The sequence below is a fragment of the Pezoporus occidentalis genome, unplaced genomic scaffold (assembly GCF_034315485.1).
Source record: "Pezoporus occidentalis ecotype Australia unplaced genomic scaffold, CSIRO_AGI_Poc_V1 ctg77, whole genome shotgun sequence".
Classification (NCBI taxonomy): Eukaryota; Metazoa; Chordata; class Aves; order Psittaciformes; family Psittacidae; genus Pezoporus; species Pezoporus occidentalis.
Genome location: NW_026916126.1, coordinates 3,658,793 through 3,730,881, shown reverse-complemented (window position 1 = coordinate 3,730,881; position 72,089 = coordinate 3,658,793). Strand labels below are relative to the sequence as shown.

General features: G+C 41.3%; 1 long non-coding RNA gene across 1 annotated transcript; it reads right to left on the bottom strand.

Annotated features, from left to right (window-relative positions):
* Positions 1-37,441: 37,441 nt before the first annotated feature.
* Positions 37,442-59,480, bottom strand: LOC134155386 (uncharacterized). The gene is made up of 2 exons (XR_009961534.1): positions 59,373-59,480; positions 37,442-39,073 (listed from the first exon to the last, which is right to left on the bottom strand). It is a non-coding gene; the product is annotated as an uncharacterized LOC134155386 (long non-coding RNA).
* Positions 59,481-72,089: the final 12,609 nt, after the last annotated feature.

The following is a 72,089-nucleotide window of genomic DNA, read 5'->3' as shown; positions in this document are numbered from 1 at the left end:
GCAATGGAGCAAACAAACAGCAAATTAATTAAACGTGTGTGGATCTACCAGATGCTGTGATTATTTAAGACAAAACACCGTTAGTGAAACTATTTATTCCCTAGTATTTCAATTATTCATGGTATCTCTGGCCATGGAGATTACAGCCTGTTTAAATGCAAGGTCCAACCACGTGCATCTAAAAAGCATTTATCATGGTAGTTGAAGGGAGATGAGCGGGACATTGAAGAAAATGGTATGGACCACAGCTGTTCTGAATAAAATGCCTTCAAAGAAGTATTACAACCTAATATGTTGCTCTCTTTTTAATTTTCTTTTTTCTTTTTTTTTTAATTTATTGAATAATCGGTTTGAATTGTTATAGGTAAGAATGGAATTTGGAAGCATTAGGCTTTTGCTGCCTCTAACAATGGAAGCTCAGCTGTGTCTAAACCCAAGGTAATTCATATAGACACAATTGCTTATTCTTTGGTTAACTTTAAAATTCTGGAGGAAGCCAGGATTTAAAAAAAAATGAATGATTATCAAACTCCAATAATTTCTAATGCTTAAATCAATTTCTGCTTACCTGTAGATTAAAATCTTGATAAACCCATTGTCTTTACTGTCTGAAATTATTTTGGGTTACCTTGTAACTCCAGTTTTCAAATACAGCAATGTCCTCCTACAGTCTGATCAGCTTGCATTGCCTGCCTAATTTTTTTTTTTTCTGTAAATATTTCCAATTTCCTCTCTTTTAAGTAGACTTTGATCTCAGGTGTGATGGCATTAAATTGAAGTCATTCCTTTTCTCCCATTAAATGTTCCTGATGAACGCAATCAACCAATGTGATCATTCCTCGAAGTATTTATATAGGTTATGAAAATTTTAGTTGCATGACTAACCAGAGCACACACACTAAATACTTTGAAGACTCAGCCAGGTGCTCCTCACTGCATTTGAAAGTGGTTTTCTGTCAGAAGGTCATGGGCAGCAGTTGACTGTATTTGGAAAGTAATAGCAAATGTAGCATTGCACGTATCATTCATTTATTCTCATCACCTGCACATAAATGTCTCCCTCACCTAATACTTCAGAGTACTACAGGACACATTTATTGTCTTAAATGTGAGCGCTACAGCAGAATAAGGGCTTAAATAAACCACAGGTGTGAAAAATTCCAACTGGCAACTTCAAACTAAACACCATGAAGCATAAAAAGAAAGACACTTGTCGGAGCTGGAAGGAGCAGTTTGATTAAATCATTGCTTCAGCCCAGACATGTTGGGCCTAATTCTCCTCTCCCACCAGATGACTCACATAAAGCGTGGGCAATTGCACTGCTGCAAGACTAGTGTGGTGGCACTTGGACTCTGGAGCTCTAATTATGCGTGTCTAACACCACAGAGCTAAAATGTGCAGCTGAACATATTTATGATGCTACACTCGTCTGAGGTGAATGACTGCTCCTACTCATGGTCTGGGATCGCTAAAGTAAAGCAGAGAGAACTTTAGTAGCCAACATTGCCCTAGTGTTGAAAGCAACAAAACCTGCCTGAACTGCTGGTGAGGCAGACGAAAAGATGGAGCTTTTTTTAACTGTGTTTTTCTTGGTGCCAGTTGCCAGGGAGGAGCCACTGTGGCATGTATGTAAAATACTGCAGTTGAAAGCTCTGATGCCATTCAATTTTATGGCCCCAGCTCTGCTTTCTGCCACTTCTGGTGTGCATCCCCACCTAGAATCCCCCCCTGGCAATGGTGTCTCATTGCTTGCAGCAGGGTAGGGCAAGGTAATTTGCAGAGCCTCTTGCCTCCATCTCTCTCTCTTTTTTTGGCTCCCTTAGGGAAGAGAAGGTATGGCAGCTGCATTATGCATGCTAAGTACATGCCTCCAGCAAGAAGGTTGGAGAGCTGCATCCTCCTCAGAGACATCTTTTAAAGACCATGGCAAAGGAGGATGACTAGCACACCAGCCCTTGTCAGCCCCAGCACACAGCAGTGGCCATCTGGAGAATGCAGATGATGCAGTGCTGCCTACATGAGCAGCATGCCCAGTAAATGCAGGAAAAGAGGGATTTTCAAAAGTGTGAAATGCACCAGTGCCCTACTGTTAACTTATTTGAAAAACATCAGCATGAATAGTTAGCATTACTTTGAGTACTACTGAGAAAAGCGTTAAATATTGAGCCGATCTATGTTAGTGAAAGCCACATGATCCATTTTGTTCTTATGTTGATATTATTGCAGTTACAAGAGACAATTTGCAAATGCCTGCCTGTTTCATAAAAGCCAATGTACTTGGATTCACAGCAGGTACTAATTTTGTGTGCATATGCTGAGCTGTGCATGGCATCAACCTGTTTTTAATTACACCTGCATGTCGGGCTCAAAATGTGTCTGTGAGCAGGAAAGATGAAAGGTAGGCAGAACAGGATGTCATGTATTTCCCATCACCTTTCACTGGCTGGCTGCCCACGGAAGTAAGAGGAAATTCCCTTCTTCCATAGTGAAAATGTAAAGATTTACTAAGCTTTGCACTGCCAACAACAAGGTGTAATCACCACTTCCTTAAGGAAACATGCATGTGTTAACAGGGGTGAGCAGGGGAGCTCCAAATAGCTTTCCACACCTTCCCTACCACTGATCTGTAAAGGGCCACAAGTTAGCCTTTGCTTTGTTATATCTTGCTTGCATTGAAATGTGTACATTAGTTAACTTAATATCCCAACTTCACTGTAAAACAAAATATGTGAAAGCAGGGGTGACCAGGGATTTTTTGGTGGCTGCAGTAATAAAGAAGTTAAAAAACACTTCTCCATTCTACTGTTTCACCCAAGCATAGCAAAAATAAATAAACAAATAAACAAAGGAAAATTCTAAACACAGCTAGAGATGGCCGCAGCACTTGAAATACTGCACAGAGTGATTCAAGGACTGACAGACAGTCAGAAGAAATGTTTTTCCTGAGGTACTTCTCTCAGAATGAAAAGTACTTGTACCTCCAAGCCACTCCTTTAATTTATTCCTGTCATTTGAAATTGTTTCTTTTTCTAATTGCATTAAAAAATGCGCACTGTAAAAACTGTAGTGTGTGCCAATTATGTGTATGTGCAGTCAGCATATGAAATGCAAGAACAGGGGAAGAACTACTGCTTTTGTTATTCTGGAATTCAGTCAGACTTTAAGTGTTACCTCAGCCACTTTGACTCAGAAAAAAGCACTTGCAAATCAGTAATGGTATATTCCGATTTAAAAGAAAAAGAAGCCATTTACTAGCTCCTTCTATTTTAGTATAAGTGAAAGCCGTTGAAATGTTTTGATCCTATTGCTTATTCCTACAGTATTTCTTGGGACTTTGGGGTCTTTCAGTAGAATCCACACAAATTAACCAGCGACAAAAACCACCCATGAAATCTGGCAGCCTGGGACTTCAGTTCGTGTGCAGGTAACCTCAGGTCCCTGGCGCTGGTAACCTAACCTGTGCTCTTCTCAGTCCAGGCTGATGCAGGAGAGCATCCCTGTTTTGTTCCTGGGGTAGTCACTCTTCTGGCAGCCCCAAGGGCTGGGGGACGCTCCCTGGTGTCTGCCAGTTAGGGGAGAAGAAGGGATTAACGCCAATGCATCTCACCACTTAATATGTGTCCAATTTTTCATGAGTTTAGTCAGAGGCCTTGAAGACTGTAATCCTGAATTCCTGCTTTCCTCAGTCAGGCAGCAATCGGTAGAAGCTGTGGTTGGAGCTACCCTGGCACCATCTTTGACCTCCTGGAGCATGATATGACAAAAAAAAAAAAGGACTTTTGTAGTAAAGGGAAGGGGCTTTCAGTATAGTTCAGCCTTGAAGTGAGAGAAAACAAAATAAACCAGAAATGAGGCTGAGATCCAAAGACTCCTGAATGATTCTGCCCCCAAGGTTTCCCTCCTGTGTAGCCCCATGATCCAAATATTCCCAGGATTTTTTGCATGCTTTTTCAATTTATGCCACCAGCTGTAATTTCAGTATCATGGCAACCAGGCAAAATCTCACCACTTTCAGCAGCGCCCTGCCAGGTTCTACTCTTTATGAGCCCTGAAGTTTACGGAGGTGGTACCTTTACCTCCGTCTGCTGTTGCTTTGCAGATGCATTTGCTTCTGAAGGCTAAAAGTGCATTGCTATTTTTAAAGTTTACCCTATTTACATATTTCATTTGTCAGTGGATGTAAGTTTCACATAACACTTTTTTTTTCCTTTTAGTTAAACCACAATTTTCATACAACACTTTCTTTGTTACCTGAATAAACTTTTTGTGCACTTTTGTTCAGGCAGCAGGAATCCAGACAAACAAGTGTTAATTCCCCGTGATGTTTTCCAGCTGACAGGCCTAATTGATTTGATTTCCACTGTTTTCACAAGTGACCCCCCTCAACCCATCATCACCACTTCTTTTGATACCTGAGCTTTACTTTCTACTCTCACATTCCACTTCAACAAGTAATAAAGAGCTTATTAGGAGGGAAGAAACTCATTACTTGTTTTCTAAACTACGCTGCATGTGCAGCAGATTCAAAGAGTTATAGCCCTGTATTATTAATCAATACAAAACATTTACTTCTATTAGGTTAACAGCATCTTTTATCATCAGACTGAAGTTAGGAACCTGTTTCTCTGTGTTCTGCTACCCACGCTCCAGCTAGGCTAGACAGAGATAAAAGACAGCTGAGTAATATTTTCCTGAGATCCCTGATGATGCACACAGATGGCCTGTAACAAATGAAATATGCAAGGTGACAGCTGGAGTTCTCCTCACTCCAAGTTCAACTTTTATGGCTTAGAGAGTATTTCAGTCCTTACATCAGAGTCATGGTAGAGAGAGAGAGAGTTATTTTCTTATCTGTAATAGGATTTGTGAACCTTTGCCTATCATGGCCATTAATGGTCGCAACTGGAAGTAGTCTGTACTGAAGTACTGTACTTCTTCCTTACTTCATTGAAAAACAGCTGGGAAAAAATGTATTAAAAAGAGCAAGAAAAGCTATGCAGCACTTGAGAAATCTAAAAAGAAGCACCAAAGAAGTTTGTTATCTGCATGAAATGAAACACAAGAGTGAAGAATCCCAATAAGGATTTTAGCATATGTAAAAACAAGCAAACAAACAAAATTCAATACATATTAAGTCAAGTGAAAGATTACATGTTGGTAGCACAGGAAAAAAAAAGTCTCCTTTGGAATAAAGTAAAACCAGATCTGTTTACAGTGCTTGAAAGAAACAAATACATTTGTTCTAGCCTATTAATATGTCTTCTCTGAGACAGCCTTAGATCACAGTCCAGCTGGTGACTGTGTCCATCAAATTCACTTTTGCTAATGTATTAAATAATCTGACCATAATGCCTGTCTGTGGATCATAGTCTAGTGAGCAGGAATTCATCCATTTTGAAATGAACATAGTTTTAAACACATAACTCCTAGCCTTCATAACCCTCGGTGTCTTAGCTTACGGCGAATCATCTTAAAACAATCCAACTATATCTTCTGCAAGAAGACAGAGTCAAAAACTGACATAGCTCTGTTAAACTGCAAAACAGCACTTGTAAAGCAGAGGTTCTTTAACTGCTTATGTGCCTGTTCGAGAGCAGCTCGCTTGTGCCAATATCGATGTCCTCAGAAAGTTGCAGTTGTAGAGAGAGAAAGATAAAAAACAAGCCAAAACAACAAACCCAAGCTGCCACCTGGGAACTGTCATCCTTCCATGAAACTGATGCATCGTTCCACCAGGGAAAGGATGGCCATGGACAGTGGCTCTGCAGGAGAGTGCTCTGCTGTGCAGATGCCTACTCCTAAGAAATGCAGGGCACTTTCTTCAGATCCCAGAAGAGGACAGTGGACTTCCCTGGCCAAAAGCAGTGCCAGGTAACCCAGGGGTATGGGACTGGGCACCCCCACAGCCCTAAGACAAATTAGGCCTCAGACCCAGCAGTGCTGGTTGCAGTACCAGTAAGAATAAAGAACTGGTAGCCCATTAGGAGGGGTGAGATGAAGAGGAGGTGAGAAGATAACACCTTTGAGAAGATACTGTGGGAGCTGAGTGGGATCAGAAGTTGTGACACACAGATGCTGAACCAAGTAGATTTGGTGGCTCTGAGCAACTGCTGAATAGCACATGACCCTAGCACCAAGCATGTCATGTCTTCAAAGTCAGATTGGAAGGAATCTCTCTTAAAGTTTCCAGATTTGTCTTTCTTGGGCTGTACTAAAGTATTTACATAGGTGGGTATCAATTCTGCAGCTTCACCCAATTACATAGTTTTTAAATAAATCAATACATTCTGTATGTATATAAAAGATACCGTATTTCTATATACAAACCTAAGCCATTTCCTGTCTATATGGAAAGTATGGCTATTGTCTGCATTGTGAAAAAAGAAAAAAAAAAAAAAGGATATGCTACACTTTTTCCATTTATTGTCCAGAGCATATCATCATATCAAATGGTTTCTGATTGAAAACAGCCTCTTAATGCATTACAAGTAAAAATAACCTATTATTGTGTAATATATGATATACCCTTTCCTCTTCAAGGCAAAGCAGTGCTTGCAAATATGTCTAGACAGCGTGACGGAAAAGCACAAATTAGCCTTTAACTATTGCCACCCACTTATCAGACAAACCTGGAACAAAATTTAAGATATTTCAGTCTCAACTCTTTGCACGACATCTTATGGGGGAGTGTCTCTCACAGACACGAAAGCTTTGCTGCTTACCACAGAGCAGAAGTACCAAAAACTTTGTTGCAAAAAGCATGACTAACGTACCTTCATGGCCTGATGAGAATTGCCAAGTGACTGAGGTACGCCAGTGTTTCCTGTAAGCAGTGGCATGTCCCATGTATGGACAGTGTTAACAAGTCTTTTTCCCATGCTGCACATGAATTAGTCACCTGATGATGTTCAGACAGCATCAGAATTCAGAATCTTTCTGCCACATTCTGGAGGAATGCCTTTAAGTCCTGACTTCATCCTTCTACCCTGCACCTGATCATTTTTAAAGAAGTTTCTTAACTCCCTACACTTGTGTCTGATAATGAAGTTCACTTTGACAAGGTTTGCTTTGCAAAAAGATCATTTTCCTCCCTTAGCACACCTCCTTGCTACCTTGTCATGGCAGGAAATCAACTTAACTTGTGCTGAGGAGTCTCAGGATGCAATGTACATCTTGGATAACAGCATTTTCTTCCCACCTCTAGACGATAATGACAGGGTAAAAATGGTAATGGAAAGAAAGAATAGCAGAAGGACAAGAGAAATCAGCTGTTGAAGCAAGAGTTTTTATCTGATGTCATTTATTTCACACTTGCAAAATACTTTGTATTTATTATTCAGAAAGTGTTAGTCTTCTGTCTGATGAAAAGAGAAATAGTGAATCAACAAAGAAATTGGTGATTTTTGTATAAACGGCATCTCTGATGTTTATATAGTTTGCAAGCACTTGCATGTTTTCATCTGTATGTATAGGGTTGGTGTGCAGGAAAAGTGATTGACTCTGGTCCCAGAGAAGTTACAGAAACCTTGTCACATTTTCTTGCCTGACTTCTGAAACACTGTGGTGGTGAAAGCCAGGCATTGGTTGGGATGTACAAACCCTGTGCAGGAGTGGGGTACTGGAATAACATACTGCCACCCACCTTAAACCCTTTGCCTTATTGTTTTGTCTTCTTCATCTACACAGACTTATCCCTGGGCAGGTGGATGGACAGGTAGCAATGTTAAACTATGTTTTAGTCTAATACCTACCAATGAATGAGTCAGTCAGGAAGATGGATTTGTTTGGGTGAAAGAACCCAATAAATCTGCAGTCATCTGTAGCCCATGAGTCAGCACAGACTAAACTCGCATTTCCCATCAAAGGAAAGCCTCTTATATATGTGCACACACACACACACATACATATGTAAGCATACATATGCACAGATGAGAGGTTAACCTAAACGGGGCCATTTTCCTTTCATTTCGGAAAGTCAGTATAAAGTTTCTTCTAATAGAGGGAAACAAGGCAAATGGCGCATACAAAGCAACCATCTCTTCCCCATACAATCAAAATGCTGATGGACTTTGCAGACATCACAGTAGCTTTGATATAGATGCCCCTGTAAATTGAGCCAAGAGGCTGTTCACTATGCACCAGAAATGCACTTGTGTTTTTGCTCTGAATTCACCTATTTGTGTAAGAGAGGTTGCAGCTGTGCCTTTGCTGCTGGAACAGGCAGAAAATCAACACGGGAATAATCTGCAAGACAATCATCTGGAGGAGGCACTTTCCAGTCGAGTTTTGAAGTTACATGCTTTCTGCCAATGTGCTTTGGATTTGCTCTGCTATTTTTAAAACTGTAAGAAATGTCCAAGCTTCTGCACAGCCCTCCCCCTTATATTTGGTGCACTTATCATGGTTGGCATCCTGTCTGAGGCAGGAGATCAGTCAGGAAGTTAACCAGGGGTCCAGATGCTGCTCTTGGAAATGCTCATGCCAGAGCCAGGCTTCCACGCGTTTCAGCTGCCAAATTCCCTCCACACAAATGTCCATGGTTTCTGGCTCTCACACTGGGGTAGTTAGAGGAAAAGCCTGAAGAATGTTTTCTACTCTACAATTAACAGGGAGGAGCAGTGCCAGGGGAGTAATACTGCTGACATACGCTGGCATGCTTTGCATTACAAGTTACTGCTTTCCAGCCAGAGAAAGTTCTTGTTTGACGATGAAGATGTGCACATGTGATAGTACAGGCAGCACACTTGGCAAGCTATGCCCTGAGGAAGGGAATTTAGTTAGGCTGCTTTCCACTTACAGGTAACACTGAGATATAGATGCCTACACACATTTGTATGTGAGATAAATACTGCAATCCTTACCCACCCCCCTTCCCAGCAAAGACTAATCTTACAATAACTGCTTACAACGTAGACAGTGGTTGCTACCAATCTAGCAATTTCTTTTCTTTCAGGCTCCTGAAATCCCATCTTGTGGAAAACTAGGACTGTATTTCAGACTCTGTATGATATCAGAAAACTTCACATGCTAGGAATGTTTTGGGTTTTTTCTTTCTAAATGGGGCCTGTTTCAGCATAGACCTGGCTGTGAAGTTCTCACTGACGCCTCTGCCGTGAGGAGGATGCCTGACTGAAAGTCTAGCTCTGTAGGTACTTAAAGGGCTTTTCTTCAGTCACAGTGCTTGAAGGCTATGGCTGCTTTTGGTGAGCAGACATTATGCTACCTACTCACAGCAGGACAAAACCCCAACAACTAAAAAGCCAGATCTGAGCAGGTGTACATTCCCCCATTATGATTTCAAGCCGTATATCAAGCCATGTTTATCATCATGCTTCAAATAATTTGTCCCCTGACGTGGAAGTATCTGAGACTGCAGGATCTATGTCCACCATTAGAAAAAAGGGACATCATTTTTTTGAGCCAAACCTAGGGGCCACCAGAGCACACACATGCACATGCCCCTCTTAGGAGAAGAAAGTGTGAGATTTCAAATCCACAGTCACATTAGTATTTTCCAGGACTGAACGCTGGAGTTTTTTCTTCCAATTTTAAAATAACTTACTGAGATCTCTATTGCAACTGTTGACCACAAGCCCCTGTAAGGTGATGTGAGTAGTGGACCCTTCCAGATCCAGTTGTTGTCTGAGGCCTGATTTTCTTTCACAGGTCTCTTTCAGATCCCCCTGGGATGTCTAGTTTGTTAGTTCTGAGCTGTGCTAGAGCTACATTTCAAATTAGAGCTAATGGGCTCTAAACCTAATAGAGCTAATAATTAAAAAAGAAAAATGTTATTCAATCTAACATGGATTCTTTTACACAGAAGTGATAACAGCAAACATGACAGTTGTAATCACAAAAGGAATTGCATCCAAAAGTTTTAGGCAGCTAAAAAAGTAGCAGAGAGGAGAAGGAAGTAGGATTTAGGACAAAAGCTGGAATTCAACCTTAAGTATAACAATAAGTATCTACACTTCCTGTCATAAAAATCTTTTCATCAAAACTATGTGTGCTAAAATCTCTGGTGCTCAGAGCAAACACAATTTTAACTGGCCTATTTAGGGCTCGTTTTGGTCAGTGTAGCAATTGGTAAAATGCAGTGGCAGGACTCACTTTTTGCTCATGTCTCTATGAGGAGGCAGCACTTCTCACAAATGCCAGTAAAGGCTAGGGCATTTCATCCGAGATTTAATCTTTTGGTTAGTGGTATTTTGGCTTTAGTTTTACTACCCAGCTGACAAAGACATTTGAGCATTTTTACTGATTCAGAAAACTGGGCATTAAGACTCATCTTTATAGTTCACCAAAAAGTAAATGTTTCAAAACGTAAAACTCTGCATACAGCCTTTAAACTTTACAGGGTGAACACTGTGTGCTGTAAAACGAGGGTTTTTTTTAATCAGTAATGGAAGCTCTATGTTAATTCTGCTTGCTAAGCGCAAATGAACAAAATCAGACCCACTCTATGAAAAAGGAGTTGGTCACCATAATAAAAGTACAAATTTTTCATATCCTCTGTTTTCACAGATACTCTTTCCTAACTCATGGGTTTTACCATGCAGTCATATATTAACAGAGGAATGATTTTGCACATTTTAATGCAGCTGGAATGAAAAATTATTACAGGGAGAAACAGGAATGAATGAGGGACAACTTGGAAAATAGCTTTTCCTCTTCTTCACTGTAGTACTTTCATACTACCTGGAAGGAACTCAAGAAGTTATCCATGGTAGCATCAACTACATCCTTGTCCTTCCTCACTACTGTTCTCCAGAATTTCTCCAGGCAATCCATTACAGGGCTCCATAATCCTACTTTCACACAGGCTGGGTTTTTTCCCTTGGTGTCTAACGAGAATCTTTCCTATTCCAGTTTAAGCCTCTCCCTACCTCTGCAGCTCACCACAGGCTAACACTGACATATTTCCTGCTATTTGCAGTAACTCTTTAGATACTTAAAGAATTTAGATACTTAAATTCTCAGTATCCTCTCCCATCTTTTCTTTACAGTAAGCAAATGCAGTTTGTCCAGTCTTCCCTCCACATGTGATGTTTCTTGTAGCTGTGGTGATTGCTACAATGCTCCCAGATTATCTGTATCTTCTTATGCGCTGTAACCAAACTAAACCCAGTGGGGCCAGGTTCATAGACAGTCAAAATACCAGTGTCACCTAGAGCCTTCTGGCCCTTGAATTCTTTTGTAGCACTGGTATTTGAAACACATCACAGACCCCAGACAGTATAACCTGCATATAGCATCTGCATGACCCCAGACATGGCACCCCTTCAAAGGGAACTGTAGGCCTCTTGCCTCCACTTTTTATAATGATGGTGTTGCAAGTAAGGTAGATACCTGCAAGTAGAGCAGCCAGCCATAACAATACAGAGCTGGCATGGGAAGGGATGGGCTGCCAAAGTACTGATCCAACATACTGGAAGGATTTTTCAGCCCTTGCTGGTGCTACTGATGCTCAGGCAGATAAATTTAAAGCTAACTTAGAACTTTTCTTCCTGAGCAGTACTCACTCCCATGAAGTATGGATGTATTTTGGGAGGGAGGAAGATACTTTCAGAACTACCTCCCTCCTTTTCCCTTGGGCTATGCTAGCAGCCTTCCAGCTCACCCCAGCCCTTCCCCAGATGGCAGTTTTCATTCCTGCTGCGCAAACCTACCAGCACTCCCCCTCAAAGCCCGAACTCTGCTGTAGGAAGAGAAGTCAAAGCCAGTATTTTCCTCTCAGGATAATAGGGAAAAGAAAAGCACTTCGCCTTACATTTAAACTCTCTAAAATAAGGGCTAAATAAGCTTGGAAGAGACTGCCTGGTGCGTGCATGTCCGTCTGGGAGCAGGGAGTTGGTGCGGGGAGGTTTGACTGACATATGTGCGCACCTCCCTTCCTCACCTGACCTGGTGAGTCACTCCCGAGGATCACCCTGTACCCCACTCCCCATCGGGATGGCATTCTCCTGCAAAGGAGTGATCACATTACCCAGGCCCCTTGTGTAATTCTGGTTCCCAGCAATTGTTTTCTGGTGACCTTTTATTGTTAACAATTAGCGCTGGAGCTGGAGCACAACTGCTGTAAGCATATTTTACATCCTCCTCAAGCAAACAAAAAAGCTGGGTGGGCACGGGCTTGTTTCCTGGTTCACACCCATGACTCTTTTGTGTCTCAGATCTCCTCCCACCGTGTGTCATAGTCAGCAAACCCACTCCCTTACCTTTTGGCTCCCAGATGGAGTGACGTCTTCAAGGGATGCGTAGGCATGCTCTGTGTATCCCATTCTCCTCTCACATCCTATAGGAACTCTGCCTCTCCCTGATACTCAGTCTTTCCTTATCCATGAGGCCAGAAATGTAAATCTCTGCGCAGCAGAGTGCAGAGTACAAGTATGAAGGACGGTTTCTATTTATTTAAATGTACAGGCTTTATAAACACCACCCTCCAGCACTACGCTTTGGGTGCTCGTGTATACTTCTGTACAGTAAATATCTTAAGAGCCGGTTCCCTCTTCTCAACCCCAGTGATACACACATGCCCCTGGAGACACAAACACATCAGCAGTCTGCTAATCATCACATACAATAACATAGATTTTCTTTTCTTCCCCCACTTTATTAAACTACGTCTGGAGAGAAAAGGCACAGTTGGCTGCCTGCTACAAAAAGGGCAGCACTACAGACCTGTGGCAGACCAAGAATATGCCAAGCTCCTGAACTGAGGACCCTTTCCAGAGGCACAGCACTTTGCCAGCAAGTTTGTCTTTCCTGTGGGGGAGAAAGGACGCTGGGGAGGCAAAAGAACAGGGGAAGACACTCCAGTCTAATCTTGCTTTCTGCAATATGGCACACGTGTATGAGGGGGTGTGTGCGGGGGGGGGAGGGGGAAAACACTACATTAATCAAATTGTGATCCTTTTAGAGTACAATAGGTGATTAAAACCAACTTGATTTCATCCTGAAGCCTTCTGGCAGCTCACATGTAACTCATTCTTTCTGTGGATAGCTTTACTTAGCAGGTCTGTGCCATGACTAATGAAGCCACCTCTCTGCTAGTGTGCTAATTCCAGACCTTTTGGGAAGGATCCCGGCTGCAGCTCGCTGCATGGCCCTCCCCCTGCAGGCTCCTTATGGCCACCCTGCAAGTTCCTCCCACTGCCTGCGCTGTGTGCATGGGAAGAGTGTGAGAAAATATTTCTCCCTCGAATCTGCTTTAGGAGAGCTCTGCTTTGCAGTGACATTTAAGGACAGATATTCTGGGGCACTTCTCATTTTATCTGAACCATTTGAAAGCCGCTTCCTTGGCGGTCTTCCTGCTCCTTGGTGGCGCGTAACCTGATCTTGCCATACCCACTGGCTGTGGGGAGAGGCACACAGTTCACCGGTAAAGTCAGGGTTAAACTAAACATTGAACTGTCCAAGAACTGACTTCCTCGACAGCTCTGATTCAGGCTCCCAAAAATGCTCTGCACGGTGAATCATGCTTCCTTCTGGAAATGACAGAACTTCCTCATCATGGTGTTCTAACTTGCCCTCTCCTCATCTCCGGTGCTATCAGGAAAGGATTCAATTGCATACCACAATTTTTCCATGGTCGGCAGGGGGGTGCATCCTTTTTGAAGAGGAAGAATTTCTATGAGTCAAAGGATGACAAACTGAAAATTAGTACCAGCTACAGAAATAAATGACAAACAACAACACACAGCCCCATAGAGGTGGCCAGTGGGTGTATATTGGATAATTGCCTTTCTGGCAACTTCAGTTGACTAACTATTACAAGGCGAACTTGCTTTTCATCACTGAAAGTAGTAACAAAGTTGAAAACACTAGTATTAGTCTGTCTTTCTTTGCCTGGTTTGACATGTCCTGTCTCCTTGCAAATCAGGTAAGGTGGTGCTGTGCATGAAAGGATCCTGTGTCCAGCTCAGCTGTGAAGGACCATGGCGTTTGCCATCTGCAAAGCAAGGGTGTGGGGAGGAGGAGGTAAAAGGGCAGTGTTTCTGGTGGCTTGTTCCAATCAGGCTTGCACAGCAGACTGGTTCACAGCCATTGCGATGACAGCAATCTACAGAGACAGTTTGCTGCACAGAACTTTAAAATCAAAACAACAACCCCCTTCTTTCTCCCCTACGCCCTGCAAACCCCTTTGATTTACTGAACAACACGTAGTTTGGATAAATACCTTACCATATGGTAAATGATGACTTGTACTGGAAATCATATTTTAAGCAGCTCTTTTTGTTTCTTTGTATACAAATTTTTAACTCCCTCAGAGCCCCAGATACACAGGCTGTCTAGTCATTATTAGTTGCCAGGCTTTGGGCATTCCTGGAATGAAATCCTGTTCCAACCCAGAGCAGTAGCAAAATTCCACAGGAATGGATTGTCAACCTCATTTAGGCATAATGTAATGGGAAGGATTGGACATCAAAAAACTGGAGAGTGGTTGAAAGGAAATATAAAGGCAATTACTGTGACTTCCTTAGAGCAAACTTACCATCCTTACCTAGCCATATTCCATAGTCAGCAAAACAGTATGTACTTGACAGGAGAGAGGAGTAAATAATACTAAGATCTGTACCATTTAATGCATTTTATCTAGATGAAATGCACTTTTTCAAGGCTAATTTAGGAACAGTCATTGCTGTTGAGAATTAAGTTTGTATTCCTACTCTTTACATTTTCCCTTGGAAATGGCATTATTTCCATATTGCCATTTCATTTCTTTGATGTGGTTTGAGTTGCTGCCCGTAGAGGTGAGCATAAAGAAAAGAAGCCAAATAAATGCTTGGTCCTCCTCACCCAGTTTTGGGTTCCCTGCTGCACAAAGTAGGTTTAACGCACACCGAAGGTGGCAGTCAGGGAACACAGAAGTGGAAGAAAAATTCTGAGCCACATAGTCCAGCCACAGGCAGAGCCAATGTAGAGTCCTTTTCATAAATGGGTCGAGTTCTACCCTGAAATGAAGATGTTTTGCCATTTCTTGAAAGTTTACCCCAAATCTTACTTATCTAAGTTACCCTTTTCTGATTTCCTCCACAAGCTGCTCTGTGGCCAGAACAGCATTTGTGGTGTCTGTTTTAACTAAAAACCTGCTAGTAACATCAATCCATTACATAAATTTAATGATTCTGGGTAGCAGCTGATTCAATCACAGGAGTAATATTCCTTAAAGTGACTAGCAGTCCTTAAAATGCCTATATGGGCCATGCAAAAATTCCTGTACTGGAATAGCATACATAATGAAAGTTACCTGCTTATTTGTGACCCTGACACCATGAATATTTAGCAGACTGATCTGGAGCTGCAAAGCATGGGGTAGGTATTGAATCCCAAGGACTGACAATACTCAGCAGTTTTGCAATCAGAGAGGACCTTGCCAATTTGCTGATTCATTTCCTTTGGTCCCTCAGATGTGAAAATGAGAGGTCTAATCGCACTGCCACTGTACAGGGTATGCCTCATCGATGGTGTCCAAACCAAAGTAATCTGAATCTAATCGGAAAATTCACACATCAAAAGTATGTACACTCATGGAATAGTAATTGAAACAACACTCAGAAAGAACATTTGGGTTTTTAATTTTGTTGGTTTGAAAACTAGTCTTAATGCAGAAAGGCTTATTTTAAACCACAAAGAGAGCACTGTGGGAATTAGAAATTATCTATTTTCAGCAGCAATGCTTGTTGCATTTTTTATTCATCTGTCTTTCAGATGAGGGGTTGAGCCCAATTTTTGTACAGCTGTTGGCAAATCTCCCTTTGACTGCAGTGGAAGAGGCTGATTGTTCAACTTTGGAAGATACTTCAGATGTCTGCTGTCACAGGAGAAGCACATGAATAAGAACTTGTTAAAGTCAGATAGGCTGCAACACAAGACCAAGGCCTTGTTCCCAGGAGAGGGAAGACTCAGTTTACAGGAGAGTTCAAGGCTTACATTGACAGGAGTGGCACAGCAGGGTGCAAGGGGCACTTTGAACTGGGGACAATGCAACAGACCAGTAATAGCTCTTGTCACTGTGCTTCTAACCCAAGATAAAACCTGCAGGCAGCAGCGGTGGCTAGAAGGAGCTTTGGGGTTGGGAAAGTGTTGTCTGGAGTGGGGAGTGGAGGACATACTCCCGGCACCAAAATGTCTCCTTGCAACTCTGATGGGTCATATAAAAATGTTCTGTGTTTGGGTAACGCTTGCTTGGTAATATAACATACAGTACTTATCAATGGTGACATTCATTAATGTAACTGCATACAGTGATTATGGATTTAGAGGGCCTGTTTGCTCCCACCTCCCTTAACATCTGTGAATACCACAGAAAGTAGAAAAATACCATAAAAATTCACAGAAAGGCTTTTCTCAAAGTGCTACCCTGGAAAAGAAAAAATTCAGCTGCTCTGTGAACTGTTTAAGGAGCAGTGAGCTGTCTTCAGCAAAACTGTCGAAATCAGAATCACAAAACTTTTCTATCACTTATAGTGAACAAGCTGGTCTCTCTCTCCTACAGATCCAGATGTGTACAAGCACATAACAACAGTTATAAGCTCTTTTTTTCAAACAAGTCCTCCCCCTTCTCCTCCTGCCCTCTCCACATGCACACTTTCAGGCTCTTTGCTCTTCTGCAGACAGATGCACTGACTCTGCCCTTGCACACACACAGATGTAAAATGTCATGCAAACCCAGGCCCACCGGGGCTGCTCAGTGCCCAGCCAGCTGCTGCCACAGAAGGAGGCTTAGAGAAGAAGCTGTCTCCAAACCACGGCTTCTCCTAGCTATCAATGTGCTGCTGACTCCTTGACAGTGGACCCATCCACTGCAGTCCCATGAGACCCCAACAGCTACACAGGGCTGGAGCAGGTCAGCACACGGCCAAAATGCCTTCAAAAGGTTGCAGCATCTACTCCTGGTGACTCACTAGGACTTCACCAAATGAACCAGATCCTAAGTGCCAAGCAACTCTGCCAACCATGTGCAAATGGAAGAAAAAAGGGATGGAGAAAGTTTTGTTGTTTTTTTTACAGTGATTAACTCTGAGTCCAAAAAAAAGGGCAGAATTTAGAAAGATAAAGCTAGCTGGATAGGAGTTGGAGTCCACAAGACACCATGTTTTTCTCACTGTAAAAAGATAGTTGTGAGAAAATCAGAGAAAGGAGTGACAAGTGGGTGGTGATAGTCTTCACTGCGTGAGTAAGGATGTCCAAATAGTGGCACAGACAGGCATGAAGAAAGGAGAATGGAGTTGTGGAGAAAGGTAAGTTAAGAGCTGATGAATAATTCTGAAGGAACTTAGCAGCGTAAGAGAGTACCACCAGCACCCACCATGCTGTTGCGTATGTGTTGCTGGAGAGGAAAGTGGGGACCTAAGTCAGGAACCATGTCTCAGAAGTACGTCTGTTTTGGTGTTCCCCTTGGCCATACACCAATTGTCTTATCCTGTTCTATGACATGCGAAGAGTAGCTGCGCCAGTGATTTGCAGAGCACTGTGGGGTCTACTTTTTTTCATCCTGGCCTTTCACTAATCCTCCTCACTAGTCCCTGGGGGAGACAGAGGGGGAAGGTGAGATTTGAGGTCTGGTCAAGTTTTCTCTCCATAAGGAATGCTTCTGAAGCAGGAAGGTTGATTTCTTCTGTCCTTCAGTGAGATATTCACTGTCATTTATACTGACATGGTGCTGATGAAGACCACAGAGGCCCAAGGTGATGACCAGGGTGTTTCCCCTCATTAGTCAGAGCTAAGCCTCAGATAGACTGTAGGCTTTGGTGAACCTGCAGTCCTTTGCCAAGGTACATTTGCCAGATTTTACATGCTAGAATCCAGGAAAAATAAATCTAGCATAGCATGCTAGCACTTCCAGTAGTGCATGCTAGCTGCTTTACTCACTTTTCTAAGGGAGCAGTTGTTGCAAAAACACCAGAAAGTTGCAGGCTACATGGTAGGTTTTTGTTTTCCACATAAGATGCAGAATATGCTCATATTACATAGGATGTTCAAGTATTTCTAATAATAAATCAAAGATGTGCCCAGAAGTTAGTTAGTTTTTTGAGATGCTCACGTGTTGGGCAAGAGTCCTTTCAAAATATTTCCTCAGGCAACCCCTAATTTAGGACTGAAGAGTTTATCTTAGTTAATTCTCACTGTTTTAAAAGGGAAAAGATTGTGGGGGTCAGATCCTTAGCTGTTGTAAACTGGCACTGTTCCACCAACCTAAATAAACTTTTGAATTCATATATTGGCTAGAGAGAGTCTAACCCTATTCTTCAAGTACTTAATCCCACATATTTTCACTGCATTGGTAAGGATCAGTTTGGCTTGAATGAAGAAATACAGCTCTATCTTATTGTCAAGTTGCTAGCACCAACACTTCAAGCATAATTGTGATCCTCTGTACGATCAGTGTTTGACATCTAAGTGTGTGTTAGAATGGATTTCTCAAGCTGATTGCTGAGACTGATGTAGTAATGTTATATTTTGTGTCTAAAGAAGCCAATCACAAATACCTGTTAAATAAACTGCTTCTGGGCAACAACTGGAGTGATGACTTTTGCTCAGCACTAAGTGTCTTACCTAGGTGTCTTATTTTCTGCACATTTTCAAATCCACTGATAAACTGGAAACTGTGTAAGATCTGTGGTGCTAAATGTGTTGCTTAGGCTGTGTTTCCTCTAGTTGCCAAGGAAAGGAAAAGTGGGATAAAGACCTGCTAGTAAAACAGTTTCCAGGATTGCCTATTTTTCTTGCTTGTAAAAAGGTTCACTTCAATTTAATATTAGTTACTAATGAATGGTTGGCCTTGATTTATGCTTCCTTGTGATATACTTTTGGCAATTGCCCAAACTGCTATTTTTTCTTAGTGCTTCATTAATTAGTGCAAGGATGCAAATTGGTAAAACCTTAGTTATCAAGAAGTCAGAAATGCTGGGTTTGGTCTATCTAGTTTGTATATGTAAATCTGTATTCCTGAAATGCATCATCTTTTTGAAAGGCAGCCTTGCTAGGCCTATATTTACGAATGTTAATTATCATGGAGGCAAAGCTCGTGACTTTATAGCCTGATGTGAATTCGGTGCTTAAAACAGGAATTAAACCATTTAATTATTTTTGAGGCATATAAAACAACCTTCCGAAATTTACATCATTTACATGTTACATACAGAATGAATTTTCAGAAAGCCAATATAGCAAAGTATGAATTACTGAGGTTTAAAGAAAGAAAAGAATTAAACACATGCTTTAAGAATTTTTTACCTCCATCAGCCTATGAGATCTTGACTTACATAATTCAAGTTAGAATTACCATGTGGCTAAAACTCTCTAGAAACGCATTCTTTCTTTTATCTGAAGGTTCCTCTTCCAAAAGAGTTAAATACTATTATATTCTGGAGTTTGCCACAAACAACTTTCCTCTTTGCAAATAGCTGTTGCTGCTATTATTACCAATGCTAGCAAAGCACAGGAAAAAAATACTCTCTGTCTCGATGATCCCTACTCCCTGTCCAGCGGGAATGAAACCTAAACTGACATGGGATGATGCTGTCATTACGGACTGTGTTCTCAAAAAGAACAAAATGGTGTGCTCTTTGAGAGTTATGCAAGATGAAGAAATTGTAGACATTTTCTATACAGCCCAACGTGTGTATGTGCGGTCAGGGGGCTGGCTTGCTAAGGAGATGCCTGCTTAGGCTGGAAAGGAATGCTGAAATTAATGTTAAAAGAAACCCAACAAACAACAGCACCACCAGCACAACAATAAAGGACACTGTCACACGATGATTTCCTCGGCAATGAGGACTGGGCACAAAAGAGTCTGTGTTTGTGGTTGCAGAAGTAGGGTATGTCTTATGAGGAGAGGCTGAGGGAACTGGGGCTGTTTAGCCTGGAGAAAAGGAGACCCAGGAGAGGGGTCTCTGGAACTACTTAAAAGGAGGTTGTAGCAAAGTGGGTGTTGGTCTCTTCTCCAAGTAACAAGCGATAGGACAAGAGGAAATGGGCTCAAGTTGTGCCACGGGATATTTTGGATGGATATTAAGAGAAATTTCTTCAGCAAAAGAGTTGTCAAGCATTGGAACAGTCTGCCCAGGGAAGCAGTGGAGTCACCATCCCTGGAAGTATTTAGAAGACGTGTAGATGTGGTGCTTAGGGACATGGCTTAGTGGTGGACTTGGCAGTGCTAGGTCAATGGTTGGATTCCATGATCTTAAGTGTCTTTTATAACCTAAATGATTCTATGATTCTATATACTCTTAGATGCCTCAACTCTTCACAGTTTTGTTTTTGTTTTCAGTTTTTATGCTAACTGTGGCACATATAGAATGATTTTAACATACAACATAAGAATTTTTATTTGTCTGAATTATAATACACCATATGTGAATGCATCTGTTCTTCACTGTGTTACATTTATTATTTGTACTATGGTGGGGCCTCAAGTTTCCACCTCAGATCAGGGTTCCAACTTGCTAGGCAATGCAGAAACACATAATGGGAAACACTCCTTGCTTTGAGAAAAACATACTCTAGATTGACAAAAACAACTCAGGGTAGGAAAGGAAAACAGAACCAGAATACTGTTCCATGGTAGTTTAACCTCATCTAAACTGAAGCTGCCATGGTCCCACACCTCCAACACAGACCTCCATTTGCCCGTTCAGTGGCATAAACTGGCTCAGGGCTTGAGTAACTGCATCACAGCAAGAAGAGTAGGACTGACGCAAAATTAATCACCTTTTTTTGGTAAAGTTAGTTTAGCAGAATTAGCTCCCTGAAGTGATTCACAGTGCAGCAACATGAGCACCAATGCTGGCACGAGGGAAGGGCCATGGAGGGACAGTGGAAGAGCAACAGCGCTGCTCTATGTTGGCATAAGCTGCCATGGAATCTCACATATGGGGAGGCTGCACTTGGCGCATCCCTACAAGCTCAGTGCTGAGGAGGAAGAAGCAGTGTGCAGTATCAGAGCTACATGCCACTACACTGCTCTCCATACCCTTGCTCTGGGATGCTGCAAACCTCACCTGTCCTAATTGCCTGGTGACAGCAAAGCACTCCATGAAGGATCCTTCAGACAGGACCAGGCTCTTGCCTACAACAACAAGTAGGATACCCATGACTGGAGAGATAAGACACAGAGCAAATGCTGTGACTTGTGCTAGCAAGCAGAGTTTGCTCAGGAACCATATTTATCCTTCTCCTTCTTCCCTATATATGCATGTGTGCGTGCATGCACACGCACAGACACATACACACAAGCCCAATATGATGGTACAGAGGCATAGAATGGTCAGCAGTTCTGGATCTTCAGAGCAGAAACTCAAGCCTCCTGGGACTGGGTTCACTAGGCCATGGTCAAGAGATACTATTTATGAACCCTTTGATGTTAAGTGCTGTGTTACTACCAAATGGTGTGCATTACATACATTCACGCCACAAAAAACAACGAGGATGGTTTCCCTCCTCAAATCTGTGTGTGCTTTTTGCTCTTTTCAATTTGCACTCTTGTTTTTAAAAGTCCGCTGGGGCTTGCTCCATCTCAGCAGTTGGTTTCTTTCTTTGTCCTTCTACTGCAATCTGTTACCTCTTGTTATCTAGCATTGTCCCTTTCTTTCATCCTTTATGTGGTCTTGCACGGTCGCTGCTGCCACTAGGAACAAGCTGCCTGCCTCCAAGGGCATATCTTTTTTATTTATTTTTTTCTTAATTTCTAATTTTAAAACACATGTTTTCCTGTATTTATGATGCAAAATTGTTCTGTCCTTCTCTGCTATGGGCCATGAAGAATGCTTGCTTTAATTTACCCTACATGCTGTGCTGTTACATTCTTCTTGTCTGTAATTTATGCCACATACTGTGCTCTCCCTTGTATTATACAACATAAAGTTGCCAGATGGGTGAGTGCAACGCATACTTTAAAATGAAGGCTTTAAGGCAACTGCTTAATCTGAAGCTGCAGAACAAGCCAACACCAAAAAAGAAAGAGCATTTGAAAATATACCCAAACAGGTCAGTAGTTATTATGTGGGGCTAACACTCTGAGGAACGCTTGCTAATTAGCATATCATGCTATCAACTTTTCCTTGGGATTTATTTTTTTCCTGCTTGCTTTTCATGGTTTATGGTGGCAAAAGATGAAGGCAACAACAGAGCATTAATGGGAAAAAATTATATTTGGTCCTAAACTAGGAGCTGTCACTTTTCAGAATGAATTGGTGCCCACCGACTGGAGATTTGCTTGGCTGTGGTTAGGGGGTCAGTTTGGCCAGGTTGTGGGGGAATCTGTAGACAATATTCAGCATAGGAGGGGTCTGTTGTTCATGATCTTTTCATTTCCTTTCCTAGCAAAGGCCATATTATATGTGCTTAGGGTTTATTTTATGCTGCAATGGCTAAAGTACTGAGGAGCTCTATGTAGCTCTCAGTTAGCACTTCTCTATGCATTGCATGCTTCCCAGGGCACATGTCATTGTATCAGCAGCATAGCCTTCATCTTCCACCCCCCTGTGGGAGGTGGGAGGGCTACATACTGCTGCTGATCTGCAAAATTTGCTCTGCTGTTGCTGCCTTACACCATGCTACGCAAGACTTGGCTACAGCCCTAAAGTGTGTGCGATCAGGCTTGTGGATAGAGAAAGCTGGAGTGGCCATAGAGGGGTCCTGCACTATCAGGACCAGCCCTATTACCCACCTTGGGATTACGGGTGTGCTTATGAAATACTTGATGGCAGACTCAAGGATATCCAGGGTGATATCTTGGCTCTGTAGAAGCTGACAGAAAAATTCTGCAAGTGTTTGCTGTGAAAGAAGACTTTCTCCCTGCTGATGTGTTCAGGAAGGTGAACAAAGAATCAAGGTGACTTGCCCAGCCAGTGCTCCAGTAGAAGAAAGACTGGGTGTCACCATGTATTTCAGGTGGGCTATTGGAAACCAGGCTGGGATTGCTAAACAGATGGTGTCACACTAAGCTTCAGCACCATCACTCTCTGCTATGAGCTTTTCCAAAGAAAAACGTGAGGATGGGGAGAAAAATATGTTAGAATGTGACAAAATCCCACTGCGTTATGGAAGGGCCAGTGGGAGGAAGGGACATGTGAAAAGAATCTATCTAGATAGCAAAATGAAGGGATAGCACATCTATGCAAGCTATCACTGGTAACAGAAGTAGTGAAAATGTACTAACGTGGGCTTTTAATACACTGTTCACAATAAAAATGCAAGTTCTCATCATTATACTCTTCTGACAGCCTGCATGGCCTGACCTTGATGCTCTTGCAACTTGGGGTAGCTAGCTTGAGCTAAGATGGCCACGCTACTGCACGCTTCGGTAATGCAGCAGAGAAGCTGCCAGATGGAGCAAGAACCAGAAACTGCCAAGATGAGCTGGATTCTCTAAACATAGACAAAAATACTGCTGTGAGCTCACAGCTGAGAAGTGAAGATGTAGGGCCATGATTTGTCTTCTGCCTTATCTGTCCCCTTTGATACCAAGGCTGGAGGTCATACATGCATTGTCTCACCCATAGCTAGGCTCTGTGTTTCAAATGGCCTGCTGTCCCACCTGGTGTAGCCTTAGTTGCTTGAACTATGAAATTGGCATCAGAAAGATGAGGAATGAAAAACAATCATGGTGCTCATGTTAAGAGAGCAAGTCTAGCAGAACAGGGTAAGGCTGGTGCTGTAAACACTTTCTGTGCTCTCCTACACTGAGTGACATACATGCAGTATCTTCTAAGGACAAAGGTGCTTAGAGATATTTCAAGACCATTTCATTACCATTTACATTCAGATGTTTTAAGTCATAGACCAGAGCTTGGTAACACGGGTATTTGGCATTTCAAGTTCCCTTCTCACCTTTTTTAAGTTTCTTCACCACTCTGAATGGTGATGGATTATGCTTTCGTTGCAGAGTATTAAAAAAAAGAAACCCCACAAAGCCCATGAAGATCTTGTCCCTGATATAATGAATTTCCTATTGACACTAATTTGGCAGTGTAATGGAACTGATAAATACATTTCACACTTAGTTTAACATGTCTTTAAACAATCAGGTTAAAGGAGTGAGAGTAAGTAAGAAGAACATCTAAAATAACTGCTTGTATTTTTCCTTTACTTTCTATAAGGCTTGACTATTTAATAATCAACCCATTTCTCCCATGCATTCTCATGTACTTGAGTAAGTTGGACACAATCCAGACATTGATTGACTGCTTTGCAGAACTTGCTAAGTTTCTTTTTCTTCTAGAGGAAAAAGAAACTCAGGAGAAACCTAGTGCAATACTGCCTGAAAATAAGTACTGCATCACAGGGCCTGAAAATAATAATATGTGCCTATTTGTCAGGGGTACGTTTCCCCTTTCTGTATGACAGCCATGTGTCAGTGCATCCAATACAGTAGCTTCTTCTCTAAAGATATATATGTATGTGCATATGCATAAATTTAACTTCTATTCAAGGCTTAGTCTCCATCAGTGCCTAACTTGCGGTTGCAACTCAATCCTGTTATTTGGGAATCGGATGCCACTGGACTGATTTATTAGTGAACCTCCAATGGTAGTCCCACAGCACAGTGTTTCAAAAGTGAGAAATCAGAGCAGTGTTTGCAAAATTCCAAGTCTAAAAATTTAATTTTCTGAACATGTCTAAACACCTTTCTTTACTGCCTATCACAGTCAAAAATACTACATTGGGTCAGACACTCCTGAATTGGTATTGCCCAAGGGAGAGTATGCTGGAAGATCCCAGGCACTCAAGGAGCAGAGAGGACAGAGCCTTCTTTTTTGGAGCTCTTGGCTCCCTTCACGAGGCCTGCTCTGACATCTCATGCAATGTTTTCCTTCTCTGTTGTAGTGGTCTGAGAACAATGTATCTCCTTCAAGCTTTCCATTCTTTTGGTTTGAGTGTTTGCAGTGTCATCAAGAAGGATTGAGGCTGATACGTTAATTTTCATACCACTAGGATGTAATTCTCAAGAGAGAACGTTGTCATATGGTGAGAGAAGGAAGGACACATACTGGCTTATTCAAGATGAAATACTTCTGTTTACATGACTAAGACTTAGTTACATACCTGGGATAGGGTTCTGTATTGGCCTTAAAATTGATGTGAAGGGAACATCCTTAGTTTTGGCAGGGGTGGGATTTCAGTGCATTTTTCAGGGATGAAACTCAGAAGAACAGAGAAGGTCAGTTTAACCTTGTGGTTGTGGTTATGAATGAGCAAGGAAGTTTAAATTACACTGGAGGACAGCTCCTTTAGTCACAGGAGCCTGTACTGCACTCTAGATCCTTTATAAATAAATAAGAGAACTCTTGTGTTTTTGCAGCAATAAGCAAACTACTAAGACACAATGACTAGGTTGTTCTTATTCAGCTCTGCTGATGGTAAAATTCCTTATTGGTGTTCAAGATTACAGCTACGGAGCAGCCTGTAAACAGAACAATGCATTTTTCACTAGTGTAATACAGTAGTTCTTCAGCAGCCCTCTCTTCTGCTTCCTCATAATTCTAAATAAGCATCAAGCAAAAGAGAAAGTGCTAATTATGTTTGTGTTTAATCAGTCCAACATCTCATTTAAATCTGATGGATTGATTCACACGTTTGGCTGAATTCAGCAAAAGAATTGGTTTCCTTCATAAGCAACTCATACATCATACTTATATAAGCACAGGATTGCTTGGACACTGATATCTGCAAGCTTTCTTGAGAACTTTTCTATATATTTCAGACATGTGAACACTGATGGCTGAGATTCCTTGCTGCACTACTCCTGGTTCACCTGGGGATCAACTGCACTTCTGATTATTCCTCCTCCTTTCAAAACCCATCTCTTGTACCACAGTCAGCACTGCAGTTCTGTCTCATGAAATGCCTGCTTCCAGAAATCTCCAGATGTGATTTTGACCTCCTCCCTGCCACTCATGTGCCTCGGCATTTTGCTGGCCAGTGCTGGTTGACTGTATGTGCTTGCTCAACAACACTGGGTCCATTTCAAACCTCACTGGGTTCCTCAATCAACTTCTTCTAAATTGTTCCAGGAGCACAGGCCTTTGACTGACTCACTGAAGCCCTATTAACTGAGTAATAGGACATTTCCCACTGCTTTACCTGGCACCTGCTTTCATTAAGTAATATTAAAGTTTTCATTAGTAATATAATCAGAAGTAAATAAAAGCCTGAAATCAGTAATGCTCCTACCAATTTATGTCAGCAGTTGTAAGAAAGATCTGAATCAGACCTTTAATCTTTATTAGCCAGGTGATTAAGTATAAAATGACTTTCTGGGAGTGAGAGGAGATGCCCAAGATACATTTACCAGAACTGAGGCAGAAAATGCATTCATGTTTCAAATGGCACCTTGTATTAGGTGGCATTTACAAAAACATGTAACTTTACAATGTTGAAATGATGGGGCAGCCCTTCAATAAATCATGTGCAAAAAGGGCCTTTTGTGAAGAGAAGCTGCACTTCAGGCATATTCTTATTATTACTTTAAGTCAACCAAAAGGGAAAACTCTCATTGCCAACTGTGACAGACTGCAGCACTGCACTAACAGGAAGGCTATTTTCGTTCTGAATTGGGAACTGGATTACTTACTCAAACAGTAGTTTTGAAAACTGCAAAACTACGTTCTTGTTCCCTTTGCAGCATGTTCCTAACTATATCCTTTCCATTGCACAGTTTCAATATATACACACACAGAGCACCTTGGTTTCTGAAATTGCTTTTCCCTAGTTTCTGGCTGGCTTGAACAGCCATGACTTGTTTCCCACACACCTCTTTCAATAACATCCCAGCAGCTGACAGCAGGCAACTTGGACCAGGCTTCACTGCAGCTTTCAGAACAGCTGCTGGAAAAAGGACAATATTTCTGAGCTACAGATGGGTACGCTTGCCGTGGATGTTACAGTTTAGGGCCATGCTACTGCCCTACAGATACCTGCAGTGATATGCATGGGCTTTGGGTTTCATTCCTGGCTATACTGAAGTCACTCAAAGTTGTGCTACCAACTTCCTAATGAGTGTTGTGTCTTTAATTGATAGCACAGGTATCCCTCCCTGGTGGAAAATGAAAGCATTTTCAGCTCTTTTCACATTCAGCTGCTGCTGAAGAAAATCCTTTTACTAAAGGAAATAAACAAAAAAATATTGCAATAAACATGTAAGATAACCAGTAGGAAAATAATTTAGGTGATGCTTTGAAAGACAAATGCTAAGGGCGCTTTTGCCATCTGAGCTGCAGTCACCATAGAGGAAAGCATCCTAAGGTATCTTGGTGTGAGGGTAGGGAGAGTGAGTCTTTCTTAAGCCACTCGGAAGGGCAGCCAGCCAGCTTTTCCCAACTGGCACAGACCTGTAGGTGCTTCCTCTGCATTAGGAGGACTCTCCCACAGCAGGAGATACATGATCGCGTCCTTGAAGAGCAACAGAAAAAATTCCACTTACATTTCACAACATAGTCCAGTGAAGGCTACTGTCTTGCAAATTTCAGTACCTCTATAACAATTGGTGCTGAACCTAGACAGCCTCGGTATCAGGGAAATTGTCCACTTGAGGGGTCCACAGATGCTGATTCAAAGCCCTCGTCAGACTTCCACTGCCCTGCCTTGAGAACACAATCCTTGGGGGAAAGTTCTGCTGCACTTACACTTGACTTGCACATTACTTGTTCAGACAAGCTACGAGTACATATGACTCACCATTTCCCTACTTTGTTTAGCCTGTTAAGCAGCCATCAGCATTTACATCACAACTGATCATAAAAGAGCAAAAACGATGTAGCTGTTCCAGCCTCACCCCTTGTGAGTTACTACAGGAAATTTGCAGTCCTCCCCAGAACTCTCCACTGTAATGTCCCCACTTGGAATATTCAATGGAGAAAATATACTCAGAGTTCTAAATTTCTCTATTTCTTGCCTGTGACTTATTCTCCATTCAGTGATATCCTTTGGCTTCCCAGTACTTACAGTTCTGGGAGAACAACAAACATGATAACCTGTTGTGATGGGCAGACTATCACAACCCAAAAAAAGAGTTCGTCAAACCTGAGCAACCTAGACAGAAGCCCCAGTGCATAGGCACAAAAGCTGTTTCTTGCTCCCTCAGGCTGACCCAAAAGCTCCAACTTCGGCATCCCTCTGTAGCCAGGTAGCATCATGATACAAAGATGGCATGGTGAAATGCCACATCAAATTAGCTTTAACTGCAGCAGTTTACCTAGGTCAGCTATGTAACCCTGTGTGCATTTCACCTTGTGTTTGCCCTCTCTGCTAGAACCATCCTGCACAGCGAACTGCAGCCACAGCACAACAAAGCCATGGTACAGCTGAGATACAAGAGCCTGCTGTAGCTTTGGCATGGTGCTAGAGCTGGCCCTACAGAATGCTTTGCCCTCCTTAGTGAGTACAGGGCTCTGTCCACTACTCCCCTCTTTTTCTGGAAAAAAAGTTTCACTGGCAAACACAACCTGAAATGGCAGGAGGTAGGGCATGAGGGACTCATTTTCAATTGGAGCCATGAGGAGCCCTGTATGCATTTCATACTATGCAGTACAAACCGTCTGGCTGCAGCCCTTCAACACTGCAGCAACCTTTGCAAAAAATCTTGTCTTCTTTCTTTGCCTCTCCACACTACTCAATAAATTTTTAAGTAAGTTCATATAGTTTGAAGGTTTTTTTTTGTTTCATGTCTCAGAAGGAAAAAAGGCTTTACAATCCCATGGGCTCAGCATGTTTTTCTTTAAAAAATTCACTTGAGAAAAGATCTTATGTTCAGAGGACTACAGATGCTGGGGTTATAAGGCACGTACTATACAAGACTTGAGTGCCAGCTATCCTGGGCAGATGTTCCTGAGCTTCATCCTGTCACACAGTACATGTGCATCAGTGATAGCTGGATGGATAAATATGTGCACATCCACACACATGCAATTCAGCACTGCACTTGATTTTTCTGAAAGGACCAGTTTGTCAAGGAACCCAGGAGAAGCAGACAGAAAGTGCGAGTATCTTGCTATAAACAGCAGCTGGGGAGGGAAAGAGATATTCCAGTCATGAATGAGAAATCCCAACAGCAACTTCACTTGTTGTCTGAAGACAATAAAAGTGCGTGCCTTAAGAGTATCCTTGTGTGGGGAAGGCCCAAGAGAAGGATTAGAGGGCACAGAAAGTGTCAGACCTGAAAGCAGAGAAATAGGTATCAGTAAAACTGGAGATCTCTGGAAAGCATTCGGTTTATTAATGATGCTAATTAAAGCCAGGTCTGAAGTAGGGTTTCAGGGGCTACAAGTTGCTGTTACATTATGGATTGTATTGCAGTCCATGCCAGTGCTAAAACTGACTTAATAAACCTTGCTTGGTGGTTATGTATTTTTGGAGGCAGCTGTCTCAGTAGGCTCCTACAGTTTTAGGACTGCCCACCCCCACCTCCTTCCTGCCTTCCACCACAAGCACGAGCCAGGGTCCCTCACTCCTAGAATGGCAGGTTGGGTGGGTAGCCCCATAAATACTTACAACCATCCCTCTGGTGCAGTGGCAAAATGTTAGGGAGCTACTGAACAAAACAGAGGTGCAAATCATAGAACCAACTAGGTTGGAAAAGACCTTCAAGATAAGAGCCTGTCCTTGAATTTAGTGATTATGAGCTGTTGTGCTACTGTAATTTTTCCTAATTAAACAAAAACAGTTAATTAAATATGCAGAAAAGGCAATTCACTTCTTTTCCATGATCACTGGCTGTACTGAATATCTTCTGGATAAAAAACACAACAAGAAAGAAAAAAAAAAAGGTTGTGTGGGGGCAATGTTTCAGTATTCCATCACCTGTTTTTCCTTCCTTTTTTTTTTTTCTCTCCTAACAGCAAAAATTCAGCATTTTCTTTTTCTTTAAATAATCATTCTTGCTGTTGGGACAACTCCCTTTTAAGGCCATTTTTTGCTCAGAGGGAATGTTGACTGCACTTATAAACACCCACTTCCTAGGGTTTATAATAGTAACAGCAACATAACCTGAACCATAGTTTCAGCAACATGCAGCAAACACGTTCAGACTAAGCCTGGCCTACCAGCTTTTTCAGAAATGCTTCGGAAGTGTTGGCAATGGCACTGTGGTTTTATTTGCCGTTCTCACAAAGTCACCTCTTTGAAAACCTCCTGTCTTTCTCCCGTGCTTCTTCCAGCTCTAAACTGCACAAGGAGAGTATTTGGATGGGGCAATAAACACTGAAGCAGGAAAATGCCACCTTCTTTATAACTTAGGAATTTTAGGTGGGTGCAAACTGTGATCATAAAATTCCCAAGAACTACAGTGAAAACCAGATCTCACCATATGCGCTGTTCTGCTCAAAATACTTACTTTAACTCCAGGGAAGGTTGCAAAAAAGCCTAATGACTTTTCAGCTGTTAGGCTGCTATCCTATTACTGTAATCTGGTTAATTAGCTTGGTACTTTGGCAGAAGACCTGGTGTAATGGGGTAAAAATAATTTCCACTTCAAAAGTATACGTTGCAGTTAAGCAAAAGTTCAAAAAGATTAGACATATAGACTGCAACCTCCAGAAGTACCAATGACTTCCAAATATACCCTGCACTTACAGGCCATCAGCACTGAGACAGGGAATGATACTGGTGTCAGAACTTCAGAGGCCTCATTAGTGACTGCAAATGTGTCAACCTTTCCAGTCATGCAGGTTCAGAATTGCTACCTTGTATTTAAGCCATTGCCTCTGTGTTTGCTCTCAAGATTTTGTGCTATGCACCCCCTTCACCTGGTGCGGGATGTGTAACTTCAGTGCAGTACCAGCTGAGCAGATCCCAAGGTCCCAGTGGTGAACTTGTTCACACGGTCATAAATTAGGAGCAACTCCACCGCTGGTGGTGATGCCGAAACACACAAGCCTGGACTCGGGTTCTTCATACCTATTGCATGGTTTCTGAGCGGATGGCTGGGAGGCTAAATGTAAAATGGTCCACCCCCACCCTCCTTGAAAAAAAATAGTTCAGCAAAACCCCAAAACAAACTCCCAACACATGGAAACACATAAAAAAAATGTATAGGGTTGGGAGGAGGGGAATCCTTGCTGAAAGCAAAGCAATCTTGTGCCAAATGAGTTGTCATGGCTTTACTATAACATTCCCACAAAGATGAACAGAATTTTCTTTATTGTGAAATCTTCGTTGTGAGCCTTGCTGCTCCTGGGAAAAGTCATATGTCAGAATAGAACAGTGTTTCCAAATATGACTAGTCTGAGCAGATAAACAATGAATGTCAACACAGCATTCAAGGAAGTCTCTATCTGTGGTTAAATCCTTTTCTAAGGGAGTTTATATTCTTGTTCTGCTAGTACTATACATCATGAATACCTATGGAGGTGCTTGCTTTCGTACAACAAACCCGACATAACTCCATCAGCTGCATCTGGAAACATTGTGCAGCATTATCTGCCAAGTTCAGAACTCTGTATTACATTTTCTCAAGATTCCTTGCGTAAACTGACAAAATTAGTATTATTGTTCATCTAGGGTTTTTAACTAACTAAAAACATGATAAACTCTTAGGTTCAGTGTCTTGCACCTCCCAAATTGTGGCAGGGGGTCACTCTGGGGTAGGGAGTAGCAAAGTTCAGAGGACCACAAGGAAAAAGGAAAGAAATATTCCAGTCCTGTGCCCTCTGTCCTTACAAACACAGAGACTAAGTTCACCCTATCCTTCAATAGAGGTGAAAACATAGGAGGTCCTTGAGAACACCAGGGCACCAATCCTGCTCTTAAGGCTGCTGCACCCAATAGCTCTTTAATGCAACATGCCAAGCAGTCCTGTATAGAAAGATTTCTACCTCAAGCCACCCTCTATATCAGTCATGTATGTTTTGACCACTAAATCACAGTTATTTCTTTGCAGCAGAGCAACATTACTTTACTGAAGGAACGCATCCCTTTGCTGCCAAACAATCTAAAACTTACATGTCAGAGCAATCTACAGGTCTGGTCTGGGTGTCCCATTTCCTTGGGTTATATTCTAATTGATACAGGCTGTGGCAGTAAAGGCAAGAACTCTCTTTTCTGATCAGCATCCAAAGCCTTCCAAAACTCACATTCTTTCTTCCGCCTTATAACTTCTCTTAAATACAGATACCAAACTTTCAGTTCTCTGCAAGTTTTGTAAAAGTACCTTCCTTTCACTGGGGCTGAGAAGCCACTCAGCATTTCAGAGACTTCCATTCAAATTCGGTTTTCACTTGGGGAAGGGGGAAAAGGCTGGTCCTTAATTTCACTATGCCTCAGCTCCCCATCCACAAAACAGGAACATTACAGGGCAGGTGAACATCCCACATACTTAGAACATATTCTGGACAGCAATTTTCATTCGTGGTTCTGCAACACAGCATTAGTTTGGATTTAAGAGAGCACATTATATCCCCCTGTCATTACGGAACTGAAGCGAGTTTGGCTATTGGAAGATGTTTGAGTCTTTTTCATAACACTATTAAACATAAGGAAACCCAGAAGCTTAACATTCTATTCCACCATGTAAATCCATATTTTTCTGAATTACCAGAAAGTTCACTTGAAGTGAAAATCCTCTACAGAAATTTGGCTTCCGAAATACCTTTTAACCAGTACCTCAAATGCATTTTCATCGTTATCCACCATCACCATTATCACTATGGTGGAGTACCACTAACCTTTAAGAATAGAATAAGTTTCAGGGGACTCATAACAAGACCAATGAGATACCCACAACATGATTAACATACTTTATCACTCTTGAAGCTTCAGAGACTTCCATGCTTCTGCCACATACAGTGACCATCACAGGACTTCAGTTATATCACTCTTACTGCATCAGGTAAGCCACAGTAAGCTGTTAACCAAGTCTGATTAAATACTTATACTAGTTTAGTTCAACAATTTAACTTGCATTAGCCTGAAAACTGATAGTTCCATTTAGTGAGTGATTGAACTCTGCACAAACCGTGCAACTCGGCGTGCTAGCATAAGCTGTACCAATAGCTGAAAGCAGCTAAACATATGTCAGCAACAAAGTCACATTCCTCATGAAGCTGTCAGACCCCAGGACTACGTGGCAGAAAGGATCAAGAACCTTCTGCAAAGCATGCAGACAGGCCAATCAAGAACACGTACAACTTTCACGTCTTTATCTAGCTGATCTATCTGTAAGTAAATAGAGGAAGACATTAGGAAGGGTTGTTGCAACTCCTAGTCCTACAGCTCATGAGTCAGTTCTGAGGTAACCATGACAAACACTGCCACTGTGCTTTGCAGCAGTCGCTTAGGCTTACAGAAATAGACAAAAGCCAGCGGCAGGTTTATTTACTTTTACATTCATTCATTTTTTTGCTTATTGGAAAGGCTACAGTTAAAAAGCTGAGGTATTCCTGACTGTGCTGCTGTGATTTTAAGGTCTTTTATGTGGATGTTTTGCAAAGATTGCAATTATCCAGAGTTATCTCAGTGCTCCATGTAAGGCTACAGGACACGCTCTTCTGTGTGTATATTGCCTAGGTGAACTACATGAAACAGACAAGATTCACTCAAGGAAAGGAATAGCAGCTCCTGGTCTCAGCACACAATACCTTGTTCAGCTGCCGGTAAGTACTTAGAACAGGCACAGCTCACCTGCCTAGACTATACTGCAGGCAGGGAAGAGGTACAGACAAAGAGAGGAAGAAAAATAACCAAAACACCTGCTATGGCACGTATGTCTAGTGGTACAGTATACTGAATTTCTAGAGATGAGGGGCAAGGAAGCTATAGATACTTGTTTCTAGGAGATACATATAAATTAAAAAAAAAAAAAAATAAAAAAGGAGAGTTTCCTATGCTTTTCATCAGTCCTTTCCCTTAAATCTTTCCAATGCTTCTCCCTCCCTAACATCCTCAGCATCCACTCAGTATTGGTTGGCCAGCTTTGGGGCACAGGAAATTTACCTAATGATTCAGCCCAGGTCCCTTCAGGACTCTGCACTTTAAATAAAACTAAGCTTTAAGGAGATATAATATCAATGTGTTCATTATGGTGATGTGTAAGTGTTCCCCCAGCAATTTACTTATCTTTCCAGAATTAATGTATAAGTGTTTCAGAAGATACTGTTTTCTTGTAGGTAAAAGAGAACTGGAGATTCACCATATTAATGATTCTGCAAGTGTCTTTAGATGGGAGAATTAACACCTACAGCAGGCAACATGATTGACTTGAATCACAGCACCACTAACTTTCAGGAGCTTGACAGACACTAATTTTGGAAAGGTGTTTTGCATGGAAGACTGGCATTTAGAGCACATGGAAGATAGAGTATGTGCGGGTGTTTCTTAGCAACCTACAGAACAAAACTTTATAAAGAGACAGAAAAATTACTAACTTAAAGGATAAAGTTTGCTAATGTGTAGGAGCAGCAACTGTTCCTCAGAGCCTTAAAATTGAAACTCACTGTTGTATAGACAGCCACTACTGGCGTGCAACTTCCTTGAAGTGTGATCCTCTCCTAAAACAATCCAGCATCTTTTTCGAGCCTCTACTAGAAGCTGTAAGACACACAGCAAGAGAAAAATGTTGGTATTAAACTGGATCTCAAGGGTTTCTACAATTCTGATTATGTACTTTTATAAGCAGCTGGTTATCCATGGACAGGATAGGTTCAGAAGTTGTGGGGCTCTCCAATGCCAAGGACCACTTGGGCTCAACACCTCTTTGGTGGAGCTTTTGTTTATATACACCCACAGCCAAAGTTCAGCTGTTTTTTTTGGCTTGTGTTTTTTTTTTTTTGGGGGGGGGGGAGGGGGTTGGTGTTTTTTGTTTATTTTTACAATAAACTGGAGAACATTTCACAGTACAAACAACCCCACAACTGACAGGCACTACAAATGCTCTTGCACTGCATATAAGCACTTCTATGCTACACAACTTGTTTTATGACCCATGTGAAGGGGCCAGAGAGACATGACACAGAGGTGCCAGGGCCGTCCATCTTGCCTGAAACACTACTTCAGAAGACCGATTTCCACTGCTAACTCTGAGGGATATTTACAGAGTAAAAATACACAAACACACCAATGTCATTCAAGTCAGACGCCAAAGTACATTGCTAAGATAGTACTTCTGGCAAGGAGTCCCAGGTGTGTATATGCCCTTTAAAAATTGCTTGCTCATGCTGAGGGGAAGAAGAGGTGCCTGCTGGAAGGTTTCCAAAAGACTGCCCTGACCTTCTATGGAATTCCTGAGTGCTGAGCGGAGCTGAGAAGACAGCAAACCACCCAGTTAGCCTGAGAAAGCATGTGTGTACAAGACACAGAATCAGCTCAGTTATTCAGGAGAGAAGCAGAGATCCAAATTAGAGAAGGTTTCCATAGTTTAATTACAAGCTACCTGCCCAATGGATGGAGCTCTCCTGTTAGGAATGGCTGTTCACACTTCTGGGCAATAAAAGGAACCCATTCACTATTCTGTTCTATTTAAAGCATGGTTTTGTTTTTTGATCACACCACCCCTCAGTCCACCCTTTTAAATTTGTTATGGCTGTTTTACAAATTTAATGACTCCAAAGTTTTTCCTGAAGAAACTTGCAGAATTGATTTGTCACTACCATGTACTGATATGGCAGCATGCGCTGTTAAGAGTGCCAAGGTCAGACTTGATGCAGCCTTTCAGTTCCTTGAATCTTGTTTCACATAGAAAAAAAAAACATAGCCAAGAAAACACAGCTTAGAGGCCAGAGATATTCACCACAGAATAAAGAAATAGTAGACAGTGAGGCTTTCCTAGTAGTTGTCTACAGCCAGAATGTAAAAATACCATTCTTCCTGGTATTAAGATTTAAATAGATAGTCAAGTCAATTCTAAAAGTCAGAGAACTAAAAGAAATATCAGTGTGGGAAGACAGCACACAAACTGAGACACAACAGAAAACACAGAATTACAAAACTGCTGTGATCTTCTCTGATCTACTGGTCCAAACAGATCCAACTGCCACTGTTGTCTTAGTTCCCATCATTTGCTTGATTTGCTTAGTGAGCTGTACAGGAAAGGGGGTGGGAGGGAATTAACTCTGAATGCCAAACTCCAAGCTCTGGCTTTTGGAGAACAGAGATATCTGAGATTTTTACCAGTTGTGTTCTCACCATTGACCTGTCTTCAGATATGCTGCAATGAGAGGAACAGCTCTGGCCAGGCAAGACACTTTCCCTTCTGAGAAACAGCATGCACCCTGGTGAGTCCTCAGCATTATAAAAATATATCCAAGGTTGTTGGGAGTGAAAGCTCAAGGTAAATGGAAACCCTTAGAGTCCCATTAATAAGTTCAAACACGTGGAAAATGTTATGTCACAGGATCCCGTTTCCTCCATTGAGGCTGAAGGAGCCTGCTGTTAGCAGCCATTTAATCAGGAGTAGTAATGGTACCCTCAGCAGGGGATAGGAAGGGATAGGCATTTATGCCAGTTTCACTGAAGTACATACAGAAGAGAAAGAACAAAGAACTAAAAAATAAATATCACTGTAGGAGGAGTAACCACTTTTACACATTTCCATTAGCTATGCTGGACATGGAAAACAAAACGAGAATCTCAGAATTAGGTAACAGAGGAGGGTAAGCTTTTTTTTGCCTTTTTTTTTTTGCCTTTTTTTTTAAGGTGTCTGTGTACAAAGGCAAGTAGCATGACAGAAAAATAAGAGGAACCAGAAGTACCTGCCCACAAAGGGGATTTTGACATTGCAAGTTTAACTGAAACACAGCAGGGAAGTGAAACTGAATAGGAGAGGGGCTTGATATTGCTTCTGAATTGCTTTATGGTGCTTGCAATATAAACAGTTGGGATAAACACACCTTACTCTGTCATGAATCCTTAAGAGCAAAGTTGAACAACTATAGACATAAGAGCAAAGCAATGCTACAAAAACTGCCAATATCTTAATACTATTGAAATGAGCCACAGAAACAGTGCAGAGTAATACAGTGCCACTTCTATGACTATTGTGCATAAGCTGGTCAAGACTCAGAAGGCTATATGGAACAAAACATCAGTAACAGCACTGAGAAAGTGCCAGCTAATTTTAAGAAGACTCAGCTATATCCAAGTCTTTACCAAATTTTCATAGTCAGAGACCTAGATGCCAAGAAACTGGCACTGAGGAAAACAACATACAGAGCAAGGGATAAACACTTGTTCAACCTTAACAAGCAGCTTTCAAAGATATACAGACAATGCAGTTATTCCAATGGGGAGTGATTATTTGCACCAACTATTGGCTGTAGGCAACTGTCTGCATATTTTTATTTAATACAGAAAATAGTAAGTGAATGCAAATTTCTTGAGCTCAGACTGATGCAAGTATTGAGGGGCTCTCTCCAGTAGGCACTGTAATGGACAGCTTTATACTCCCTAGGTCCTGGAAGACTTGGTGCAAACCTAGTTTGACAAGAATAAACAGGAAGAGACACACAGTTCTCTGCACAAGAAGTTTTATTTGTTTTAACAAAAGCACAGTTTTTAAACAGCAGCATTCAATTAGGAACACTTATGCCTTCTGAAGTGTTGCCCTTGAAGAGTTCTGGATGCCTGCTGATCTAAAACCACCCATGTATAGCCCAGAATGACAGACAAGCTTAGCCAAATCACACACTGCTTCATTCTGAGAGGTTATCACTACTCTCCCAATTTCCATGGTGTAGTACAAATGGAACAGAGCTTGCCAATGAAGGGTTACCATACAGACATCACTGTACAAGCTTCCCCCTTTAATACTGTGATTGCAGTCCAGATCTGAAAGGACAACACTCCCCAGCTATTCCAGGCCTAATCTTCTCAAACTGAAGCTGCCTGCTTCATTGCTGTATGGCTGGATATGGTGCACAAATGAAGCCCACAGGTTTTAGTGCTGCTCAAGAAACAAGAGATCCAGCTGGTATCAGCACTCAAGCCATTATCTTACTCCTCCCGTTATTTCTAATCACTTCCTGTATATAAGCCATACTATGTGTAGCACATTAAAAAAAAAATCATACCTATAAATAGCTCCTCACTTTCTTCTCCAAAAAGAATTTCCCTAACTGTACAGCACACACACTTAGCTCTCCATCTGAACTAAAAGGCAAACTAATGGTTACACAGACAGCAGTCATTAACTGCTGCCTGACAGCTACTCACACTCAGGTGGCTGAACACTTCAATCCCTTGAACTTTTTTTTCTTAACTAGTTTCAGACCTACCCTGGCTCTGAGCTCTAGTTGACATTGGCTGGATCACTGGGGAAGGCAGCAATTGGATGTCTACTGCATTGTCTTCTTCAGAGATGTAAGGGAGGTAACTTGACCAAAGGGAAAAAAAAAAACAACAAACAAACCGAAAAACCCAAAAAGTGCGTAGATAACCCTCCACTTCGTATTTCCAGGCAGCTGGAAACCCAGCAGACAATGTAGCTGTTGCTTAACAAACACAGAAATCTACATTGTATGCCAGGTTCATGCCCCAAACCTGGACAGTCTTCTCATACAACTGACAAGAGGGGAAAAAAAAACGAAAACGAGAACCACCTGTGCACATCACAGTACATTTGTGCACATCCCAGTGCATTTCCTCTCCTAATGAGAGGCAGTTACACAATAAGCCAAAGTGCCTGTTTCAACACCTATCCTTTTCAGGAGAGGTTAAAGATTCTTCATTGAAAAAGAGTGAAGTCCAGCTGTCTTCTTAGCTCAAGTCTGCAAATAGTCTCATCAATTTGGACTATAACAAGCCCCAGCATTAGGCTATAGAAAAGACTGTTGGTTTCCAACACAACATCCATCTGTATTTAATCCAGTTCTCACAGTGAGGTAGATCCAACAGATATCCCATCTTTTATTTGGGGCCACACCTCAGGCATTAACTTGTTAACTCTGTGAACTTGCTCTGCACCCAGGAGAGAAGACAAAAATCCAACAAAAAGTCTAGATAGAAGATAGGAGATGTCATCAGAGACCCAGTAGCCAGATGTAGCTGCTGATTGTAAAGACAGAATCTACACTGACTACTGAGCGATTGATGGGCAACTACATGTTCTGGGTTGACCGATCCACAGCATTAATCCGATATGACCTGCAAAAATAATTAGGAAAAAAAAGTAATCAGTATATGAAACAGTTATGTAAATAAGTCTTCTTAAAGAATTTTCTACAGTTGCTATCGCACTGTGGTTTCTTGTGGACAGTAAACAGAAAAGTCTGTTGCCAGAACAGTCAGCTCAGGTATGCAGTCATTAGCTTTTATAGTTAAAAAGTACTTGCAGTGTTCTTGTATCTTTATTCTAAAATAACCTGTTTCATCCCCATGTATTAAAGACGTGTTCCCAAAAGCTCACAAATGTGAAGCAGAATAACAGCAGAACCAAGTTAAATTTCTCCTTAATCCTCAAACAGTATTATGCAAGATATGAATTATTCAAAACCAGGCTGCTCTTACCCTGTCAGAAAGGACATTCAGTAAATAAAAGTAAAGGCACAGAGGTAATCCTGAAATGGGGAAATGCATCCCACATCACAATGTGAAAAAGTACAATTCCTTCATAATCCAGCAGACAGAAGGAGGGGAGCTGCTTAGAGTTAACTTCTATTAGAAAGCAGTGAAGCATTAAGTCTTTGCATAAAAATTCCCATTCATAGCAATTTGAAAACCCTTCACCTCTGCTGTCAAATGAAGGAATCCCCATTCCTCTCCACCAGCTCAGAAACAGCTATAGCACAGCACAGCTGAGAAAAATCCCAGTGGACACTTGCCTAGGTTGGCCTTCTGATGGTGACTGAAATATACTCTAACAAACCCCTTGAAATTTTCAAGTAAGAATTAAGATTTACTGACTTATTTCTTACAACATAAAAGACAAACAGAAAAATAACCATCAAGTATAACTGCTCATTAAGTATCTCAAGTATTTGTTTAGGTAAAAATTTTGTCTGGGAACTGGCGAGACTTTCAGCTTTAGTGACAGTATTTTAACACTGTCACTAGCCTGGTAAGTGTTTCTTGAAACACATAACCATAACTAACTGTAATGGTAAGAGCATTTTTATGTATTTTTAATAATTTTTAAAGCAGTTTTACCACTAATCTTCAACTCTTTGACTAGAGTACAGCAATAATATCCGTGATTAAAAGACTGGTCTATTGGAAAAGAAATAACTGGAACAGCTTTCTTTCATATATTTCTGGGAAAGAGTGGCTGCTGTTATGCTCCCAGTGTAGGAGAAACACAGCATTTATTAAGCATGAATCAACATTATTTAATTCACATACAGTACCTATGCTAACCTCAGGAGCTTGCACACCTGCCAGAAACTTCCCAGGAATAAAGTATGTAATGCTGAAACATGGGAGCAGCAGACTGAAGCTGGGAAATGAATACTGGCACTTCTCTGCTGAAGAGCTCACCTCAGTGATTTGCATAACTCATTTAATGCAGCCTGTCCAGTTCTCTCTTCTTCTGTAGGCAAGTTTTACACTTCCCTAGCTTCAATCCTCGTCAAGACGAGCCAACATAACCCTTTGCTATATTGCCACCATGCTCCAGGCTAGGGACAGCCATTCCCAGCTTCAGAGCAAACAACACTCCCAGCTTCACCCTCAGTTCCAGCCTAGCAGCATGCAGGAGGCAAGGGTCATCCTACCCTATCCCATACAGGGACAGAGCTTTTCCACCACTGCCACTTCTGGCTTGTGGCTGCCCAGGGAAGCCAGAGGGAATATCTCCTCTTTGACCTTCAATCAAGCAGGCTTTTGGAGTAAGCTGGAGAAAGTACAGTCACTGTGTCTTCAAAGAGAGGCCAAGAGGTTCAGACATCAGATTTACAAGACTCTGTTACAAGTGTTACTTTTAAATTAGATTTTTTTTTTTAATTTAATGAAAGAGCTTCTAATCTATTATCAACTATTCAGTCATTGTGAGTTTTAGCCAGATCCCTTGCAATTAAGAGGAGCAAAGGGAAGAGCAGAGCCTTTAATGCAGACATCACCCTCTGTCTAGGGCAGGCCATGCTGAGGGGCAGCCACCAAGCAGCACTTCCTCACCACCCCCTGACTGCTGAAGCAGTGGGGTGTGCCTGTGTACCCCCTACAAGAGAAAGTCAAACCCCACAGAAAAAAAAAGGAAGTTTTACTTCAAGTCCAGAGCTCTTGCAAAATAGGAAAGGGAGGTGGTTTGTGAACATCTCAGATCTGGGAGTACTTCACATGTATGTAAAATGAAGTCCCAAGCTGTACCATAACCCTGGGACATGAAGCCTGACATCCAGTTGAGCAGTGTCTGGGTTTGATATTTGTGCAGGGACGAGTCTTACTGCTTCATGAAAGCAAAAAATACCAAGTTATTGAGGAAAAAGAATCATCAGCTGTCATACATAAAACCCATGGGTAAAGCTTTCGACACTGGTGAACTGTACTAATATGAAGGTTTATTGCCAAAAATATAGGAGGCAACTGTGTACCTCACCAGATCTAGTAAAATTTAGGAAAAACTACTCTTCTGGATGTGTACTGTGCATCAAGGCAGGTGACAAGCACACTCATGAACTCTTAACAGACTCATACCTTTACTTGCTGAACCAAGATACGTTTAATATGACTGAATGATCTTTAAGTAGATCAATCAAGGCAAGACAGGTCTCCAATGCATTCATGATTATGCATTGTCCAGTTTGAATAAAGTCAGTAACTCAAGTTTTTAATCAAAGGCCTAGCTGTTGAATTGACAGTAAAGAGAACAAACAGGTCCTCATCAACCAGTTTTGCTGTGGGATAGTCTCACATCATGGGTTAATAATATTTTAAGCATAGGGATGGCACTGGCAAGCATTAAAATTTGTAATGAAAAGAGGGAAAAGCTGTTCAGTATAAAGACCAAGGAAAGTGGGGAAGGAAGAAGCAAAATACCAGTTATTTGGGTTTGAAAAATAGTTCTTCCCATGAAGTTGAATTTGATAGTATTTTTTGTTCTGGACAGCACTGCCACAAGTGTCAAATGAACCAAACACAAATAAATAGTTGCCATTTTACTAGTTTGATTAGAATCCATATTGTGATATTTGTAAGTGGGGCAGGTGATGTTTTCAATAAAAAAGTGACTACCTGCATGTTAGCTTCAGTAACTTTCCAAACAGAAAGCCAGCCAGCATCTCTGCAAGTTCAGAGCTGACTGTTTCAGAGAGACTTAATAATGCAATCATAAGGGACAGCCAAAACACTTATATTTCAGTGCACTGACACTGTAACTGAAGAAATATTTCTCCATGCTTAATGCACAATACAATGGCATTTCAGTGTTTACCAAGCACGCCAAGAACTTCTAATTACCTAATATGAACTCAGGCAAAGAGCCACTATGTCTTAAGTTCTGAATTCAGTAAAACAGATGAGTGCATTGTTTCAACCAAGTAGGCATACACTTTATAAAAGGAAATGCACTTTATAAAGGAAATGCATAACTGTGGAGTTCAGCTGTTTCGCAATATTCACTACTTAATGAAATGGAAAAGTTAACCAAGGCAGTAACTTTTTTTTTTAAGCCCCACAGTAACGACAGAGAAGGTGAAACCAACATTAAATACAGGTGTTCAATTAAAACACATTCTTACACACATGAATTCCTCTGCAGTTACATAATTATGCCACAGCCAGGATATCTCTGCAGCAAAGCATGATTCCAGTGATCCCAGCTCCTGCATACCTCAGACCCTGTGACTGCAGTGGTCAAGCCCATTCAGACCAGCTGATGGTCACTTGACTCTGCACTATTTATACATTGCTCCATTAAATGAAGCTTCTGATTGGGCTGAACAGATTTACGAAAATCCTGCCCAAAACATTTTTTTAAATCACTTTGCCAGAGCACACTAGTATGAGCAAGTCTAGGGAGGTAAAAGAGTTGGCACAGCCTTCTAAAACAATTTCCTAAAGGCAAAACCACCTGCATTCTCAGAGGCCAACTAACTAGGTTGGTTTTAAACTTGATTCCTGATAAACACAAACACAGTTAACTCAAAAACAGGTCCTGGTTAAAGGTAACTTCACAAACAGTCTTTGATGGATTTGTTACAAATAGATAAGAAACTGGCTAAGTTGTAAAACCTCAAAAAGGATGCTGTAAATAATCAAAAATTGCAAAAATTGCAAGCCACCCCCCCCCCCAACTCTAAGTTACACAGGCATAAATACATTTGATATGGAGTTGAGCAAATTGTTCACTGAAATTGATGGAATAATGAATAACTGAGCCTACAGAATAACTGAGCCTATAGCTCTGAAGAGTGGCACAAAACTTCCATGGAAGGGTATTAGGCATGAGCTAATGTTCCTAAGCCAGAGGCTTCCGTATGCTAAGTAGTAATGAACTTCCTTTCTATGATATGCATTCAGTTGTCAGCTATTGTTAGTAAGTGCTCATACCCCAGCGTGTTGTAACTGTCCATTGGATGATAATCTGAGAAACTGAATTAATTTACTGACCAAATCTCAATTTTATGAGCAGAAAGGTAATGTAAAGAGAGTACACAGTGACAGTGAAGTTTCTGTTTAGGTCCATGGTGTTAAATAAACACTTTGCCAGAGGATTTCAGCTCAGTTCTTTACAAGACATATGGAAGGTAGCCTTCTGCTACCTGGCATTACAGAAACACAGCTAGATCTGTTTGTGTGGACACAAACCCAGTGTTTCTAAGCTTAAGGCAGGGTTACAGCAAGGAGATTACCTAAACAGTAAGGAGGTGTGAAGTGAAAAAACCCACCCGTATTCCCCTCCTTTCCCAGCCTGCATGCCCCTGGATTCCCCTTTAACCCACACCTATGCAGGACCCTGAGTCACACACTGTCGGCAGCCCCCATGTCCAACAGGTTTGCCAGACTTACCACACACATTACAGGCATACATCAGAGTATAGTGTGTATATGGAAGACTCCCGCCCAGCCATTCAAGAGCCACGTAGTTGGTGCGCACAGCATATCAACACTGTTGCCGTAGAGATGCTAAGCAAGATTCACAAGTGCCAAATAATTTTATCAGATATTTAGCTATCTTATCTTTTTCTAAACAGCATCCATGCACCTTGAAACAGCACACCCACAGCATGCCAAATATTAACAATTTGACTAGCAATCCAACTGAAACATGAGTAGAAACTAAATGATTTAAGCACAAAATTCTGCAGATATGATTCATCTGAGATTAACACTAAACATTACTGAATTCTGATGCTGCCTGAAATTACTCAAACAAGCCTCTCAATACTCCTACAGCACATAACCTTTAATGGCTGGGCTATGAAAATCCTACTATGTCCTTATATGCCATTTAATTCAAGCTACCATGCAACGTAAGCTTGCACAGATCTCAGTTTGCATGGAAAACAGGGACCCTAATCTTTGACAACTCCATCATTTATTCATGCTGGGTATCTATGTGCAGAGAATATCAGCAAATGAAAATATCAATGTGAAATGGCAACCTAGTGAATAAGTAAAAGCATGCCAGGAATGAGACAAGTCTGATCCAGAAGTCAGATAACAAGTTGAGTGGCAGCAATTCCTAAGACTAATTCCCAGCACTGACAGCGAGAACCTTCTGTATGCTCCTCAAGGACCTCCTTTAAAGATAATTACTCTTCCAAGTGCAGTTAGTACTTACTTCAGAGGAGAAGCGCATTCATGTGTTACTTGAACTGTGCAATATAATGCACTTGATTATTCAATTATGGAGATGATGTTACAAAGTCACCTGGTCCTGTATCACACCCTATGCAATAGAAGGGTGGTGAACATAAACTTGTTTACTGTTCTGTTCCCCACCCTCTGCTCCTAATCACCTTCCTGTGAAGTGAATTCAACTGGGGGAGGTAAGCTAGCCCCCACCACACCCCACTTTCAACCAAATGTAATATGTAGTTTACTACATTTATGCCATGAAATTATAGTGTTTCCAATCACCTTACTATTCTATGAGGAAAGCAAGTCTGCAACCCCAAGAAGTGGATAAATTAGGAAATGAAACAATGACTATCTAGATACAAATTTTAAACCTATCAGTTGTAAGCCTGACTGTAGGATGAGAAACATGGACTACAGGCATGGTTTGGGCATTGTTTCGCCTCATGACTCAGAGGGACTGGCTTTCTCCCTCTGACACATGCAGTTGACAAGCCACCTTCCTTCCCCTAGTAAATGCTAGAACCATCCCACCAAGAGGGAGAACAAGTCCACCTACGATGTCAAACCAGTTATGCAGCAGCAAACTTTACTCTGGAAACCCAAGGGGCAAGTTACTTTACCCACATACAAATTAAGAAAATGCGGAGTCTACAACTTCAACAAAAACATACATCTTAAGTAGTGCTCAGGTGGACATCTAAGAGGGGTTATTAGGGAGCATTAAAGCCCTTAGAAGCCTGGAAATCTGAACAGAAGACCCAGATTACAGTACAGATGCAGTTAAGGTCTTCAGAAACTTTGAAATTAAACCAGAATCAGTATTCTAGGTAAGTGTTCTCTAATTTTTTTTTTTATTTTTTTTTAAAGATAAAGCACCTTACAAAAGCAAAAACTGAAGATCACAATTTAAGTGTTAAGCAATCTTTACAAGAAAAGTCTGAAAGCCTGGGATACATTTTATTTTGCCTGAAGATTATCACTTGACAAAAGCATGCTACTATGCCAGAGACCTAAATGCGTATGTTTATTCCACAGCTCAAATGCCTTTGCTTCTTTCAGACCAGCAGAAGAACAAGTACAATGTGCTAAGAAGCTTCACAAAATAAATATCTATTCAACAGAACCAGGGCTAGTATTTACTGATAGTAAATGTGCATGAAATAATACACACCATCAGGTCACACAGGTTACAAACACCAATTCACACAGCTCTAGGCAGGCTATATTCTATATGCAACTTAAGAGAAAGCAAATATAGCGATGTGCAAGGGACAGCAGCATCAGTGCTGATACTGAATTTCTTATTCCAGATTTGTACTTCCAGGCATGCTGTGGAAAAAGTCACACAGCTCTAGCTTTACAGGTTAAAGCTCCTCTGCTGGTTAAAACATACAAACGATCAAGGGTGCATAGCGAAATGAGAAGATTGTGTCTTACTCAACCAATCACTTAAATGAAGACCCCCTGCCCCTTCCCTATATATAAATATACAGATATGTACAAACACTTGCACTGGAATGATGAGGTAAACATGGACAAACAAGTGCACTAGCAGGAGAGATAGATGGCTGTCAGTACTACTTTACCTTCTTCAAGCATTTAAGCAGAAAGACCTATTTGGACCCAGGACTGTACTACATGGGCCATCAGCCGAGTTGTTTAATAAGCTATTAACATTTGAGTGACATATGCAAGTCAAAGCCAGACTGCCTACTGCCCTCTCGTGCCTGACATCATACAGGTAATAGGAAGTAGGCTGTATCCATCACTGCAAAAGCCCTCTGTAGGTACTATTAATCAGTCAGCTTTTAAAAATGTCACAGTAAGGTAAAAAGGAACAGAAGTGTGGGGTGAATCCCAATGCAAGAGATGCTGGCAATACTACTACGGCTGCTGCTAAATTAAAGGCTACCTGTAACACAAAGATAACTTTGGTGTGGTTTAGCAACCTAACACTAGAAGAGAGATAAATGGGATACTGAAGAAAATACATAAAGCCACAAAATCAACAAGTCAAAAAGTATGTGTGACCACAGAGTGGTATGATGATTTAACTTTTATTTTATTGCCTTCGCAAAAAGGGTAAACACAGATCCTGAAGACTGAACTTGTGGAAATAGCTGGGGCAAGTGATGCAACTACCATGATACAGAACAGGGGAGACACCAGCTGGAGAAGTATCTTCTCCCACAGTAGATACAAACTTCAGGCTGTTGTAGCCACTCAGAATCTTGCAAAGATTCTCTTCCAGTTTTTGCATAACATGAACTGGTTTTAGACCATCTACAGGAAAAAGACAAAAACTAGCCAAGGACTGTCACTGTCTAAAATCTAACTGGAAAGAACCAAAAGATAGCTCTTTAAGTACCCAGTTCATTGTTGTGAGATACTTCAGGAATATCCAGAGATTCAAAAATATAACCACAACAGACAAATGGGAAGCAGTATCATTCTTTGCTAAGTCACCTTAGAACGAAGGCAGCAAATTCATTCAGGGCAGGCAGAGACTATGGTGGCAGGAATTCACAGTACTAAGAAAAGGATAAGGACTAGCATACCACTGGGTTTGAAAAAGGGCACGTGAAGGGAAATCCTGAATGGTACAAAATATCAATAGTATTTAATCTTGTACAAATTGCTAATAGGTTCAGGTTATGATAGGGCAGTAGACTATACTAATCAAAGTAGTCTCAGTTTTGAACAGTATATTAAACAGTATTATCTACAGTATATTAGTATTATATACAGTATATTATCAACAGTACACTAAACTAAGGCCTTTTTTAATCAGGCCTACTCCAACTCAATACCTTTCTACCCAAAAGGGCTTTTTCATTACTAAAAATACAGCATGAAGAAATGATAGCAGAGTATACTCTGAAGGCAGAGTTTTAAAGACCAAGCATCCAAGCAGGACAGACAGGATAACCAATCAAACAAAAACCTTATTGTACACGTAAATGCTATAAATACTTCAAAAGCACAAAACTCAAAGCCAACTCAGGAGTTAAGTATGAATTAGCAAGCAGACGATACAGACCAACCAGTTCACATGTGCGTTTGTGTCAGTATTGTGAGTGAAGATGGCACTTCTGAACAAAGATGGTTTAACAAGTGAGGTGGTCACCATCTCTCTACAGCTGCAAGACATACTGACATAAGTATGTCAACACACGTTGTTTGTTTAAAATAAATAAGTATCAGCAAAGTTACATCCATTGCAAAATAAACTACTTAGTCAGGTATGTGTCAGATCCAGTATTGCAATTAAATTTCATCTTTGAAGCAAAACCTCTAGAACAAGATTCTTATTACAGGTCATGATGACACTAAGAAAGCTTAAACATGGCCATATTAAATTTACATCTCACACTGTGTACTTTCATTCATATCAGATTAAGAGAAGAAAAAGGAAAAGTCTTTGAAGTATAATTCCAATTTAAAATTCTAACTATTAACACATTTTTAAAATGCCAGGTAAATTTGCCCTGAGAAACCATTTGGTGAAGTCTAGGTACACCTGGTATTTTGCAATGCACAGCAGGAACCACTGTCAAGTAGCCAGTCTCATTAATCCTCACTCTCTTCTAAAGGTGTGGGGGAAAGCCCAAACAAAAACATGCACATTAATACTTCTGATAGCCAGCAAGGATGACAGGCACTCTTGACTTCCATTCTATGTCTGCTAATGGCATGATCAGCTTCAGACAAAGTCTTACTTCTTTTTATCTCTCTACCTATAAGAGATTCACAATTACTGCTGTGGACATGTGAAGTAAGGCATAAAATTCCTTTTTTCGGTCAAAAACCATAAGGCGGGTTGAATACCTTACAGAGTCACTCACCTACAACCTCTGGAGTTACCGATAACAAAGCTTTTCTACTCTAATTGTTTTCTACCTCTACAAGTACAGTTAGCATTATGTATAACACACAGGTTTCCAGATGAAAGACCTGGGAGTTTTATTTTCCAACACACACAGTATTTTGAACAGCATCAGCAGCATTTTCTTCTAAATGAAGTGTATGTTGCCATTTGGAGACTTGCTTCACTGTGCCACTGTAGTAGCCTCCTAAGGGCTCCCATGGCAAACATCTCCCTTTGCTGGCAGAATGCCTCATCCAGCATCACTGGGTAACCGATGGGGAAATCCAGTGCACTATACAAATACAAACATCAGCACAAGATAACAATTAGATGGCAGAGTTGCACATTTCAGTGAAGTAGAGGAAGTCTATTAAAACAGTCGTTTTGGAGAAAACGCCATTCAGAGCCTAGATCCTGGTGTATTCATAGCTTCCATAATCACAAGAATCATATGTACAAAAAAAAAACCCAAAACACTGCATAAGTCAGGAAGAACTGTGGTAATGTTATTTAAAAAATATGCCATTCTAAATAGGGAAAGATTCAGAGTACCAGGTAAGCATTTTGACTGAAAGTAACCAACCTGACATCTAAAAAAAATAATAAAAGAGACTCCCTTTTAATAATTGATACCTTCAAGAGAACTTACTCATCTAAAGCTATATATTAAATGTCGGAGGTACAGTACAAGTAAAGTGGTTTGTACCACATTTTGCCATAACAACTGGGAAACAACACTACAGGTTCTGGTGGGTTTAACTGCATTTGGTATTACTTAAATGTGCTGAACAATTAAACATGGAATAAAATTTGTCAGAAGCTGTTTCTAGCTACATGCGTAGCTGATGTACCGCCAGTGGAGTAGTGAATCAGTAGTACACAGATGTATCATTGGAAATTCTCCTGAAAAAATAAATGGGCAATTAATCTCCAGGACAAGAAGCACAAACTGTGAGGGAAGACAGACTGAAGCAAACAAGCATTCCCATCCAGCACTGTTCGATTTCTGTTAGTGGTAGCACAGAGGAGTTCAAAGTTCACTTTCACAGTTGATGTGGGTTTCCTTTAAGATGCCTGGAAAATGACTATGTTGACCACATCCACATTCTGAAATACTTTTTTTGAGAACTCCCTAACGAAGCTTCAGCCAAAGGAACAGGAACTGACTCATTTGTACAGTACCCATCCACGGCACAGTCACTCTCAGATGCGTGCCCGAGATGCACATGGGCAGGGATAAAGCAATTGAGATTCTTATTTTGAGAAATTTAAGTTAGGGATTTTGTATTGACATGCCAACACTCTACATAAAGGTGTGCTCACAAAGAATTTTTATCACTACATGCTGCCAATGTCAGTGTCAGCTCTACTACTGCTGTTCTGAACACATTTATACACAGAACTGAAGACTGAGCTGTGCTCAAGACCATTAGTACTCCACAGTGTATTTTACTATTAGCAACTCAAACTGGCCATGAAAAAGAGATACATGAGCCAGCATACTATTACAACCTGTACAAAGAGTTAAAAAAAACAAACAAACAAAAACCCAACACCCAAGTGTATCATTTCAAATGAACTTGACTGTATATACTGTGAATCACTCAATCCTAGTTATGTTCTACTGCAAGATACGGGAAACTTGAAGGATTTAACAAATCATTCCAACATTTCCATTTGTCAATCTTCAGAGCATGACAAAACAGTATGCAGTGAGGGAGGCTCTGTACAGGACTTGTATACTACCAACTATCACCTTGCGGCTGTTAGCTATGTATAGACATGCAGAAAACAAGCATCCCATTAAAAAGTCAACTTTCTACAAAATAGGTCACTAAGGTAATAATGACACTAAGTCTTTGTTTAAACCCACTGAAACTGCACTGAATCATTTCCCTGAATAACATCATAATGAAGTGGGTGTGTTGTTTTAAAATCAAGGTGTCTGCTAAGCAAGATTTTAGCAATTTTTGATTATCACTATATCCCAAAAGCGTAAGACTCATCTCCTAAATTCTATAAAAATTGCACTTACAAGATGCCTAAGAAGCATCTCCGCACCAAACAAGGTAGGGAAGGTAAATATGGATTCCAGGAGGAAAACATCTTTGGTCTGACTACAGAACTACATTGCTCAGGGTATCCATTAGAATCTTTGCTGTTTGTATGTAATTGGGCCTCTGAATGCAACCCTTTAAGAAAAAAGGTTAACCTGACATCCCTGGATAGTTCCCCCCAATTTTTTTGGCTCTCCAGACTGTCACAAAGAAGCAGCTTTATCTAAAACATAAAAGTGTTTTGTTTTGGTCCCGTCCCCCCCCAAAGGAATATTTGACTAAGCTTTCCTGCCCATATCTAGGCACTTTTTAATTGATGTGTTCTTATGTGGTATTGAATTGCATACTGCTCCTCCACCACAGAATTACAAGCTCTTAACCTGAGCCAAGAAGTCATAAAGTTCCAGTAGGACAATTCAGCAGGCAGCAGAAGTATATTGAAAGTACTCAAGCCAATCTGGTTATAATATCTGGAGTTACACATTATCAAAGGGGCATTCTGGCCACAGTGTGCACCTCTTTGAGTAGAAACTCTCAGTGAAGATACAGCACTCGGCTTGTCAGTACAGCTTTTTTTTTAATCCCCCTCCATAACAGATCAGATAAACTAGCAGGTATTCTGTGCTTAATAGGAGAGCAAGACAGGCCATGCTACTTCATGGTTAAGAGGCAATTATAGATTTCTTATTCAAATATAATGCCACCTTCTGTACTCATTTTTTAGTATATGATACATGTATCTTTCTCATAGGAACTTTTGCTATGTAACAGTTCTACAAAAATATATTATTTCCAAGAAAGAGACATCCAGGTAGGATAAGTCATAAGAGGATTCTTTTGTGGCATAAGAAACAAGTGGTACATTTCAGTTTATTACATAAAGGTACCTCCTACAGTAACCTCACTGCTATTACTAATGTAGCTATTTGAAGACATTGTCTTTCACATTCAGAAGTGAACCATTCCTTCCCATTGTTCTGCTTACTGAAAACGGCTGAACAAAACCAGCAAGGCAGTTGGCAACCTCGAGCATCATCCTGACATCAATGTACTTTCACAAAGATTGCATACGGATTTAGAATCCTAGATGTTCATTCTTCTTACAGCCATAAACCAGTTCTGAGAAAGCACTTTGTTTTTCTGAACATGGAGTGAGATTTTTGCCTTCTCCAGCTTCTGTATTACAGAAGGTAAGCAGCACCTGTTTAATATTCCTCAGTTAACAGTTTCTAAGCAGTTCCAGAGAGGCAACCGATTGCCCAGCTAAAGTGGTGCCACTATTAAGAGTCAAGCTCAAACTGCACTAGTTTGACCAAGGATAGCATTTTTATGTTCTGTCTGTGTAGACAGAAAGTGTGGGTATCATCAGTCATTTCAACCTCTCAGCCATCCAAGCATCACAGAGTTGGCCTTCTGAGCTGACAACAGTAGTGGAGACAGGACAAGTAGTGGCATTCAAGTAGACAACTCCCTTAAAAGACACATAAACGACAGACAACTTCCACCAAAAGTCTGCCTACACCAGGCAGCAGAGTGGAAACAAAGCTGTCACTTGACTTCCAGTTCCTCACCCCAGCCACGAGTTACATCCTCTTGTCTACTCGCAGTAACAGTTACTCCCAAGCGTTAATGACGCTGCAGAGCAGTACGGTGTAGCCGGCATCTAATAACCAAAGGTCAAAAACCTTTTAAGGATGCTCAGAAACTAGAAGAAAAATTTCCTTAAGCAAGGATCAGGGCAGCTCCCCTATAAAGCAGTTTAATACTGTCACAGGTCATACTGTAGTTTTGGCTCCTCCAAGGGCATCACCATTCCTAACACCCCACTCTCCTTGCATTCTACTCAGGCACTCCCTATTACAACTGCAAGTACTATTATGCAACTTATGTAGCACAACATTTCCTATAGTTTCCGGAAGAAAGGATAAACATTGGATTTCATCCTCATTCCACAGCTGCTTTTGGGGAGGGAGGCCTCCCATACACTCCTTCCTCCCCTAAGGAATTTCAGAGGAGGAGCAGAGCTCTCCCAGCCAGGGCTCCAGCCCAGCTGCAGCAGTCCCCCCTGCAATGTGCCTACTTCAGCTGCCCCCCACCAAACTCCACCAAGCCACATCAGGCATTTTGCCTGCACATCACTTCTTGCAATGAAATAGCTGCCCATTTAGGGAGCTGGCACCCTGAAGGCTGGCTTTGCTGCCGTTGGAGGCAAGTTGGAAGTGCCAATTATTGACAATAAACGTCTCATTCACCAGGGACTACATCAAGGGTAGACTTCATTTTTGAGGCTCATTAGTAACCACAGTCCAAATTGATTACTAGCACACATACTCAAAGCACAACCAGTATCCAGCAGAACACTATTACTCATTTACTTTCTGAGAAGTCAGTGCTTTATCAAGCACAAGAAATACCCTCAAGCTTTTGAGGAGACATATTCAACTAATTCAGAAAGAATTACACACCAATAAGTGATTAGTGTTACTCATCATTAATGGCTACATTGATAGTACTTATATATTATGCTTCATTAATTAATTCAAAAGCTTAACTTTGGGCAAAGTTTTGAAGAGTTAAATATTTGTTACTGCTACATGAGGATCTCCCCCATGCAAAGGTTATCATCTTACTAACTAGTTAACTTGGTTAGAACTTGTCCAACTTGCAACATTTGCCTGAAAGTTTAATCTTCCCATGTGTTAACTAGTTTAAGGGAATAACTCAAAAGACCAAATTTTCAATTATTTTAAGATCTTCAGACGCCTCCTGAAATAATCGGGACACTCAAGTATCATATCTCATAAAATTCCTGAATTTTTCATCCTTTTTTACTAATTTGCTATCACACAAACTTTCCTTTTCTGCTTGCAGGTGGATACTGGCAAGTATCTTCTGGTTTTAACACAAAATCAGGAATGTTCATATAGTCACATGATCATCTCCCCTTCAAAGCATTCAAACACCATTCTGAAAGGTGCACCTCCAAATGCTGAACCTTCCTTATCACAGTATCATACCTTTTAACCGAGCCTGAAATTTACTACAAAAGTATAACTTGGTTCTTTTAAATATTTTCAGTGTTATTTAGGATTTTGTTTAATGTCTGTTCCCCCCCAGTACAAATTAAGAAGACAAAACAGGCCCCTCAAAACCCCAACTACTTCAAGTATTTTTAGTGAACATATAGACAGCAATTTCTAATAGAAACCATTTCATGTTTATTGCCCAACCACACACTTGTTAGGCAAGGGCAGCAAAAGATTAGTAAAATACAAATATTTAATTATTCACAAGTCATCCAGACCTGTGACATTTCCCTTAAGGTGTGAACAGCTGGCTGCACAATTCAGGCCAGATGTTGCTCTTAAAATCAGCACTGATTTATAAACATGCAGTTTCACCATGACCAAGACAGCTACAAAATTGCACAGCACTATGCACCTATTAATAGTAGATATTTCTGATGGTGAAGAAAAGTGAAACATCTGGTTCAAGATGATTATGAAACAGATAAATCTCATCACACAATAACTAAAGAGCATAACTTCTCAACAGCAGAGGCCAGTATGTAAGAAGGAACCCAAATGTCTGCAGAAAGATACTCACACATGCATTAGACAGTTATTGTAAAGATGGAATTTAGAATGACAATTAAAAGGCCAACAACTTTTTTTAGCTGTTGACCTTAATTTTTATAATAACATTATTAAAGTTATTAGAGAATAACTGAAATCTGCAGATTCACTGGGAGAGCTGCATCACTGTTGAGTACTAAAAGCAAGCATGTACTATCGTAATGCAAATAAGCATTTACATATCCAGAACAGTTTTGGTTTTTTTTTTTTCTCCCTCATCTACAGAGATCTTCAGAGACAACTAGAAATTATCAGCATGGATGCATGCATTAGTAAGAGTTTGGCCTGGCTCAGGACAAAGCCAAATGTTTTAAGTTACATGTGTAGGACACTACATGGCTTCTGAATGTGATCGGCAAGATAGCAGCAAAACCTGCAACGCAACTACTCTGGCCTAGAAAATTTTATTTCTTGAGTGAACATTAGAACAGATCAACCATTTTGTGCTCCAACAGAGAAATAAAACACATTTTAGGAGTAGCACAGAATCTGAACAGAGGTATACAAAAAGTAGGCAAGTATTTCCATTTAGAAACATACTGCCTGCTCAGTGTTTCTAGACAACAATTCTGTCAGATCATCAGTTTCCCTGGTTCAATACCCCACCTTATAACAGACAGTATGAGCTGTGCCACTATGCTGGTGGTTGTTTTTTCTGTTTTTGTTTTGTTCTTTTAAGACCAAAAAAAACCTACAGCTTCTTTCCTAAACTTAAATGATTGCTATCCAGCTGCTGTATACTATAGTAAAAGATGAAAATTCTCACCTTCAAAAAGAAAGACTCGCTAGAAACAGTAATTTCTAGGAGATTACAGGCAGTGCTGTCCTGTGAACCACAGCCAGTCCCACCTTTCCCAATCTCTATTTAGGCCACAAAATGATCTTATTCTTTGCAGGGGATGTAACAGTGCACAAGCATATCAGCTTGGGGAAAAAAAGCCCCACAAAACCAAAACCACCACCAACAAAAGACAAACACACACACAGAAAAACAACAACAAAAAAACCCACCCAAATAAACAAACAAATAAACAAAACCAAAACACCTGCACATAAAAAGAGATTTAAACTTTTCTTCTTGGGCAAATAGTTGCAGTTCAAATTTATCCCTAGGAGTAGCCAGGTTAGGCAGCATCTTTGTCTGGCAAGCCCACAGAAGGTAAGCTTCTCTGAAAGGAATTGTACAAAATGCCCAAATCATTCATCTTTAAGAAGAGGTCAGAAATACAGCCATCAAGATTTGCTTAAAAACTGTTAACCTAACCCTTTGGGCAGGATGATGGTCCAGAGAATCTCTTATGTAACATATAGTTCTTTTTACACCCTCCATTTGTAGGTCATCACTTCATCATCAACTTCAAAGCCATCCAGCAACTCTACAAGGTGTCTTGAGTCAATTCATTTTTAAACTTTGCTTCATCTATCTGAGCCATAAAACCAGATTTTCTGTCCTGTGACTGTTGAATTTCTAAGATACTGGTATTTTACCAGTAAATCATTTACTTAAATCTTTACTGCTCATCAGCTTTTATGAGCAATACCAGATATTCACAGAAATGAGCTGCTGATGATGTTCTGGCATTATGAACCGAACCCACTACAATTTCATTTATCATGTGTGTAGGAGACAGGAGTATTTAGCTATACACTCCACCTCAGTCTGCCCATCCAGCAGCTTAGTTTTAACCTTTTACTCTTTTTAGTGTTGAGGAATTTCAGCAAGATATTTAAAGTAATATTAACAGCCTATCACAAGCCTGTCCACGAACTACATCTCTTACATACATATTTTGAAAGGTGTTTCCTCTTTCTCACAAATCCCAAGGACCCATGTAACATTAGTTCAATTTTTCAGCTCTTGTCGTGATAATTTGTAAGAATAATCACATGTAACAACCTGATCACCCTTCAAGAAAACTATTTCAGTCTATATTACACTGCATTTCTAACAGGTAAAGGTGCAGAAGAACTATCTGCAGTTATCATAGTTACAGATGGGTGAACAAAATGTTCCTGCATTTATATAGAATGGCTTTCACATAAAGAAGCCGGTTTTCAAACCTCAGCACAGTTAGAACATAAAAGGGAAAAAATAACTTTACTGCTTAAATCTGCAGTCAGGATAAATAAGAAGCAACTCCTTCCCTTTACTATATAATAAATGTAATATATCAGAGATTGGAAAGAAGCATCCTTTCCTGTTAAAAGCTTCCCCTAAATTAAGGCTATCTAGAAGTTTAGCAGCTAACCCCAAAAAACAATTCCCTAGCAGAGGAAAGAGTAATGCTCTAAGAGGTGGTAAACCACAGCACTACCAAACGCAATCCCCCACTGCCACACTTTTTGGCAGGAGGTGAGGAGGGTGGTGGTGTATAATCTATTCAGACACTGAACTGACCTATGTAATCTAACCAGTTCAAGATGCTATAAAGTGGAGGGGGGGCATACTTCATGCTCTGGAAGTTTCCATAGGTCACTGAACCTATTACAATGATTTCTTATCTTCCGTCACTCAAAACCCCGTTTGGTTGGAAAAAATCTATCTGTATCCAGGAGGTGGGTGTGTGTGTATATGTCACACGGGAGCAAAGCGTGACATGCACCAGCACATGGGCTAAGAATAATAAAATTAGTAAGGAATCCAGAATTTGCTGTCATCCAACAATTACAGGTAACACTATTCAGCACTGTTGTATCACAGAGGCAAGCATCTTCATACATACATATTGCCTTGCCATCCCCTCAATCATCCATCCACTGCTGAAGTGCTGCTAAACAACTGAATAAACCAGGGCTAGAAGTGAACCAGCCACATTACCCTTTCAGTATCTAATATGCCAGCTGACACAGCCTACAGCTGCTACTGCAAAAAAAGCTAGTTTTATGCATTGTTCATGCCTACCCTTCTCTACATCAGTAAAGCACCACCACTTGCAGTAATTAATGAAAATTATCATCATTATGATACATAGAAAAATTTACTTGTGGCAATTTTAATTTCAGATTTCCCTCCCTCCCAGCATTTTGTAATTCCAAGTGTTTTCTTTCTGTAAGAAAATTTTTCATTACATATGCTCGCAAAAAAGACAGCAAAAACATACTAACAGAATGAGCATGAAATGTGGTTTTGCATGAGATCATATACTACAAAACGTAAGGGGTTTTTCGTAACGAATAAACTGGAACAGTCAACAATATGACACAAACCAAAATACAAGTAACAGACATGATCTAAACAGAATTATACTGGAACATGTTTGTTTAATTTCCAAAAATTCAGTTTATGCTTAAATCAGTCAGCCTTCACCTCCTACAAGTATTCCAAAACAGGTGAGTGAAACCCAGTGGGAGGTGGCTGATCACTTCATTAATAGACAACAAATCAACTACAATTACATTTTTCAAGCTTTGACTATTTAAGCAGAATAGTATGTGCTTCTCATTTTGGGGGAAAGCAGGGGGAAGGGAACAGGGGGACCTCTGGCAAGAATGCTAACCTTATGAATTCTTCCTCTGGAATTTTAATTGGTAAATCTATAAGTAAAAACGTACCCAGCTGCAGGGAGCTGCTCCCCAGCCCAACCACAATCACAGACCCTCAGAGCTGACTGCTCAAGCCTGAAAACAGAGCCTTTTCCTTAGGTGGTGTCCAGCCACACCTGAACTAAGAAGGGCACTCTGACAGCAGAAGTTGGGTTATGCTCTTCCTGACTTGCAAAGGCATAGTGCCTCTAGAAGACATGCTTATCTCAAAATCTGTTCTTTTTATTGCTTCTCTTATTAGACATTTCCTACTCATTTTTGCAATAAATTTAGCTACACAAGAACCTTGAGCTCTATTTTTATATACAGCATTGTTCAAAGAGCTTCCGAACATTGTATTAGGAAAGAGAGAAAGGCCTTTGAACAATTGAGACAAGCTTCAGGAGAAATCTAACCTCAACTCCAGCAAGTTTCTTTTTTCCTTTTTGGAAAAATCTTCACGTGGGCAATCATGAGAAATGAAAGCAAGGGATTTAAAAATAAGAAAACGAGTGTTTCATGCATCAGAACCAATAGAGAAGAGCATACTCTTGATGACACCTTTTAAGCTACTGCCAAGGCTCTTTCTAAACACATCTTTTAGAAGTTACAGCTCAGAAAGCAATAATAAAGCTCACAACACAGCAGATCTGGAACATAAGTTACAGTTTCCACATAATATATCCACTCTTTATTGATGAACACACAAGGTTTATAATATATTACAGGCACATCTCTTCCTCATCTGACTTGGCAGGCAGTTTTCACAGTAACAGTTAATGTACCAAGGCCAGGTTGGACGAGGCTTTGAACAACCTGGTCTAGTGGAAAGTGCCCCTGCCCGTGGCATGGGAGTTAGAACTAAATGATCTTTAAGGTCCCTTCCAACCCAAAGCATTCTATGCTATTTAAACATAACTGAAAGAACCGTTTTTATATGCACTCACATGGTAGCTTGGTTTCTTTAGTGTTTCTGCGATCACACTATATTCAAGAGCCTAGTAAAAACCAAAATCCTGAATATTGAGATTGACACATGTATCACTATATTTCTACCTTGAATAATGCCTCTGAACTATATTACTTTTTTTTTTTTCTAAATACTTAAGAAGATACTAAGTAACAGGCACGTGGGAAGCTGTATCTAGTTTTAACCTGCAGAAAGCAAGCGATTCTGCCTAGCTCGTGATTTAAACTCACTCCAGCTTCCACATCCGAAAAACACCAGCTAAGCAACCGGTGAGGAGCTGCCGCTCCAGCACTCCTCTCCCGGGGGAAGCAGCACCAGCCTCTCCCTGCTCCCAGGAAACGTTTCGCTCCCCACAGTCTGCACCTGAGCACCGAGACCCGCGCTCCCACCTTCCCGGGACAGGAGCTCACCGCGACAAGGAAGTCGTGGCCACACGTGTCGCGGTGACTTTTATCCGGACGGGGACCCGAGAAATGCCAGGGAAACTTCCCCCTCCACGAAAAGGGGGGAAAGGCGTAAGCCACGGAATCCCCGATACCCTCCCTCCCCTATAAATGCGCTCGCCTCGCAGCCCGCGATTAACCGGGAGCGCACGGCCATAGCACAGACCCGATCCCACCTCCCCTTGGAGCGGGCCGAGTCGCTCCTCACTCACCGGTGCCGGGCGGAGCGGCGCTTCCTGATGATAGGAGTCTCCTGCGAGCCCCGCCGAGAGCCCCAGCCAAGGAGCGGCCGTGCTACCGAGGCGGCGGGTAGGGTAGGGTAGAGCAGGGCAGGGGGCGGCACAGTCGGGCTCCGGTAGAGCCCCGCAACCCGCCTCCACTCCAGTCGACGGCGGCAAAAAGAAGGGAACCGACAGTACAAGAACAGAGCAACACTGCGCGCCCGCCACAGCCGCACGCCGCTCTTATAGAGACCCGCCAATTAAGGGCGGCCAATCGCCGGTCTGCAGCCACGTGACGGGGCAGTTCCAATTACCGCGGAGAATTTTCTGAATTAGCGGGGTTACACAAAGGACACTCATTGAGGGGGAAGGAAAAAAGGGCAGCGAGCGGGAGCGGGAACGCCCAGCCGGAGCCTGCTGGTGATTTAAAGCAGGAAACTCCCTCGCCTCACACAGACACGGCTGCATTCAGCACCGGCCAGCATCTCCGCGGGAGGAATGTCTGGCGCACATCGCGCTAATCTGCGCTCGCCCCCAAGGTTGCGTTTGCGCGGCTATGGCCTCGCTCGCTTACCCCCGCGGAGGGTGTGTGTGGCACAGCGAGAAGCAGCGCCTCGCCACCGAAAGAACCCCCGTTTCTTAAATACATACAAGTAGTTGTTCAAGCAGAAGCTGGAAGCGGCTTGCAAAGCAAAGGCCGGTGGTGAGAGGTGTGCCGGCACCGCTCTAAAAAACTTTTGCGTGCAGTGGATCACGCAAGTCAAGGAGAAGGGGAATTACTGAAAGGCCCTGAACAATCTGCAATTACCAGCTCTCTGTGCGAGGAAAGACTCCTGAAAGAAAAATGTGCCTATGCAAACTAACACTGAACGTCTGTATCTTGAGGAGCTGCTGCAAGAAGAAGTGAAGAGTATGTAAGAAACAGACCCTCACTTAAAAGCAATATTGAAAGCCTCACCTTTCCACAAACCCTCCAGGAACACAAGCCAACACCTCCAAGTACCTTCAAGCGCCTGCCTGAGACATGCCACCGAGCCACCCTTCATCTCCATTTTCCTACCCTAAAGAAACACACAAGGCCACGAACACCCCAAAGGCGCAGCAAACGCCATCTGAGGCACAACCGGAACAACGGCAAGGCTGCCTGCCACCGACAAGCCTTGCCAATCCCAATTTATGGGCAGGAAACATATGCCAGGACAAACCAGTCGAGATGACTCAAATTGCCTCTCCCCCACCCTCCTGTTCCACAGAACAACAGCCCTCTTTAGCAACGGGGAGTAGGACCTCTCGGAGCAATGACTCAAAGCTGCTCTCAGGGGTAGGGGGAAAAAAAAACCCAACAGAACAGAAAACACCCAATCTCCTCCTCCCCCCTTTTCATATTACATTAATCAAACACACAACAACTGTCTTGAGATACTAAATGAAATAAAGACAAAGAAATCTAGTTTTACCGCAAGATAAGTTTACTGAGGTCAAACCCAAGGGAAAACTAATCTAACCACATTTTCAAATTGTTTGGAATATTCCACAGCCCAATGAAACCATAAAATGACAATAACATCCTATCCTAGAATAGCATGGGGATAACAAAAAATGTTATGTTTAATTAAAGGCAGATGACCTAATAAAAAATTCACACACTGTGTACATATATAGCTCAGTATTGGCTTTTCATCTGTCACAATTTTTCTTAAAGAAAATGATCGTAGGTCTTAACCTTTAGGTGGTGTTTGTTATCTTTGATTAAAGATATCAGAATATTTCAAAAATTTAGTCTTTATGCTGTCATGAGCAATCTTGAGGGGCAGTGAATAAATCTCTCTCAAAATGGCCATGGGTTTTCTGTTAACATAAAAAATGGGAGATGAGCTGCCCACTCTTCCTGGAAGTTTAATGATAGATAACAACTGAAGAAGAGACTGGGACAACAGCTGTAGCGGAAGAAATTAGGGACTGGAAAGCAAACCAGCCAACACTCCTCTGTTGATTTTTTGAACCTGAGTGTATTTCCATCTTGAAAAAAAGCTGCAGCTTCCCCTCAGCTCTTGCAACTGGGAAGTTGCTCCAGAAGTAGCTTCTGATGGTTTAGACCTTTTTTTTCAAAATTTCCATCTTAAACTTATTCGGGGCCAGCTGTTGGCACAACATCAAACGATCAGCATTGTCCTCCCTTTGCTAAAATGGCAGTTTTCCTTTTCCTGTGCTATACCACAAATGCCCCCGTTCTTCCATCCTGCAGCTTGTTGGTAGATAGCAGTCATATCTGACTCTGATGAGATATTTAAGCCCAATGATTTTATCATGCTTCATCTCTGAGTTCTTCCTAAAGCATTTATCATGAGGTTCCTCATGAAAATAATTTAGATTAAAATAATCAAATTATTTTACTCTTCTTCTTGAGTGCAAACCATGACTCAGATGAGCCAAACACAAAATATTCTGAAATATTCTATGTATAGCATTTGTGTGAATTTGGGTGGCTGAAGCCAGCCATATAACTTAAGTACTCCATAATGGAAAAACTGATTAACCATTGTAAATACCTCAGAAGTACATTTTATGGTAAATCCTCATAATATCCCTGTGAAATGGTAGACTTGGGTCTCCTTTAGTAAATGAGAAAAGACAGGCCAGGAATACTTAAAACATCTTGACTAACATCACAGAAGTTTCCATCACAAACGAAGTTGCACCTAAGGAGCTCTTGGCTCCTCATCCCACACCACATCTCCTGGAGCACGCTGTGCTTCTGATTCCAGCCTAATGCCGAGCTGGATGATCTGCAGTCGCCTTCTACGTGGCTAAAACATAACATTCAAAAACGACAGCAGCTGGTGCCTCATGGGAGAAGATGTGCTTTCACTGTGGACCTCATTGCTAAGAAAGACTTTTTTGGTTGTGTATTTTATGGTGATTAGTATCTTAGCTTTTATTAGGGGGATCAGAGTCAGAAGCTGAGACTTTTGTTCTACTGCAGAAAAGGAACACAGAAAGGTGCACCACTGAATTGCTGGCAGCGATGTTCTAATTTCAGAACTTGGCTACACAAACACGACTGAAGTTCAGCTGGATTCTGTCTGTTGTGCTTTCTGGGAGAAGGGTACTTCATTTTAACACAGAAACTCAATTAGAGCAGGAAGGGAGAGAACAAGGAATGTTGAAAGGGACGGAACTGTTCTCTCCATCCTACTCCATGCACCCTCACAGACAAAAGCACCCACCTATTCTCCTGTTTCTCTCTGTCGACTGTTTCCTCAGGAGACTTGTTTTAGTTCATTGTTCCAGCAGAGCCTGTTTCCTGCGACATTTAGCAACTCTCCTCTCCCAGCAGGGAAGTTTAACTATTTTTCCCTTTTGACTTTCTCACCTTTCTGTCTTGGTCCAAATGCAATGGGTAAATTGCCTGATTCCTTTTAAGATGCTCATCACTGGTATCGGTCACAGGGGCTATTCAGTTGATGCCACAGGCAAGAGAGTCTGATCCAGTTGAGGTTTCAGCACACCACAGTGCTGCCAAAGGCCACTCTTGTTCCCTAGGGAGTTAGACAGCCCAAGTTAGACAGTTCCCATCTTCCCATCTTGCACAAAGCAATGATGCAGGAGAGGGAGACAGAAAGTCCACAAACAGACCACTGTTTCCCACTGGCCAAGTTTATTCATGACAGTACTTTGTGACCAGGACTCAAAATATGGGAGTCAACTCAGGACTGGGGAAAAAAGCAGATGCTCATCCTTCACACTTCCCTGAGGAAGGGAGTGAGTTCCACAGTAAACTGTCACCACCCTTAATGCTAACTGCACTGAAGGCCCACCTCTGCCAGAGGGGAAGAGCCCAGCCCACAGGGAAGCACCCAGCATCACTGGGATGTCAGAACTAGATACAGTGTCACAGACCAAGGATGTGCATATATCCATAGTTTTCTTGTAGTACCTGTACAAGCAGAGGATCTTAGGGAGAGAAGGAAGAAATTAATTTCCTCTTTTCTCCTCTATAGATCCTCTTCCTTTCCTTGGGATAACTCATTCCTTTACTGAAAAAGTAAAGCTTGTAAATACACAGCTTATGAAACATGCATCATTTAACTAAAAAGTTAGTAAGTTAATCTTTTTTGGGTAAACAAGTGATCTAGGCTCTGAGACATCCCTTCTTTTTTCAAACCCCCTTTGATATCTGCTCCTTTTTTAGGACAAGTGGAGGGGCTGCATTAGCACTATTGGCTGAAAATACACTTTCCCACCAATTTAGACAAGTTGTGGTACCTACTGTGACTGATTCATAGCATCAGTGTGCAGGAAAACCTCCGTGCTCAGTGTTACACACATAAATACATGTTAACTTTCATAGGTACTGAACTACTTCTGATGTCCATGGGGATAGTTGGAATGCATCACCTCTACATACCAGATCTCCATAAATATCTCTTTTTTCATGCATAAAACATCTCCTTTAAACATTTCTAGTGACTGATCACAGAACTTGAGCTGTGTTCAACTTTCAGCTCTTAGGAGCCATGGATCTTCACATACAATGGTGAGTAGAACGGTAACATTCATACTTCCAGCACTTAGGAAAGACAAAAGATTGTCACCACCCATACAAAAAGGTATCTGACACAAGTTGTAGGAAACAGGATACACTGCTATACATTTGTATAGAGAAAGCAGCACAACTTTTCTTTTTTTCTTGGGGAATTTGTTAAGGTCTAAAAATGAGATCATTATGACTAATTCAGAAAAGACAAAAAGTAATATTAAGATAAGCTCTTCTGGTACTTCATTTCAACCAGAATCCCCTCTCCTACCCCCCCCCCCCCCCCCCCCCCCCCCCGCCATGCAGTTTCCATAAATTTTTCTCCTTTTTTTAAGACAGGCTCACAAATACAAGTATTTAAGCAATTTTAGCATTGCTCACTGTAGCTTTGCTCATCTGCTAAAAGCAAGCACATCTCAAGACTTTAGCAGTACTGTTGTCTGCTAAAGTAACATGAAAAACAAGAGTACTGTTGCTGCCTCCATAATACTTGTGAAAAGGAAGTCTTATTAGACTCGTATCAACCTAAGTAATACAGCAGCTCAAAGAAGGATTTCGTTTGCTCTGTTTTTAAAGAGCTACTCAACTTCTTCAGACCAGTGACATAAATATACAGTGGGTGAGGGTGGGGGTGGTTTGGGTGGGAGAAGGGGAGAATGGAGGAGGACAGAGTTTTATGCCAAGAGCTGAATCATAACCATGTGAGTAATTTTTCTTTTTTTTCTTTTTTTTTTTCTTAAGGGTATGAATCAAATTAAATTTGTTTTGCTGTGGGTGAAGGAAGAGAGAATATAATAGCATGAATCAGAGCTATCATCAAATATGTGGCACAGACAAAAAATTAATTACAATTACTGCCTTCTTATAAAAAGTTTCTGCCGTGAGATGCAGCAATTTTGTTAATCAATATAATCCACTAAAAAACACCCCAGGAAATAAAACCTTTCAATTACTTTACTCTTCCTTTTGATTTTTCCTATTGTAACAGCAGAAGATTAGCATCTTTAAACAAAATTTTGCTTTGTCTGTTAGATGCCCTTTTGCTCCAGTGGCAAAAGAGCTGCTCCTAATAGTGAAAAGTAGATATTAGACCACATGTAATCTAGTCAATCAGGGCTAGCTTAAGGATGAAGGTCCATGGGGTACATGGTTTACCACTTTAGCACAGGTGCTTTATTAGGCATTCTAATTAAAACCAACTTAATTTAACAAAAAATGCAAACAGAAAATCACTCAATATTGTTTTGTCTTCTCCTGTAAAAGTGACATGAAGTCATGGAAAAATGGGCATTAGACACTGGATTTTTTTGCACTTTGGAATAGCCATTTAAGTATGCCATACTGGGAAAACCATAAGGGACTCAGAACATAAAACGTCTTTAGAAAGAGTTCAACATAGATACCTGGAAACAAACCCATGCATTAGTAATTGTTGGCTAAATAAATAACCAAGGAAATAAGTATTTTTGTAATAGGTAAGCAACCACTGATTATGGTAATTAAAAAGGTCTTTGCCTCCAAGTTCCTAAGTATGGAGAAAATGGTATTTAATTCATTGCCTGAAAAACACAATAAAGCTACAGCAAGACATCATTTGGAATCAATTCTTCCCCCTAAACAACTCCAGATCTTTCCCATAGTAATTCTCTTGCACGTGCCCAGCAAAAACCTTTGTAGAAAGGGCTGGTATACAGCATGTTCAAGAATTCAGCTGAACCACAAGCCTTAAAAATGCGATTCCCAGACAGACAGAAAACTTATGCGGAGACCTCTGCAGCTGCTGTGACTTTCCAATGGCGTATATGGGGGAAGGAAGAAAACAGAAGATCTCTTGGGTAACCTGAGCCAAGCCCCAAGAGGAATAACGTGTGCGTGCATGTGTTTTACAATCCCCATTCAAACTGGCCTGCGAACAGGAAGCCAACACCCCCTCTGGAGTGAGGTCTTACCCTCACCCTGCTCTTGCACTGGCCGAAGGTCACAGGCTCCAGCAAAAACAGTGGCTGAGCCTCCTGCTTGCTGCCAGCTGATGCCACACCACTGGCGTCCATGGCGGCACGCAAGCCAGCTTCGCTCCTGCTCATGTCTCCGAGTGGTCTTCAAGAACAGTCAATCTATCACTTAAATCCCAAAACTAAATAGTCACTTTAGAGATCTGGTGGAGAGATGGTCTGCCCACAGGTATTCAGAAAGTTTCATAACCATCAGCACGTGAGAGTTCCTTCAACTCTTCTGCTGGAAGGCCCCCTTTGACCATCTCAAACATCAAGTTTGATGGCTAGACAACTGCCTTGCTACCTTGTGGAAGCTGTCCCTACCTTTTTCCAGTATCACTCAGTACCCAGTTTCATCCAAGCCTCTGTCAGTTGCCAGGTAGTACGAAAGCCCAGAAGACTTACCAGTGCCTGGCAAGAAGCATATTCAAACATGTCTCATGCGGATTTTCAAAGCCTTAAAAACATCTCACAGTCTTACATCACATACAGGACATACACGGAGAGGGAACAAAATAGCTCAGAAGACTGCTTTGCAATGTATCACCCAGGACTGAAGAATTATTAGACTACAGCATCCACTGGAATCACTCTGTAAACCATAGCAACTGAAACTCTCCAACAAACCTTCAAAATTCTTTAAAACACAATAATAGAAATTCTCCTGCAAAGAGATCAATGCCACTCTGTAGCCACCACCATTTTAAGACTGCTTACTGGTGTGGTGGTATAAGCATACAAGACAGGGGTTTTTTTATATTCACAATCTCAAGGAAGGTGAATATTCCCTCACTTTCCTCAAGACAGAAATCAGTGATGCTCCCTAATTACAGCTTTTACTTACAATGAAGAATAAGCTTCACTGTAAGCAAGTTGCCAGAGGTCAGCCAGAGAAGATGCTGAATAGCTTTTACTGAAGAATAAATCAGCATCTTTATCTGTGGTCATCTTTATTTATGACACCACAAGATAGATTACCACAGGTGGTGATTTATAGTTTTGGGGTTTGGTTGTGTTTTTTTACATTTCTGGTTCAATTATTTCTCAACTACTGTTCATAAACCAATCTTCTCAAATGTTCCTCCTTCTTATTTTGACATACAAAGTCAGAGCTTAGTGGGACTGCTAAATGTCCTCCATATGATATATGCCACTTGGTAAAGTCAATCCCCAGTTTTCCATACCAAGTAGCTGACATTTCTGGTAGGTGTTAGATACCTTCAGAGAAAAAAAAGAATGCTTCTCTTTGGAAAAAAATCACTCTTTATCAATATAGCTCAGAACACTAACATTCCCAGCCACTAAGCAGAAAGCTCTCATACGCCAGTCCCAATACCGATGTTTTGAATAACATTATATATAATTTTGTATATTTTAGCTATGAGGCTTTAAATTAGTTGCTAGAAAGTATCTTTGCTACTTGCTCTTCTCAGTTGTCTCGGTGTCAAATTCCAAAGGAAGCCTGTTACGTAGCCACTTTGGCTACAAAACCAGATTCAGAGTAGAGAGTAATTTTTATCCAAGTACAGAAAAAAAGATACACTTAGCAAAATCATTGAAGATTTATCTAAATACCACAGATTTTGGTAGGAAAACTCCTGTAAACTCAAAGGCTTTACATAAGTACATACATTACTAATACTTATTTACTTCAATGGCTTAAGAGATATTTCCGAAAGCAGCTACTGAAAATTGAAATTCTGTTTTGCTTAAAAAAAAAATAAATAAAATCACACATCCTGTACATTTCTAGAATTTCTAAAATAGTCCAAGAAAAACTGATGGGTAATTCTATTTGAAAATGCCAACATTTGCAAATACAATTTGAAGCACTGGATGGGAATATGATAAAAAATGAAGCACAAATATTTCTCCATAATTATATATTTTGTTTCTCCAATCCTATGAAAGAAAACTATAGGAAGGTTCGGGGGACGTGGATGACTGTGAGGAAATTCCTCTTGTAGTCAAGAACGTAATACACCACTAAACTCATAGTAACATATACAGATTATTCCCTCAAAACTCACAGGCATAGTACAGCCTTGGGTACATGCTATTGCTTCCCCCTCTACTGCAATTTCCCTGCCCTGTTAAGTTTAAAGGCAGTCCAGGACTATGTTTTTTGGTGAGTTCATAATGGATGTACATGTGAAGTTAGCCTGATTCCTGGAACCTGTTATCTGAAACTTGTTTTAAGACATAGAATCGTAGACCAGTTAGGGTTTAAAGGGACCTCACCTTAAAGATCATCTAGTTCTAATCCCCCTGCCACAGGCAGGGACGTCTTCCATCTAGACCAGGTTGCTCAAAGCCCCATCCAGCCTGGCCTTGAACACTTCCAGGGATGAGGCAACCACAGCTTCTCTGGGCAACTTGTTCCTTGTATCTAAGCTAAATCTATCCTCTTGCAGTTTAAAGCCACTACCCCTTGTCCTATCACTACTTGCTCTTATGAAAAGTCCCTCTCCAGTTTTCTTGTAGCCTCCCTTTAGGTACTGGAAGACTGCTCTAAGGTCTCCCCAGAGCCTTCTCTTCTCCAGGCTGAACAAGCCCAGCTCTCTCAGCCTGTCTTCACAGCAGAGGTGCTGCAGCCCTCAGCATCTTTGTGGACCTCCTCTGGACTCGCTCCAGCAGGTCCATTTTCTTCTCACATTGGGGGCACCAGAGCTGAATGCAGTACTGTAGGTGGGTCTTATGTTCCAGGAGAAATCTTAACATGGAAGAGATGCAATTTTGATCTTGCACCTGATACACACCAAAGGAGGCATTTAATTTGCATGGCTCAGTGAAGCCACCGGAGGCTAATTCATATGCATACAATGGCTTCTGCTACCCAGAATTACATCCAGAGGAGGGTCATGATATCAGTAAACACCAAATTAATGTCACACCCCCTAACTTACTAGGCAAGTATTACATGAGTTAGACCGTAAGCTTCTAAGGGCTGAGATGCTCTTGTCTGTCTCTCCTGTAGAGCATTAATCATGCTGTGGGTGCTTACAGCTAATAAGATGCATGTAAATCTATTCTGATGTGGTTTTTTGCCACTTCAGACTAGAGAGGAGTCACACACACAGGCATACTCTTACCTCTCTACCTAATGATACACTAATGTGCCTAATTGAAAAAACAAGTCCTGATAGGAACAGAAAGACTTTGTTTTTGTTTATGCCACCCAGAGTCTGTGGCTATACAATGCAAATAGTTGGCAAAAGCTAAACCGCAAGTATGCAGCAGCACTGTGAGTAATAAAGATAATGTTTGTATTTTGTTTATGAAGAGCCCTAACCAACACACTAAAGCAAGCATACTGAAACCAAACAATACTCTTTAGAAAAGCTTCAGAGGATCTTAATCGTATAATTTAATCACTTTGTTCTTTAACAATCTAAACATCAATTAAAATTTACAAGCATTAATTCTATATTAGTTCTTTAAGCTGAAAAAATGGGATGCAGCCAGGTGCCCTTTTCTATCCCAACTATTAAAGTTCAAACAAACCAAGCTCTATTGCTTAGGGAAAAATAAAAAACGCCCTACAAACTTTGCTTGCCCCAAAGGTTGAGAAATGCTCTATTGCTTGGCCAACATGGAATTCCTCCATATCTGGAGTCACGTGAAATGTATAGGTATGGTATCTCATAGTTACTTCACTGGGATGAACAATCTCCATGTGACTTTGACAACACATTGGTACTTTTGTGTGGAGTACACAGATAAGAAATGTACTCTAAACTTCTCAAAAAAAAAAAAAAAAATCCAAATATTTTCTCATTTAAAAAAAAAAAAAAGAAAAAAAAAGGAAAGGGAGAGATGCTGAGGTAAGACTTTTTCCTAAAAGATTAATTTCCAATTGGCTCAACATGGGATGCTAAATCAAAACGTCATTATTGACAAGCATGTTGTTTTTATTTAGGACAATTTAAATTAACTTTATTTTTAGGTCTACATTGTGTTCTCACTTGCCAAAGGCTGGTGAGAAAGAGCTTCACGTCACATAAAAAATAACAGCAGATTTCCTGTCCTCCTCTTCATCCATCCTTTGACTTAGTGCAGCAAGTAATTCTGGAGCCCCTTTGAGAACATGGACGTATTCAAGTCTTGGGGACCAGTGCTCTGACTCTGTTTATGGGGCTCAGCTGATGGGGAATTCAGAAGGGGATCCCTTTCCTGCATGCAGAATTTGCAGGGTTAGGAGGCAGGGTTATGGCTCCTCCAAAGTAATTCATCAGTTCCCTCATCCAACAGTATACTCTGGACTGCAAGCAGATTGCACTAAAGAGTAATGGCAGGGTGGCAGAATTATTCACTATGACCAGTGAACTAACAACAGTTACATCCTGCTGCATTTTCACTACCTTGTTAATAAGCTCCCAGCAACTCCGTCAAGGCTGAATTCCTTGACTATAAACAGTAAGAGACATTTTGAGAGTGCCCTAACTGGAAGACAGATGGAAAGTCAAAGATCCAACTGGTTTCTCTGCACAGGGCGCACCAGAGGCAGTCTGGACAGCTGCACGTCACAGGCTGTCCCCAAAAAGTGTTGACCAAAACCATCAACAGGTAACTTGCAAGACAGTGAAGTACAGCCTGGTCCATAATACCACTCTATCCAACACCTATGTGTCCCTTAAGTATTCAAAAGAGCCAGCATAATCACACCTACAAGGAGCTGCCCAGCAAAACACTGGGAGCCTGGCTTGGAGAACTCCTCACCTAGAAGAGAGATGTACAGCCTTAATCCAAGCCACAGCCAGCCTCCTCCAGCACAAAGCTGAGATGCTTAGTTTCTCAGCCCATGGTTCTCAGCTTCCTCAAACAGCCTAGTCTCCTCTGCAGATGCTGCCAACTAAGAATCAAAACCAGGGTTCCCGGCAATCAGGAACTTAACCAGGGACTCTTTCCTGCCTGAACTGCCAGCTCTGGGTGCATCTCCTCATATATACCTTGACCGCTATGACACATGACTACGGTTGAAAATCTGCTCTGGTAGAACCCCTTCCCTAGCAAAAATGACCACAAAATGACATTCTGAAGAGCTACTCTGCACATATGCAGAAAAGCCCTACAGAAATATTCAGTTCCAAACAAAACACACTCGCATAATACTGAAACTTCTGCTCTAAGACAGCTAAGAAAAATCTAAGCTTGTCCTAAGGAAAATGCAAGCTTGTCCTAAGGAAAATGCAAGCTTGTCCTAAGGAAAATGCAAGCTTGTCCTAAGGAAAATCTGCTGGAGATCTGGCTAGGAAGGGCTTGGAGAAAGAGCAGAGATTGACCTATCCTCATGCTATCCACTCTGCAATCACCACTGTTTGAGAGGTTGGGTTGGCTGGGTCTTTGCTTGCTTCCTATTTTTTTCAGGGACAACCTTGGCAAATATGGCCCTGGAAAACAACATCCCATGTCCGATTATCACCCCTAACACACAGGGACAATTGTGAAACACATGGAAATCCTGTCAACCTGTAGCACAGGATATGTGTGCCATGTAGGAGAGAGCATGGACAGCAAAGCAGCAATTAAACCAAAGAAAGCTCCAGGACTAACAGGTTTGCAAGGATGACTCCTTGCTTCCATATCCCTAAACATTTTCTTCTCTTACATACTCACCCCATTTTTAAAGGGGGTCATGCCACAACCATGATTGCAATTAAATTGACAAATCTGAATCATTCCTTAAGCAGCTGGGAACTCTGCACAATCTTTGAAGCATTTGTCTGGCCACTAGTCCCAAAAGCACCACCCTGGTAACTTCTCATCAAAACTCTTTAAGCTCCCTGTTTGCTCAACTGCCTAAAGATCTCATTCACAGACTTCCACTGGCAAAACGTGTGCAAACAGTTACTAAACCCTTCAAAAGCAGCCAGAGAGCAACCAGTGTATTTCCTTTGCTTCATGTTAGGGACATCATCAGTCCTATTACTGAACGCTCCCTGCCCCCAATGCCCAAATCACCCTCTTTCACAAGGGAAATCTTTCCGCTAAATCCCTCCCAAAGCCAACTCCAGGCACTATTGAACATGTGCCGTCAACACTTCGTGCTCACCCACACTGGTGCCTGGCTACTGATTCAAAACCTACACATAAAGAAAGGTTGTGCACTTAGGCAGACCAAGAGCTCTGCTTCCACCTTTCTGTCCCACATCATCCCTCTTGTGACACAGATGTAGC